This window comes from Ranitomeya variabilis, chromosome 4 (genome assembly GCF_051348905.1).
Source record: "Ranitomeya variabilis isolate aRanVar5 chromosome 4, aRanVar5.hap1, whole genome shotgun sequence".
NCBI lineage: Eukaryota > Metazoa > Chordata > Amphibia > Anura > Dendrobatidae > Ranitomeya > Ranitomeya variabilis.
This window is the reverse complement of record NC_135235.1, coordinates 281,180,007-281,231,534: the sequence shown is the minus strand read 5'-3', so window position 1 is coordinate 281,231,534 and position 51,528 is coordinate 281,180,007. Positions and strand designations below refer to the sequence as shown.

At 43.5% G+C, this 51,528-nt stretch overlaps 1 protein-coding gene across 1 annotated transcript; it reads left to right on the top strand.

Moving 5' to 3' along the window:
* Positions 1 to 1,413: 1,413 nt before the first annotated feature.
* PLEKHN1 (pleckstrin homology domain containing N1) lies at positions 1,414 to 49,756 on the top strand. Its single transcript, XM_077250026.1, has 16 exons — positions 1,414 to 1,673; positions 6,532 to 6,631; positions 28,405 to 28,548; positions 29,330 to 29,410; positions 30,453 to 30,546; positions 30,962 to 31,086; positions 34,553 to 34,699; positions 36,359 to 36,439; positions 37,396 to 37,471; positions 38,326 to 38,480; positions 38,794 to 38,982; positions 39,751 to 40,005; positions 42,128 to 42,259; positions 43,408 to 43,638; positions 44,903 to 44,951; positions 48,407 to 49,756. The coding sequence occupies exons 1-16, from the start codon at positions 1,591 to 1,593 to the stop codon at positions 48,625 to 48,627; spliced, it is 2,163 nt and encodes a 720-aa protein (XP_077106141.1). The 5' UTR covers positions 1,414 to 1,590; the 3' UTR covers positions 48,628 to 49,756.
* Positions 49,757 to 51,528: the final 1,772 nt, after the last annotated feature.

Sequence of the window (51,528 nt, the reverse complement as noted above, 5' to 3'; positions counted from 1 at the left end):
TTATTTTGGCCATTGCGTGTTTTGCCTTTTTTTTCTACAATTTTACAGAATATTCCCATTTTGGACATTGACGTTATAACTGTCTGTCCTACCTCTGAGACCCGCACCTCTCTTGAGAGTTGTGCACAGTTCTCTCCACTCGATGGCCAAGAGTCAGCCTGGGTATGTTAATTTTCCACATCATATGGCCCCATTTTTAGGGGGAGGTTTTTTTTTCCTTATCTTGTGTATTTACCTCTTTTTCTTTACATACCCACAAATAATCATGAATTTTAAATGATCATGCATTAGAGTAGAAACAAAGTAATGCTTTTGTCCCTAAACAGCGCCACCTCATGTCCAGGGGACTTTTCTGGTACTGCAGCTAAATTCCATTTTCAATATAAACTAATGGTAAAATGGTAAAATCAATGAAATGATCACTAGAGTCATGAAGGATATCACTACAACTGCTACATTTTGGTCTCAATTAACTGGGATCCCGTTTTATGGAGCGCTGGGGCTCTCAGCAGTTGGATTCTCACCCCGGTATCTGTTGCACGACTACCCCATTCACAGTGATGTGGCTTGAAGATCATTGGACTCAATGCAAAATCTCCAACAGGAGCCCCAGTCTGTAATAGTATTGGCCAAAGGTGTAGTAGATAGTAAGTTATCCCCAAAGAACGAAGCTCTGGAACCCATAAAATACTGTCTTGAATGGAGATGCACCAGCTCAACCTCTATTCCTTCATTGTCTATGGGACTGCTGGAGAAAGCCGAGTACAGCGCTCCACTAAGGCAATCCCATGGACAATGACAGAGCTGAGGATGTGCAACTCCACTCCATTCATGAAGGTGGTCCTGAAGCTCCAGACCTTGTTCTTGGGATCGCTGGAGCTTAAAGGGATTGGTAAATTATTCGCTCCATAAATACTAACAAGCTGGAATTCTCCTTCTCTTGCCATTCACATGTCTGTAATTTTTCCTGGTCCGTGGAAAATTCCGGAGACGTCGGCTTTTGATCAAAATCGGCAATGAAAGTCAACGGGTCCGTGGAAAAATTGGACCACGGTCAGTTGACATCCAATTTTCAGAAAGGAGAAAGTGGAGAAACTTTTTAATTATTATTATTATTTCTCCAGGTACAATAAGCAGGAATGACACTCTGATCACAATAATTGGCACGATTTTCCCGTGCGTGGAAAAATCGGACATTGAATGAGACCTAAATTGAAGCCCCCCTGTTTCTCCATGTGGAGCAGAACAACAACTCCCAGCATGTCCTGGCAGACCATCATCTGATGACATGGACAACGTTTGTGTTTTATTATATAATGATTGTCCAGTACGGTGGAGTAAAAGTGCACATGAGTAATCACCAGGGATATGGGGCAATTGTGACTATTTCTCCCCTTGTCCCCAATTCACAGTGGGGTGTCAGCCCCAGGCCAGGCTGTCGGGTGTGGAATAACCGGGCAGGCTGCAGTCAGTGATTGCTCACAGGGTGACACCCACAATCACACCCGTGGGAGCGGAAGTGAGGATGAGGAGGAGGTCAGTGCTCTTCCCTCTGCTGCTCAGTGTGGATCAGGAGAGCAAGTGATCAGGATGGGGAACCTGAGCTGTGTACCGCAGCCGCACCGACAGCTGAGATACTCCTTCTCCAGGAAGAACTCCATGCAGGGCAAAGAGTAAGTGCCCCCATCATGCCTCTGTCTTACCAATTGCTCTAAGCAAATACTGCAAGGAAAAAGTTTTGCAAAAGTTTAAAACTTTGTATAAAACTTCTGTCAGCCCTGATTGTCATTAGAATTCCATTTCCTACTTGTAATCGAACCATAAGTATAAAGTGTCTGGATGTGATCAGATTGAATTCTTGGGGGAAGAAATGTATTTGTAGTATATTTAATATATTATTTATTAATAAAAATGTGTGTGATATTATATATATATATATATATATATATGTCTTTATTTGATAAGAATTGTAGTAGAAAGATACAGGAATGAAGGATCAGAGGTGCTCACGTATGTGACATTATTTCTTAAATATTTACCCATATGTTCTGCTTACACTTAATACATAATGTAACATTTGTCTGATCTCCCTAGAAGATACAATGGTGGCGCATATCCTACAAATTCTAAGAATTCCTGTCCATGAATGGAAATCTAATCAATGGGATCACTTCACAGCCTTGTGATCAAAAAATATCACTGTATAATTGTTTTATATGAGATCAGTGAAAAGTGCAGGAAAAAAGTGCAAAAAAAAAAAAGTGAAAAGTGCAGTCCCTGATGTGTGCGGCTACATTCTAAGGCTATGTTCACACTGTTTTTTTTGGGAGTTCTTGATGCTATTGCATATTTATCTTTTTATGTTGGCGATTTCTGCACCCAAAATCTGCAGCATCAAAAACTGGCCAAACAGCTCATTGTGGCAGTGTTGGGTGCGCGTGGTGATTTAAAGGGGAACAGAGCAGAAGTTGTGGGAAAGTTTCTGGAGTCAGTTGGAAGTGTGGTCCAAGTCTTTGGGAAGTTCGTTGCTTTGTGTTAGGTCTATTTGCATATCCATTGTATGTTTCCCTGGAGCAGGAGGGGGACAGACTGGAGAGTTTAGACTGGTGGATTGAAAAGAAACTTTGTAACACTTTAATAACACAACTTTTTTGGCAGATTTCAAATGGATCTGGCAAGGATCGTATGTGGATAGTTACTGTCAGACCCTACTCTCTATGCTTTGGGAGGGGATATATATATATCTCTATACACATGGTTGTCTGAGCAGAACATGTGTGCTGGTGTATAGGGGAGGGGGAGGCGACTGCCAGTAAAGCATTTTCAGCTGCCAGTTATGCTCAACAGAATAGCTGCCACTTAATACTTAGAGAGGCTCCGACCTCAGACTGTAGCAAGTATTGAAGTGTAATTGCTTCACTCTTCTTTAAAGGGAACCGTCAATTGATTTAACAATCAAGTGGTGTTAAACTACTTCTCAGAAACTCTTCTCCCTGAATAAAGTATACATATGCCAACTACTGCTACTCCGTGGGCCGCGCGGGCCGGTGCCGTCCGGTTTGGCGGGCCGGTGCCGTCCGGTGCATTCTTATGGCAGCATCTGGCCCAATAAAGGTGTCGTGGTCTCTACTTCTTCTGTGGATGCCATCGGAGAGGTCTTGGAATAACTTTTCCTGGTTTGAGGGAATGTAGGACTTGTCACCTGCTCCGCCCAGATGACCCTTTCAAAGTGTCATTGGCATATTATGCATGCAGTTTTTTTTCCAAAATGCTAGAATGCCAGGTTATATGGTCAGAAAACTTACAGTATGATATAATAGTACGGTACTGGTTCAATGTAGCAAAATCAAGTGACTGGTTGTCTTTAAAGTGAATCTGTCAGTAGGATGAACCCTCCTAAACCGTCTATATGAGCCTGCAGGTCATAGGAAGCTGAATAAAATGATACCGTTATATCTGCGATCCGATGTCTTATTTTAGAGAGAACCAAATTTTTCTTAATATGTAAATGAGCTGTTAAGATCTATGGGCCGGACATAGATCTCCCGGAGAATCCACCTCCTGAGCTCATTATAAATGAAAGGGGGCATTACCAGTGTGAGACGTGTAGACCAGGAGAGCGGACATTACATGTCTCACACTGGTAACGCCTCCTCTAAGCTCTGGAGGCAGATTCTCAGGGAGATCTATGTCCGGCCCATAGATCTTAACAGCTCATTTACATATTAAGAGAATCATGGATTTCCCTGGAATAAGACATCGGATCGCAGATATCAAGATATCGTTTTATTCAGCTTCGAGTGACCTATATGCCCATATAGAGGCTTAAGAGGTTTGATCTTACTGACAGATTCCTTTTAAAGCAATGGCGGGTGCAAACTGGGGGCCTTATCTGCATCCAAACGCTGCATGATTTATAAAGGATCTCTTGCATAACACATTTTTGTCCGTTTTTTTTTTTTTTCCCCCCCATATTTGATGCTATTGTGTTAAAATGTTACAAAATATTTTAGACACAAGATGCACAATGGCCGACGTAAAGCATAAATTATACTTTCACCCCCCACAGGTGTAAGTGCCATTGAAAAGCCGCACTACGACATTTCCCACTAATGGCTTCCTTTGTACACAAGCCTCTGTTAGGAAAGTATAATTATTTTCTAAATGTAATTAATTACCAGTTTTACACGTGAGGTTAATTTGATGGAGATTAAAGGGTTACTGAACTTTAACCTCCCGCCTCCAAAAAATAATGATAATGCATTTACCATGCCGACAGTTTTCGGACAGTTAAAATGCAGGGACAATGAAGCCTCAGGGGTCTCACCATCCCCCGCCCCACTGTTACTATAGGCAGAATGACTTGCCCTAATTGTGCTACATTAAGGCAATCGCATGTCCTCATGTGGCGTGAAAGATCTGGAGTGATGCTAATATATTTGTCTGATATTCCTGGAGAAAGCTGATCTGTATTCTGTGCCACAGAGGTCTACTTTTCTCCTAGATATACAGCGCCTCCCTTGCGCATAGGCTGTGTCTGGTACTGCAGATTAGCTTCATTGTATTCATTGTGAGCTGCAATACCAATCAACACCATTGGCAAAAATCACTTTTTTTTTTTTACTCTTAGGGTATGTTCACACATTGAGTATTTGCAGTAAAAATATATGTATTTGTTGGCAGGAAAAACTGTGTAAAATATTCACATTTTTTACATGCGTTTTTTGTTGTTGTTGTTGCAGATTTTTCCCCACTTATTCGGATGGGTGAAATCTGCAGCAAAGACGCTGAAAGAATTGACATGCTGCAGATTTAAGGCTATGTACACATTAGGTATTTATTTGGTGCAGATATTTTTTCAGCTTAAAATGTGTGCGCTTTTGGTGCTGATTTTTACCCACTCATTAGGGTATGTTCACACATTGCGTTTTTTGAGGCGTTTTTTAATTCAAATTTGTAGCTGTTTTTTTTTTTTCAGTACCAGCAAAAAAAAATGCAGGTATCAGGTTCTGTTTGACATTAAACTTGGATATGAAATTCTGTTGCACCAGCAATTGCCCTCGTTGGCTGGCTGAGAGCTGAGGACGTACTGGCATGTCTGCCTGACCCATCTGGGTAGAAGATCCGTCCAAGTAAAATATGCAATGACCCTCCTATTAGGAGCAGGGGTGGGGTGCACTATCTTATCTGCACTTACTCATTCTGATCTGTCTATTTACTGCCGGTTACTAATCTGCCAGTGTCAGGTTTACTTCTGATACATTCTTCATGGGGAAAATTCCAGCAGCTTTTGCATTGATTGCAATGTTTATGGCGGCCACTAAAATCCTCTTATCAGTTTACTTCTGGTTCTCTGTAACCTTCGAAGTAATACAGAAAAATGGCGATAAAGGAATATTTAGCAAAAAATGTTTTAAGCACAATGTCAGATTTCTGCCCTTTCACCCCTTTATAATAACAAAAGTTTGGTGTTGTGCATTAATCTTTCGCTGACCATACAGTTTGCATATTATCGCCATCACTTCCAGTATCAATAATTGTTTTTAGGCTTGAATTTGCCAATGGCTGGGAAGGAACGTTCTTCCATGTAATTGACTCCTGCATGGAGCTTACATGGTAGCACAAGAAATCCATGGATGGTTAGGATGAAAGCTTTTTTATACTGATTATTATGCTTAAATGTGTGCACATATCCTGATGGTGCCGATTTTCTGCACAGCAAATTCGGAATGTGTGCATTCACCCTTACGGAAGGTGTACCCAACAGTTTTCTCTCCATCCGAGAAAAAATGGTCCGATTTTATGCTGATCAGTGTTTGATCAGAGTGGCATGAGTTTTTCTCGGAGATGGAGAGAAGAAGAAAAAAAAGTTTCTCCACTTTTCCATTCTTTGTTAATGAAAATCGGACCACACTCAAATGTTTTTCACGGACCCATTGTTGATTTTGATCCAACACTCGGATCGAAATCGGACGTTTCCAATTTTCTTTTTTTCTTCGATCTTTTCCTCGGACCGAATGATCAGACGTGTGCACAGCCCCATAGAATAACATGGGCATGAGTGCGATCTGTCAAAACCACTTGTCTGAGATAAGCGGTCGTGTGCGCGCGCCCCCTTACACGGGGGACGTTTGTGTCTCCGTATTATGACCACTACTCCTGGTCTGACGGGGATCTTCTAAGTTGTCATTTTAGTGTATTAGACCCAACCCAATACTGCACCCGGGATTTTTAATAGAAGCTAGATACAGATCGGTAGGCGAAAAAAAATATACCGTATTAGTCTCCCAACAAAAAACGGAGCAAAAAAACAAAACTAAGGCGAGCCATTTTGTCAGCAGGAAACATTCGACTTGTCATAACATTGTGAAGCTCTTCCTGACACATGGGCTCATAACACTTTATTATAGGTCATAAAGTGTTAACGTTTTTGTAGCCACCGGTGTCAGCGTGACATTTCATAATAACATTGATGTATGTCTAGCGGTGAAAGGATTCCACGCAGCTGTCTCATCCATCCTCTCTTCACAGGCAGGACAGCAGAACTAAGTGGACTTATCTGTTTGGGAATGAAAGTGGTGTCGGAAGAGTGACGCATTCGGACAACATCCTGCACTACATCCCCGGGAAGGTAAGCGTTTGTGTCAACGATCCCAAGTAGCATGTGGCTGGCCGGGTTATTGACCTGCCGGGCTAGTAAGGCACTGGTGGACACAGACCCAAAAGGGCCCCTGAGCAAGAACAATTATGGGCCCTTTACATTCCAGCAGCTCATTGTAATGCACAATTTCACCTGCTTTGGACGTGATCGTTGCCCTCTTCCTTCTTGGGCCCATGGTTGTACCAATGATATGTCCACCCCTAGGGTAAGGGTTAAGTCTGTTCCTGTATCCCTATCATACCTCTGCACACTTGGATTTTGGGATGGCCCGCCAGTATAGTCATCACTCCTTAGTATTCCCATAGGAAAGGCGTTGTAGAAAATGGCCATACTAGTCCGAACGATTCCCTTTATACAAGGCTGAATCAAGGTTTTAAGGACTACTTCCAGTTTTGGAGTTGATCGATAGATTTGGTGTAGTATTTTATGAGAAATGGAAGGTACGTTGCAGATTTCCTGTGGCTTCACTGAGATCTATGTAGTTTTACGAGCTTCTACAGCGTCCATCCTGCTTGAGTATAAACCAGCCCTACAGAGTGGTGGGTAACTTTGCTAACAAAAGCTCAGGACGACCACAGGAAATGTAAAATTTCTCCAGCTGCTCTGCTTTATTTTCTGGTGTGGGGCAAGCAAGGCTTCATGACTTAATTACTAAAGTGACTGCCACTTCCATGGCACTGCAAAGTTTTCCTATGATGAGAAAAGTTTTAAAATTGTATGAATTTGTGAGATCCTGGCAAGACGTCAGAATTCATGAGGTTGGAATGTCAAGTGATACGGTATTATTTTTTGGTGGGACAGTTTTTTTTCTTGTGCTCATCTCCTAAAAGGGGGTCTGGGTGGGTAGAGTTGACTTGGATGTTTGGGGCATAGAAGTCATCTACAGTCTTGAGTAGTGAACAATTTTCATTTTGGAAATTTCTTATTCCTCCGAGTAGCAATATCTGATGTCTCTAATGAATTTGCAACTAGAACCTTAACGTTCATTGATTCATAGACCAAAATAAAAAATTCTTATAAACGTCAAACAGATTGTCCACGTATCTCCTGACCGGCCTGTCCGTGATGGTGATGAGAGCTGCCAGCCAGTCAATGCATTGCGTTCCGAGTTTGGCACAATTTTATACCTTAGTCTGGTGCTCTTACATTACTTTTCAAATAAGTAGACCAGCCTCATCAGGTCTACAAATCTAGATAATAATGTTTGTATTGTGAAATCTGGTGACCAACTCACTTTAAGGAACACAAACAGCCATATTGGTTATGGTTTGTGAAGGCGGATAACCACTAATTGCCCAGACCATTACATGCGGACATTGTGGGGAAGCCACCGTGAAATACAATTTCATCACACCTTCCCGAAACCATTGAGAAATAATCTGTTAAATTCTTCAAAATACTTTTGTTTGTTTTTATATGCTGGTAATGCACAGAACTCCACGCTTCATGAACTTTTACGCTTTGTGAACATATGAGGGTAATGTTGCGACATTGGGAGGTGGAGGGCTGACAATGATAATGGTGTTTGGGAACTCAGAAAAGGACACAAATGAGCTGTGCTGCTTCACTGGATTTATGGGGTCCTGAAAATTCAAAGCAACATTAAATGTAAAGTGAGCGGCTAATGTTGGTCTCGCACATCCGACTTTCACAGTCCATGAATGGACCACAACGTTCAGACCGGCTAAAAGTCTCCTGATCTGAACTCAACAGTCTTGGAAAGGCCGATGAGGTTAAGTTTGGGTCGGTCCGGACATCGCGGTCCATACATGGATTGTGAAATTTGTATATGGAAAGCCGTCCTAAAGGATTTCTGTGTCTGAAAGTTGTAAGAAATCCATAAAATTTTGTGTACATTCAGAATTGGAAGGCATTAAATAAGTGTTAAATGGGTTTGGCCATAAGTGCAAAACTTTCTGGTCTGTACAAAAGATCGTCATTCTTGGCAGCTCACTTGATCCTGTGTCAGCAGAACTTGTGCTGCCGAGAACCTGCACCGAGCGATCTATTACTGATTGTTTATTGCTCATTGTTAAGTTCAGTCCGTCTGTGTTAAACGATCAGCGATCGGTAAATATTTACTGATTAACGGTCGTTAAGCGCCATTAATGTACACTCACCCTAAGGATGTGTGCAAATGGAGACTTCAGAAGCCATCCAAAACTCTGTATTTTTCAAGTGAAAACCTACTATATTTTAGGAGTTGTTGGAGGATTTTTTTTTTCATAACCTTAAGTGCAAAAAAAATGATCAAAATGCTGAACATGTGAGCAGCCAAATGGTTTTACTATGGAAATGATAAGGAAGAGTATTTCAAGCGTTTTTAAGCTTGTTTTCTTTTTTTTTTTTCTTGTTTTTTCTTTTTTTTCCATTTGGTGGACATGCTCCAAAAACTCCATAAACAAAACAAGAAAAAAAAACATCTGCACCCAGCCTCGTAATAAAAGCTTTTTCTTATTATGAGAGAACAGGTGTGCATGGCATTCGGATCACTTGAGGAGCATTCTGGCTTCTTGCACTTTCCATTGTTTCTTCTTTGCACCCTTCTGTTTGTTACTCCTCTGACAAAAGTGCATTCGTGTTCTGGTTCCCCCATATATCGAGTGGAGAACATAGGGGACAAGTACAGGGATTGTTTTTCAGCACCTGGCTGGTTTCATGGTATGAGTCACCCTGTCTGTGGTTTCTGTGCCGTATATCTCCATCCTACAGGCACATACAAATATGCTGACCCGGCCGTCTTCATGCCAGACTTTCACCTAAGAAGTTGCATTGTCTCCATATTTAGTATCTGTCGGGGCCAGGTATATTTACAGGCTGAACTAGGAATTGACAAAAATATTTACTTTGGGCTTTTTCAATCTATAGATGGCAAAGGCTGTAAAATAAGAAATATATGGGGCTAATTTGGACAATAGACCTTGTGCCCTCAGCCATAAATGACAGTCTCTGACTAATTTTAATGGTCGGTCACCTTTCAGATGACTCCAACTAAAAAGTAATTTAGGGATTCTCTGCTCTGCTAGGGATACAACAAAGATGGCATTTTTTTGGGGGGGTATCTATTAAGTTTTGATCCACAAATCTGATCAAAATTGAATGTATCTGCATTGTGGCACCAACAAAAAAAAAACAAAATGGGTACTTGTTGTGTCCATGTAAAATGTGGATAAGAAACTTAAGACAAAAAACGCTGTCTGGATGAAGGCTTGGTGTTAGGAGTTTCCTTCCACCTGCTCTGTGCAATTTGGGAAAGTAAAGCATCGTTGATGATCCTATCATTGTGATTAGCTGGGTTCAGATGAACGTATTGTAAGGGGTTGACAGATAAAGTACAACAAAGTCCTCTCTCTGCAGGCTTCAACTGCAGACACCTTGAAATGTCCTCAGCTCCTCCTGGAGCCATGTGAGAGTTCCTCCTCTCCCAAGGCATCGCACAGACTGGCTATCATGTCCAGGTAATTAACCAGCAAAATGTGGTGGTCACCTGATCGTGACATCACCGCAGGTCCTGCTAGTACACATGTTGGTTTCGGCTCTGCAGGAGGAGATAAGGTGCTCACATAAAACCAGCCCCTGTATAGCTTTAAATTAAGCCCTCTAAGCACGTGGCATGCTGGAGGCAAAAATATTCTGGTTCTAAAACTCTGACCCCAGTATGCACAGTGACACCTATCTCCCTTTATACACTGTGCCAGTGACTCTGTCACAGTATAAAAAAGTCAGATTTTTATCCATAAAACTTGTCCAACTTTCATCTGCATCCATTAATTTACATATGTTTTTATACATCAATATTTTAATAAAGAATAATTAGCTTGGAAAACAAAAATATTAGTGGTAATTTTTATCAATCATATTAAAGAGGTTCTCCGCTCAATAGGAAAATTTCGCTATGGGCAGCAACAGGGTAAAACAATAAATGGCGGCATCCTCACATCTGTGCGCCGCTCCTTGCTCCAGTGGTGCCATCTGAAAAATACGGACACGATCGGGGCAAAAAGCACAAAACCGAGTCCCTTACATCTCCCTTTGCAATCTATGGCTTCGCTGGGGTTCTGTCTGAATCGGCCTGACATTTTGCATTAACGCAGTGTGAACAGGGATTTAGTGCTCTATAATTACAAGTTCTTTAGAGCTTTAGCCCATCAACAAAATCCATACGTGAGCAGACGGCTCATCTCCGCACGCGCCTCCAGAACCAGACCAGCGAGTTCTTCACCCATCACTCCTCTACTAATCGCAATAGAAGAGCAATTATCCGAATACTTGGATGAAAAACCAAAAGCGAAGGGAAGGTAATGTTCAGCGTGTTTGCTTTTATGCAACACCGTGCAGGGAGGACGGGGCGTTAGTAATGCTGCGCGTTGTCCTTGACATCATAACTTGCACCTATATTGTTTCCTGTGGTTTAGTCATCTGTCTGTCATGTCATACAAAGGAGCGGTATGAGAACGTCCGGATCCGGTCACCGGCTGCAGGGATCTGATTCATTGCTCTGGAGAGATCCTGTATCCAATCTATCTGTTTCTACGTGATCAGGTGTTCCCTGAAATGTAATCATGTGGGATTTTATAGGAAAAAGGGTGTGAGGCACAAGTATGTTCACCATCACCACGCCTTATCCCACAGCACATATCCTGGGAAAGGAGGTCACACAAAAAAATGTTTTACAGGAATGCTAAGAAATCAACTAGATATTTCGCAATGGAGCAATCGATTAGGGTCGGACCTCTAGGACTCAACTGTCTTCAAAAACACTGGTAATTGCCCCCCACAGCCCGTAACACGTTTTGTCCATGGGCAGTGACTGTACTTGTGCAGAAGATGGATTCCACTCATCATATCTATGGCATGTCAGCTTATTATCTTAAGGGTATGTGCACACGTTCCGGATTTTTTGCGTTTTTTGCCGGCGGTTTTCCGTGGCAAAAACGCTTAAACGCATACATTAAGCATCCCATCATTTTGAATGCATTCTGCAATTTTTGTGCACATGTTGCATATTTTTCCACAATAAAAACGCATTGCGGGAAAAATACACAGCATGTTCATTCATTTTGCGGATTTTTAGAGGATTTCCCGCTATTTAATGCATTGGGAAACTCCGGAACCCCCCCCCCCCCCGAAAAATCTGCACAAAAACCGCGAGAAAAACGCGTGCGGATTTTCTGCAGAAAATCTCTGGTTTTGTTCAGGAAATTTCTGCATAAAATCCTGACGTGTGCACATAGCCTAAAGGTTTTCATATATTTATTATGCAAAACTCATGCAAAAAATGAGCAACTTTAAAAAAAAAAAAAAAAAAAAAAAAAAAAATACTCTTGATTCAAGAGAACAAAAGGATTTTTTTTTAATTCTATAGTGTACTGATAAATATACAGTATATAATTATATATATTTTTGTGATGGGGCGCTTGCATACTGTCTGTGATAGAGCTTGTAAGTGCTGCTCTGAAGCTGTCCGGATCGTTGAATGCAGCCAGCTTCTGTGCCCATGCACTCAGGCAAAACTGTATGTAGCACTGGAGAGCAAGCAGTTTGGGATAGCGATACTGCCATGCCGCCAACCCAAACTGCCAATCATCAGGAGCGTACTGCTCCCAGTAAGTAGGAAGCCAGGAGACAGTGGTGCACTCCTGAAGATGTGACCTTGAGGTCACTAAAATCCCTGTATGATAGAATTATGCGTTTCTGCCATAATTGGCTTGTTTCTCCTAAATTCCTTAGGTCTTCCATCCTTTTTTATTATGCTTTGCTTTTATAACGTCATCGTATTCCGCAGCGCTTTACTGTCCCCATTGGGGCTCACAATCTAAATTCTCTATCAGTTTGTCTATGAAGTTTGGGAGGAATCCAGTGGATCCACGCAAACACAGAGAGAACATACAAACTCTTTGCAGATTATCAATGAATTTTGAACCCAGGACCCCAGCGTTGCAAGGTTGCCGTGCTAACCACTTAGCCACCATGCTGCCTCTAAATTTTTCAATTTGCTTTTCAAAGGAATGAGAGCATTTTCCAGGGAGCTTTACTTGGCTAAATGTGCTGTGACTCCAAAAAAACTGTCCATGCACCATAATTATGTGATGGACACATTCTCCACCTAGTTCCATTACAGGCATCAATTGGTAGGAAAGGGGCATGATCTGAAATTTGCCGTGTACAAAAATTGGCAAAAAGTTTGGTGTAAATTATAGTCACGTATTTGGTTAAAGTTGACCTAACCTGTCACTGTTTAATGGTAACGGTTGATAGTCTGATCAGTCTTGGTTGGCCATCTAATTTTTTTTTTCCCCTGATCCTTTTGTTCTGTCTCGCCGCTCGGCCGAGTATTTGCATGTTTGGGTGCGTTAGAAAGTATGGCGGCCGGCTGAACATTCTCCTGACTGTTGTTTTAAGTATGGGACACCTTGGGTTCACTGTTGTCTAAATACTAGTTTTCGTTTAAAATTCCCTAATGTGTCCACACGTATTGTCTGATTTTTTTTTTTTTATTTTTTTATTTTTTTTTAACACAAGAACTAAGTAAAACTAATCCTCGGGCTGCACGGCAACTTTGGCCATGAAAAGAATACACTGCTTCTTGCATCAATAGCGTAGCATAGTGCAAAACATGCGTTGATTGCCTGTCATACATGGGCTGTCTAACGGCCGTGAAACATGCGGGGACTGGAGCCTGTCACTCGAGCATCCGCGAAACTCTGCGTACCCAAGCACCTGATGCAAAGTTGAGTAGCCAGCACTTTCGCTTCTCACGAATTGCAACCGATAAGTGACCGTAACAAGCGTGTTGCAATAATTCGATTTGGCTTTTTTGTGACTTGTTTGTTACAATGTGACCCTTATTTTCCTGCATTTCTGTGCTGTGGCCAAAGTCACCATTTGGCTCTGATGCAGAAGTGCCACCAGCCCTTTGATAGTTGAGATATCGTTGATTTGACTTCCACCAATTTCCTATCGATGTGCCATATATACCAAGGGCAGAGGGAAGAGGGGCCCCAGAGCAAGACTTGTGTATGGGCCCTTTACAGTCCAACCGCTCATTATAATGCACCCCATTGTGTCCATGACAGAAGCTGCTGGCCTGGGGACCTGGGATCAAATCCCATCAAGGATGATGTGTGCAAGGAGTTTGTATGTTCTCCCTGTGTTTGTGTGGGTTTCCTCCGGGTTCTCCAGTTTCCTCCCACAGTACAAAGACATATTGATGGGGATTCTAGATTGTGAGCCCCAATGGGGACAGTGATGAGGTCTGTTAAGTGCTGTGGAATTAAAGTGCTATATAAGAAACGCATAATAAATAAAATAAGTGGTTCCTTATGTCTTGGGCCCCGGTATGGCTCCACCAGTGGTATGTCCGTCCCTGCCTACACCCCTGCAGGGTATTATCCTTTTAACCATTAGGTCTATTTATCACCCATGTAAGAAGCAATGTCCGTAGAAATGTTATAGCCTGGTTGAGATGAGGGGTTGTATACGTCACTTTTGGGTTCATTTTCAAGAATAATGAGGAAGTTCTTGGTGATTCCCTTCTAGACCACCCTTGTGTGTTTGCCCATATTGCACTCCAGCTGTGGACGCGGGGTGACACCAGTAGCAGTAGTCGGGGTATCAGACTAATCTCTTATTTTAGGTCATGGCTGAACGCTGCTCTGAGCCTGTTGCACCTTTTGTTTTTCCACAGTCTGTTCTCTGCGGCTCCAGTTCGGCTGAATGAAATGTGTCAGGAGGGTAATTTCCTTCCATGTCACCTAACTGAGGGATCAGGGTGTCATCCAGCCTTTGTATTGCTCAAAGTCATCTTTGGCATAATATGCGCAAAAAATTAGATTTGCCCAATTTTTATTTTTTTTATGTATTTGCGTAATGGGCTGGAACACGACATGCATAAGTGACCATGGGACTGGACAGAGAGGTTTCTGTGCAGTTGAGGACGAGGGAATTTTGCTGTATGTATGTGTGTGTATATATGTGTATATATACATACATACTTACTTACTTACTTAGGGTAGCCAGGGCCCCGGCCCCCCTGTCATGTGACGGGGGTCATGATATACCTGAACCAGATTATTCCAGAAAAATGGCCGGGCCCTACTCTACTGTAACCTATTAAATATTTGTTATATTGGCATTTAATAGAGCTTAACACTCCTAGGGATGATCTTCTATATAAAAATCGCAATGAGAAAATTGTGAGTTTGTTCGGTTTGTTACCAACTACCATTCCCAGTTCCCCATGCTCAGAAAAATATTGGAGAAGTCATGGCATATTCTTAGAGCTGATCCAGTTCTTGCCAGATTTCTGCCCGAGAGGGCTGCCATCACTGGCAGAAGGTCGCGTAATCTTCGCGACATGTTGGTTCGCAGTCACTATGTAGACAATAGATCAAGAACCTTTTTGGATACAGGGGCTGCGAGGGGTGGATGTGTCTCATGTGGTCGTTGTGTGGCATGCCCGAATATAGATCGGTGTAATACGTTTGCTGATGCAGGGAATACCCGTGTATATAACATCAAAAAGAGGATTTCCTGCCTAAGCGAAAACGTGATTTACTACGCAACGTGCCCCTGCACTAAAATATATGTTGGCCTGACTACCAGGCAATTGAAAGTGCGGGTGAGAGAGCACGTACGGGGCATTGCCGCAGCTGCGACCTGTGAGGACACATCCACCCTTAAAACGATACCGCGCCACTTTAAACAATATCACGGATGTGATGGTAGCCTCCTAAGGGTTAGAGGTATTGATATGGTGGAGCTGGGAATTCGTAGGGGTGATATTCCTAAGAAACTAGCCCAGTTAGTCTAGATGGATCTGGACGCTGGGCACTTTGCACCCCGCTGGGTTAAATGAAAATTTGAGCTATGCGCCATTCCTGTGATCATTTGTCTGAACATCTTACCATGAGTTGTTTTCAAATCTGATAGCAAAATTGTTTTTAAATAGTTTTAACTATGTTTTTAATGACTGTGGTTTTTTCCGGTGTTCCGTGCAGTAATTCCAGCCGTAAAGCTATACACATTTTCTCCCGATTACGGTGTGACGTCTGGACATGCTATATCAACAAGTTATACACTATCTTCTGAGCACTGAGTGGCGTTTGGACTATTCATATCTGCACCTTCTGGATAATTGCGCCTTTCAAGTGGCATGAGAAGTCGCATTGACAACATATTTATATTGCCTTGTGGTGTGTCATATTATGTGTACAGTCTTAAAATATCCATTTGTAATAATATGGTTCATATCCTTTATGCATTGTTAGAATTATGGTAAAATGTTTATAGTTTAGGATATGTCCGTATACCTTATTATGGGACTGTTATGACAAAGACCGTAGGTGCCGGTGCAAACGCCTGTCTGACGCGTGTTCCCATTGCTTCAGCTGTCTCCTCGGTGCATCCGGTGTCTTTACACGGCATCGCGCATGCGTGGTGCTGTGTGACGCCGATGCGCCTTGGCGTTGCGGTAGCTATGGTGACGCGCGCGTCACTTCCGGGCAGTAACGTCACATCTGGTGACCATCGTAATACAGGATTGAAAGTGCTGGGGTACTAAGGCGCGGGACCGGGGAGGTGAGTGCCCCCTGACGAAGGACGGACAGAAACGCGCGTTGGGGCGGGCACTCACCCCCCCCTGGTTTCCCAAATTCACGGTGCATTTTTCTACAGTAAGTAATTGATAACTGCTCTCAATATGAGGCGTGCTAAGGAGGGAAGGAGCTATAACTAGCCTACGGGATTTGAACCTTGTCAATGGAGACTTATGGTATCCCTTGAGGATTAATCATTTCATATAGTCTTTAGCTTATATTATCGGGTGGATATCTATGTGGTACCCTTGATATAGAGATCACGCTTAATTAGTCCACAATGTGACAGGTTGTAGGTGCACAGGCACCGCTATCCAGGCTAATAATTTTTTTTAGGTTATTATATAAAAGTAGCTCGGACCCTTAATGGGGTAACTGGTGGGGGTGGGTGGCCCTTGGTGGTTATTGCTTCATTTTTTGTAAACTTCTACACACCTGTTTTGTCTTTTTCATTTATTTTAATAATTCCAATAAAGATGTTTTATATTTATTAAAGGACTAGTACATCATTTTTCCCTATGGGAATCAAGCTCTAGTTAGATGTTAGATGGATGTGTCCTTGTTATAAGGTCGCCACATGGGGTGATCCAATATAAAATACAGTGGATATATTGAATACTTTTCATTATTCCCCCTCAATATGTGGTATTTTTGTTTCTTGGTGATACATACACACACACACACACACACACACACACACACACACACACACACACACACACACACACACACACACACACACACACACACACACACACACACACACACACACACACACACTCTCTCTCATTCATTCATTCATTCATTCATTCACCAGGGCCCCGGGCTGTTCAGACACTGTGCCCCCCCCCCCCCCGGTCATGTGACGGGGGTCATGATATACCTGAACCAGATTATTCCAGAAAAATGGCCGGGCCCTACTCTACTGTAACCTATTAAATATTTGTTAAAATATGCAATACAATTTAGGTATATTTTGATTTATTTTTCAATTTTTAAAATGACCAATATCACATACAAGGAACAAATACCACCGCACCATGACCAGACCACAAATTACAACCACAGTGATCGAATAATATCACATACAAGGAACAAATACCGCTACACCATGTCAAGACCACATATTACCACCACTTGGTGACCAAATAGCATATACAAGGGATAAATACCGCAACACCATTTCCAGACCACATATTACCACCACATAGTGACTAAATACTACAATACTAATCAGTAATAAAAAAAACAACACAATACTATCACCATAAGTGCCAGTATTCACAGGAGATCTGTACTTAGTATGCACTGTCTGTGTAGAGGTTATACAGCGATCACTGGTGACATTATACACAGGACCTCTGTATATAGTATGCAGTGTATAGTGTCAGTGTATAGGTAACACTGACTCACCAGTGACATCTCTAGGTGAAGTCCTTCATCTTTCATCCAGCACAGACCGCCATCATTTCTTCCAGCCAGGACTCGTTTCTGCAGGAAATAAGTTATCTCAAGCTCCGCTTGCAGAATACATTACTTAATTTTTCACAACTTCTACATTACACCACATGAAGAAAAACAGGCGATATAGTGTCACTCTGCACAGTAACAGGACCGCCCCCCCATTTAAAACAGTATACTCAAAAAATAAAATAAATACATCACTGCAGTAATATCCCTTAATTAGCCCCTATGGTAATAGTATTCCCCATCCTGGCCCCGTTTATCTCATTCCTGGCTCCAGCCATATGTTCTCGCATCCTGCCCTCATGAGTATCCATTCTACCCCATATGATCTCCCCATCCTGCCCCATCTGTCTCCATCGTATCCATCCTGCCCCATGATCCAATCCTGCCCCATGTCTTTCATTCTGCCCCGTGTCTCCAATCATGCCCCGTATCTACATTCTGCCCATGCCTCCAGTCCTGCTCCCAGTGTGTCCAGCAATCTGCCCCAGTGTGTCCAGCAATCTGCCCCAGTGTGTCCAGCAATCTGCCCCAGTGTGTCCAGCAATCTGCCCCAGTGTGTCCAGCAATCTGCCCCAGTGTGTCCAGCAATCTGCCCCAGTGTGTCCAGCAATCTGCCCCAGTGTGTCCAGCAATCTGCCCCAGTGTGTCCAGCAATCTGCCCCAGTGTGTCCAGCAATCTGCCCCAGTGTGTCCAGCAATCTGCCCCAGTGTGTCCAGCAATCTGCCCCAGTGTGTCCAGCAATCTGCCCCAGTGTGTCCAGCAATCTGCCCCAGTGTGTCCAGCAATCTGCCCCAGTGTGTCCAGCAATCTGCCCCAGTGTGTCCAGCAATCTGCCCCAGTGTGTCCAGCAATCTGCCCCAGTGTGTCCAGCAATCTGCCCCAGTGTGTCCAGCAATCTGCCCCAGTGTGTCCAGCAATCTGCCCCAGTGTGTCCAGCAATCTGCCCCAGTGTGTCCAGCAATCTGCCCCAGTGTGTCCAGCAATCTGCCCCAGTGTGTCCAGCAATCTGCCCCAGTGTGTCCAGCAATCTGCCCCAGTGTGTCCAGCAATCTGCCCCAGTGTGTCCAGCAATCTGCCCCAGTGTGTCCAGCAATCTGCCCCAGTGTGTCCAGCAATCTGCCCCAGTGTGTCCAGCAATCTGCCCCAGTGTGTCCAGCAATCTGCCCCAGTGTGTCCAGCAATCTGCCCCAGTGTGTCCAGCAATCTGCCCCAGTGTGTCCAGCAATCTGCCCCAGTGTGTCCAGCAATCTGCCCCAGTGTGTCCAGCAATCTGCCCCAGTGTGTCCAGCAATCTGCCCCAGTGTGTCCAGCAATCTGCCCCAGTGTGTCCAGCAATCTGCCCCAGTGTGTCCAGCAATCTGCCCCAGTGTGTCCAGCAATCTGCCCCAGTGTGTCCAGCAATCTGCCCCAGTGTGTCCAGCAATCTGCCCCAGTGTGTCCAGCAATCTGCCCCAGTGTGTCCAGCAATCTGCCCCAGTGTGTCCAGCAATCTGCCCCAGTGTGTCCAGCAATCTGCCCCAGTGTGTCCAGCATAGTAGCCCCAGTGTGTCCAGCATAGTAGCCCCAGTGTGTCCAGCATAGTAGCCCCAGTGTGTCCAGCATAGTAGCCCCAGTGTGTCCAGCATAGTAGCCCCAGTGTGTCCAGCATAGTAGCCCCAGTGTGTCCAGCATAGTAGCCCCAGTGTGTCCAGCATAGTAGCCCCAGTGTGTCCAGCATAGTAGCCCCAGTGTGTCCAGCATAGTAGCCCCAGTGTGTCCAGCATAGTAGCCCCAGTGTGTCCAGCATAGTAGCCCCAGTGTGTCCAGCATAGTAGCCCCAGTGTGTCCAGCATAGTAGCCCCAGTGTGTCCAGCATAGTAGCCCCAGTGTGTCCAGCATAGTAGCCCCAGTGTGTCCAGCATAGTAGCCCCAGTGTGTCCAGCATAGTAGCCCCAGTGTGTCCAGCATAGTAGCCCCAGTGTGTCCAGCATAGTAGCCCCAGTGTGTCCAGCATAGTAGCCCCAGTGTGTCCAGCATAGTAGCCCCAGTGTGTCCAGCATAGTAGCCCCAGTGTGTCCAGCATAGTAGCCCCAGTGTGTCCAGCATAGTAGCCCCAGTGTGTCCAGCATAGTAGCCCCAGTGTGTCCAGCATAGTAGCCCCAGTGTGTCCAGCATAGTAGCCCCAGTGTGTCCAGCATAGTAGCCCCAGTGTGTCCAGCATAGTAGCCCCAGTGTGTCCAGCATAGTAGCCCCAGTGTGTCCAGCATAGTAGCCCCAGTGTGTCCAGCATATTGCCCACCTGGGCCCCCCGGATTGCCGTTAGCAAAACCCCCCCCCCCCCCAAAAAAAAACGAGTTCTCCTCACCTGACCTGTGCACTCCAGCGGCGAGCTCCCTCCAGCAGCGCGCACTCACCAGCGACTGACAATGACGTCAGACGCCAGCGACGTGTGCGCTGCACCTGCGGCCGACTTCAGCTGCCAGCCTCCAATTGGCTGGCGGCTGTTAACTATTGACGTGCGGGCGCGCGCCCACACGTCAATAGGTGAAACTGCCGCAGCGCCGGTAGGGGCCCGGTGAGCAGATGAGACAGGGCCCGATGCGGGCCCCCTTTCTGCCCACTGGGCCCATATGCCAGTCAGGGCAGTAATGCCCTGATGGCGGCGGGCAATCTGAGCGGTAGCCCAGGGCCCCCCCACACCACTGGGCCCTGGGCTACCGCCCAGATTGACCCTATTATAATCCGCCCCTGTACATACATACATATACACACAGTACAGACCAAAAGTTTGGACACACCTTCTCATTTCAAGATTTTTCTGTATTTTCATGACTATGAAAATTGTACATTCACAAATAGCCTTCCTCAGGTATCATACCTGAGGAAGGCTATTTTTAATAAGCATATAGCCGAAACGCGTTCTATATATTGTTTTTTTTTTTTTTTAATTACTGAAGATTTGTAATACCTTTGCCTGGTGCCTGTTACCTGGGAGCGCTGAACAGACTGGATGAACACTTTTTTTTGTTTTTAAGTATATAATTCCACATGTGTTAATTCATAGTTTTGATGCCTTCCATCAAAACTATGAATTAACACATGTGGAATTATATACTTAAAAACAAAAAAAGTGTTCATCCAGTCTGTTCAGCGCTCCCAGGTAACAGGCACCAGGCAAAGGTATTACAAAACTTCAGTAATTAATAAAAAAAAAAACAAACAATACATAGAACGCGTTTCGGCTATATGCTTATTAAAAATAGCCTTCCTCGGGTATGATACCTGAGGAAGGCTATTTTTAATGAGCATATAGCCGAAACACATTGTTCTATATATTTTTTTATTTTAAATCAATTAATACTATATATATATATATATATATATATATATATATATATATATATATATATATATATATATATATATATATATATATATATATATATATATATATATTTATATTTAAATTTTATTACGGAAATCTTCATTTTCATTAGGTCAACTATACCCTGCCCGGCCGAAACCTAGTGGTCGATTAGGGTATAGTCGCATATTTGGTGTGAAAAGTTCTGAACCGACTCCTGTCAATAGTACTGGATGATTGGAACTGGTTTGAATCGCAGAGATTTCTGCAGCATGTGAATTCGCCCATAAAGGGCAACTGATTTCTCCTGTTTTTGTGAGCAAGAGATGAAGTTAAAAGGGGTTATCCAGGATGGGACAAACATGTCCCTTCTCCTCCAAAAACGCCTGTCTGCAGGCTGCGTGTGAGATTGCAGCTCGTCCTTTTGACTGCAGTGGAGCTAGGTAGTAATACTGGACATAACCTGTAGAAAAGGGTGGCGCTGTTTTTTGAAATTAACAGACATTTTAAACTTTGTTTTTATTCTTTTATTTTTGCAACCGTTTTAAGTACAGATCTTCCAGCACATAAAAATATGTACAATCACGTAAGTAAATAAAGGTGGTCTGCAGGTCCTTGGCTCTGGGGTCATCATTTGAGCACTCTGGACCCCTTAGTGCAAAACCTGCCACAGTGCCGTGCCTATTAGTGGCTGAGCCTGGCACTGCATCCCAGCCCCCCAAACCTTTGATCTACTGACTGGTGCGGGTCCAATGGTCAGCTTGTGCTGCTCATACTTCATCCTAAAGAAAATCCAAAAATCCACGTTATACATTAGTTGTGAGTGCGAGCTGCGTTTATGTTGACCATGCCTTGTGTATCACATGGCGTGCCTCCATGTTATATCCATTTTTTTTTTTCCTTTAAGCAGCTTCTGTAAAACTTGTTCTGCCCTTGGAATAATCCCGCTGCTACACTCCATTGCTTTAATTGGTTTCTGCCCATTGTTCACTTTCTACATCCACTTTCACACAAGTATCAGGAGGAGACCACCCCCCCCACCGGCTCTGATCAATGGTCCGGACATAGGAGGGATTTGATGACACGGGAGATTCATTTCGGACAAGTGTGTTTTGTTCTGTTACTTCCAAAGCCAATCCCTTACTGTGACGCTGTACACACTGGGCGGTTTCCTCGCTTTACTACTTCTGAGTTATCAGGATTTCTTCTCCTTTCACCTCCAAAGCGACACTAAATTTTCTGCCGGTCTCTACTTAAAATGCGCTTCATCTCATCTGCAGTCGCAGGATCGAACGCCGACCAATGCTCAGGCTCAACCACTGTATATAGAGGTGTTATCAGTCATTGTACATGAGGAGGAGGTGAGCTGTGATATCTCCTATTGTGAATAGATAACACAGGATCCACCATTGACAATAGGTGATGTCACAGCTCACCTCCTCCTCCTGTACAATGACTGATAACGCCTATATATGCAGTAAATAACACAGGATCCACCATTCACCATGTGATATCACAGCTCACCTCCTCCCCCTCCCAGCAAAATGACATTTTGCTCAGAACAGAGGATGCCCCCAAATAATTGTGTACAAGTTAATAGGGTCAGAGGCGGTGTATTGCTGATGATGTAAATGTGGTTGCTGAAAAGAACTGCAAGTAGGAGTCTAATATTAGGCCTATGTGGAAATTGCTAGATTACTGTATGTCTGTGAGGCTGCCCGAGTTGGGGTCAGGGCACTCGTGGCCGCTCCTTCCACTGCGGTCTTAGTGCAGACTGTGTAACGTGGAAGGGTGAAGTCGTGCTCCGATTTAACATGGCTATTGGCATGACTCCTGCTTGAGGCTGGCTCATGATTGGCGACCATCTTGCTGGTTAATAGCACATGTATTATCTCCTGAATACACAGTATACTTGTAATGGGGCGTCTCTGGTATAGTCGTCCCCTGCAGATCTGCCCTGGGTGGTTCTGCACAGTGTGCACTGCGCATTCCTTGGCGGGGTGGAATGTTCCTTTCCCTAGTTCCACATTCCGTTCCCGCTGATCTATAGCTATTGCCAGAGCTTGGCTGGAGCCTGGGGAACCTGACAACTGCCGGCCCAGATGTGTCCACAATGTGTAATGGAGGGTGTGAGACAATCGCCCAGTTACACGATTCACAAAAAATACGACTATTTGCTTTTTTTGACCCATAATTGAGGGTTATGTGTGTACAGGGGGTCGAGAGAAATGGTTGTCATGGGGGTCTGTCTGGCATGTCTAAAGTTTATGGCTGACTGTCAAACCAAGGGATTGGGCATGTTTGATTTCATGATGCTCAATCCTTATTTTTGTACAAGAATCCGTAATGGAAGCGAATCGGGACACTGCCATTACACATGGCCAATCCAACCAAAATTGTCAGGATTAGCTAACCTTCTATGTCGCCCCCCAGTATATTTATGGCATCAGGTGTCTCCCAAACTGAAGTTAAATCCCAACTAATATATTCAAGAAAACTCAAGAATATCAGTGACCTAGTCCCGATCCGCACAAGCCACAGTGCCGCTGATCTCCCCCACCAGGGTCCTCAGAGATAGTGGTAAGACCCGTCGCTGGCCCATCCTCTCGGGATCTGTGCTAGATCATGTGGCATTATCTCAGACATTAATGTGATAGAAGCCCAGTGATCCAAGCAGTCCTTTCTCGGTTTCTGGCATTCTGTTTGCGTCCAAACACAGAAGATTTGTTATTTTTGTTCATCTGTTAACTTTTGACAACAGTCTGTCATCTGTAGAGGGAGCGCGGATTAGCTGGGCTTCTCCATGGCAGACATGAGGTGTGTCATGCCATTAGGCCATCTATTGTCTAGCGCCTGAGGTCTGTGAGTTCTTACACCGTCTTGCATCAGGCATGGCCGTCCATCAACGCTGATGGCTCCTATGATGAGTAGTTAGAAATTACAACATTGCTTAATAATGATAAACTGCTCATCCTGAGCTCCCTGGTTCAAAAATGTATTGCCATGAATACAGTGATGGATGAGTAATGGGAGAAAGGATGTACAGAAGTAATGGGACACATTCAATACATCGATCCCATTGTCCCCAGTGTAAAACATCCGGCCCCTTGCCAAGCGGTCACTGATACCAGTGCAGCCTATGTAAGGGTCACTAGAGCAACAAGTGCGTTCTTCACATTTCTTCTGGAGCGCCCCCAAACGCAGGGCCGCGGAGTACTCGGTACCGGGCCTCTGTCTCAGTTTTGGGGTTGTCACAGTGGCTAGACCCGGTCCGTGACCCTGCTAAGGGGCGTCCAATGAAAGGTGTGATGATGGTGCATGGTGCAGGTCGCGATGAATAACAAGCACAGGGTTGCAGTCTCTTTACCTCTTTACTGAAGGCTTCAAGATCCGCAATCCAGAGTACGATTAACAGGGCTGTCTGAGACCGGCCGGTCCGATGGCACCTCCAGAGTTCCCTTTGCAGGTGGAAATCTGTGCCTTCCTTCTAGCGCCTGTGTGTTGTAGTACTTCCCTGCTGAGCACCACGGGATAGTCCTCACAACTGTTGTCTGTTTCTGATGTTCTTTCCCACAACTTATGTCTGTTCTGATGTTCTTCTCCGTCCCCCAGATGATATGGATAGGACGCACCCGTATGACGGGTAGGCTCGGAGCTCTTCCGGGACCCTAGTGACACCCCTCTCCCACAGTTGCCCCCTATGTCTGCTTAGGTGATTTAGGTGAGGCAGCCAACCTATAATTAACTGTCCTGACGTTGGTTTGAAGTAATGCTTGGAGCCCAATACTTCCTCGGCGTTCCGGCCACCGGCTACGCGCCTCAGTAGGATGTTGCCTCGATCTTACAGCACGACTCCTACTGGTGTTATCTCCTTTTTGCTTTGATCTCGTTTCTCACTCTCCACAATAAACCTCGCTTCTTGTCCTTTCTTGAGATACCGCCGCGATGTAGTGCAGGCGCGGTTCCTTAACGTTCTTTCCTTTTCGCTAGGCCTCCGTCAGGATCCCACCCCTGACAGGGACCCCCCTGAATCTTCCCCCTGCAACACCCTCTGCCACAGGATGTTGCCTGGTTCCAACCCAGTCAGCTTCTCACTCACTTTCTATCCAACCCCCAGTTTTACCAGATTGTGAGGAGTGGCCTAATACATAGCGCCCTTAGCTCCCCCTGGAGGCCAGACTATGAAGTGTATTGGTGTCTGTGATACCTGGTCAGGTGAACTCCTTAAGTGCCATCAGACGTACCATCACTCCCCTTAGCGGCGGAGCATCAGTACTGCAACGACCAGGACTCTGGGGCGCTGCACTTCCTTCCTAAATCTCCCCCCATCGCCTGTGAGTTTTATTACTGACAAATGGAAACAACCGCTGCAACTTGGCCACGAAGTGGCGACCCCATTACATTAGAGTATGGGGCTGCGTGCTGAGGAACAGAAGGCAGAAAAGTCACCAACGCTCTACTGACTCCATAACTGCAGTCCTGACCTTCTCTGTTATAACAGCACAAACACTGCGCCCCCTCCTGGAGCTTCATGGCTGAGCAGCTGCATACAGCCATACATCACCAAGCACAATGTTGAGTTTCGGAGTTTTGTAAAGCCGCCACCACTGGGCTCTGGAGGAGACATGTAATGTGCAGTGACGGATCACACTTCTCTATCTGCGTCTGATGGAGTCTGGGTTTGGTGAATGTCAGGATTTCGCACCCATCAGACTGCATTGTGCCCAGCATTGGAGGAGGGATAATGCTATGGGCTTGTTATCGGGCTTGGCCTCTGTTACAGCAAAGGGGAATCTTACTACTTCAGCACAAGACATGTTGGACACTTGTAGCTCCCAGGTGTGTGGATACAGTTTGGGATTCGCCCTTTTCTGTTCCCTATGACTGTGCTCAGTGCACAAGATCCAAAATCTAGGGTTGAGTTTGGTAGAAGAACATGACCAACCCCATCCAATGCCTTTAGGATGAGCTAGATCAGATATGGTGAGCCCAGCCTCTCCTCTGACATAAGGGTCTGACCTCACAAATGCTCTTCTGGATGAAGGGGCAAAAATTCCCACAAACCTCTCCAAAGTCTAGTAGTTTCCACCCTTCTGGGAAGACTTTGTTCTGCATAATCAGGACCAACTCTATATCAATGCCCGTGGATGTACAATGGGAAGTCCTAAAAGCTCCAGTAGGTGGAGTACTTTCCTCCATTTGGCATTTATAAAATCAAGGTTTGCGTTATCAAAACTGACCCTCTGCCTGTCCACTGACTGCAGCACCTGGCACGTTACAGGTTGGCATGGAGGGAACCATTTTGACATGGTCATTGCTCGTAATGCAGTTCCCTATTAGTGTTTTGGTTAATGACTCTGGAGTCGGAGCGTCACTTTTCGAGGTGTGGTTGGTGTTTTATCCAGCCCTAGTGGAAGTTCTTCAGTCTTTGTCCCTTGGGTCGGCTCCCCGGCAGGGTCTGAGGCCGCTGTACATCCGAGTCTCTGGTTACAGTACATAAAGTTGAGCAGTAAAACCCAATTATAATCTTTTTCACCATCCGAAACTAATACAGAAGTTCCCGTCTGCACAAAATCGGGATAGGAAATGGATAAACGGGACTCAATAAAATCTGAGCTGCAGCCAAGTACTTTTTTTTTCTTTATTGTATGGCCACTAATTTATATGTGAAACCATAAACTTATTGACTGATGTTAGAGTTGTACCCCCTGATGTCTGCGGGGGCAGAGACCACCCTGGAGCTCTTACATGAAGGCCTCAGGATTAGTGGGTCACTGTTAGCGATAGGCGTGGGGGCAGGATCGGCACAGCCACCTGAAACCAAACACTGGGTCAATCAAGTTCAGTCTTTTGAACTCAATCCCACTGACCGGAGAAATATTATCAGCATTTCTACGCAGGATATAGCTTTCATTACTAAGTCAGTCCATAGAGACAGAGATTTAACTCCCAGTACAGGAAAAGTGGGAATATTTTTATTTATTTTTTCTTTGAAATGATGACTCACGAACTTTGGTTGAATTCATTAGGCTGTAATGGACCATTATCGGTGCACAAAACCAAATCAGATTAGACGTATTTTAATTTTTTTTATTTTTCTCGTGTAAACCCCGCTGTTCTCCTGAATCCGACGATGGTTATCCTTTGTTCCTGTGCCTCTGCGTTCCTGAGATATGGCCCCATCCTTTCTTCATATAAATCTAGTCATTTTAACCAAGTGGGCGTGGTCCTAGTAGAATCCCACAGATGATGCCCAATTGGATAAAAATACTACTTTTATATGCAAGGAACGGAGGACCGTATCTCGGGAATAGAAAGGCGCAGGAACAAAAGAAAAACATCGCCGAATTCAGGAGAACAGTGGCGTTTACAGCAGGTTAAAAAAATAAATATTTATGGCAAGTAATGGCCTGGATGGTAAAATGGCTGGTGCATTGAATGAGGTTTTTATCATATTTATAGCGGTTTTGGGCAGATGTAGTTCACTTACACATGTTTTTTTTTTACCCTGTACACAATGAGGGATATCTATCAAAACTGAAGCAAATTGCCTTCATACGAGAAACTACTCCAATTGGTCAAAATTTTCACCTACATTTTTTTTTTCGGCATCCTTTTCGAAAATGAAAGCGGAAACCACTCTACTTTTTCTTGTTTCCAAATGTTCTCACTGATGGTTATGCAATGTATTCAATAGAACACCTGTCTACTCGTAGGCTGCTTAATGGGGTTGTTTCTAGTTTGGAAAATCTGCTTTTGTCATCCATATTGGGCACTAAGGAGGTAGTGGGGTCCAAGCATGGACGCCAAAGCTGTAAGCTGTCCATACACACGAGATAACTGTTGAACTGATTGGTGGACAAAGTCGAGGGAAAAATCTGGTGGTCGCCATTCACATCAGATGGTCAACTGGTCCAGGTGAAATCATTGGGTTGGGCCGACATTCTGGATTTTTATTGTTAATTTTTCTGAATGGCTACCATGGTCACTGCAGGAGAAATGCCTATCTGGTCCAAACAAGATGGTGCCAGGACTTGGAGTGATCATCTGAAGCCCTGAAAAGTCGCGTACTAGGAGGAGGTGGGGAGTAGTCTCTTCTCTCTCTAGCACCATCACACTTGCTTACACACATTATAGCTGATTGCTGGGATCATATCTGAAAGGCGCAGGCGATGGACAACCTGTCCGTTTATGACTAAATGCAAAGACCCCCTTTAAAAGAAGTTAATCTTTTGACTACAATGGATTTAACTTGTTAATTATTCTCTTAAAATTTAAAAGTTCCAAAATGGCTTGTTGGGTTATTACAAAGTCTCTTTTTTTTTATTAATAGGATATCGGCAATGATGGGCAAAAGGACAACGTGGACCAAAGATTCCTTAGCATCTTTCGCAAGGGCAAGAAGAAAACGATTGTTCGAAACATGGGGCAAATGATTCATTATTCTAAGGTCAAGTTTCGATTCCAGCACAGCCAGGTAATTCTAGGTATATGGATATAATAGTTCTGATGCTGGTGTCCCCGGCAGCCCCCAGATTGTGACTGGAGCATGGCACACGTGTACATTCCGATGACGCATTTTGGAGCCTCTTTATCAGGATCCATGAGCGTCCCAATGGTCAGACCCCCACCGATCAGCAAGTTATCACCTATCCCACAGATAAAAGGTGATGTGCAGTTTTTGGGCATAACTGTAATGGATTACTCGAATAGTTTTGTGATACATCAGAGCTGATATAAGGCTGTCGTTATTCACCGGTGACTCATAACCGATTGCCTGCGTCTCCATCTTGAACCTTGAGCTCTTGTTAAATAGGTTGTGTTTTATGGTGAAGACTTTAACCCTTCTTGAATTCTACATCGGCTTCTGGTCTCTGTTTTTAATTACCATTTTAAAGGGGGTGCTGACCTAAAAAAAAAAAATATTTTTAATAGGTGTGTTTTAAAACTGATATAAATGCACATTATGCGATCATTATAAAAGTGGTACTGGCCACAGCAGCTCCACTAGTGCGTAGAGAGCGCCCAATGTGTCAGCATATTGCTAGTGAAGGGGGCTGGGTGACTCATGTCAATAACTAAAGCTATCCCCTTCTCTATGGGCCTGGTTTAGCTGTGGAAAGGAGTCAGTGATCCTGCCCCCTTCGTCACTTATCACATAAGCTCTAGTCTTTACTACATCAGATCCAATGTGGAATGGAGCTGCCAGGACAATGGTTTATAAGATTTTCAGGTTGAAACTCTTTTCATATTTCTAGGATATCAGCGACTGTTATTTGGAATTGTTCCAGTCCCAACTCTACTTCCAGTCTCGAGGTCCCACTGGGTTGACATATCAGGTATGTACTCAGCAGCCACATGTGGCTTTATCCACCCCCATTCTGGATCTGCTATCTTGTGAAGGGGACATAAAGTCAACATGCGGTAACCCTGACTTTATGTGGTTCCAGCCAGACAGACCTTGTTCCAGTATCTTTTGCCCTTTCACCTTTCAGGGTCACATCCATTACATGTGTTTACAAAACACTTATACCCATCTTTTGTCTGGGTCATGAGAAAATCTGCAGCCCCTTTCAACAAGTTTTTGAGAGTATTTGTGTATTTTGAGTTAGGTTATTGTGGTTTCTGATTTATGGGCTTTTTTGTTTGCGCTTTTTTTCTTGACTCTTTCGTTGTTTGCTATGCTCGGCAAATCAACAATGAAGTCACTGGACAAGGACTACAAATTGAGGAACATTTAAATGGCGACGAAGACTCGCCTCGTACTTAGTTTGGTCTTGTACATAGGCGAAACCTGGACGATAAAGAAATGACACCTTCGATATGTGGGTCTGGAGAATCCCATGGATGGCAAGAAGAGCAAACAGATCAGTGTTGGATCAAATTATGCCAGACATGTCACCCAAAGAAAGGACCACCAAGCTACAACTTGTCTAGTTTGGACACATCGTATGAAGAAAACGATCACTGGAGAACATCATGGCCTGAAGAATAGAAGGAACAAGGCGAAGAGGAAGACCAGCAACACGAGGGCTTGATACAATCAAGATAACGGCAGAGAAGACCCTGGTGGACCTATCTAGGCTTACACAAGATTGATCTTACTACAGATCGTTCATCCATCAAGTCACCATAGCTGGAGATCGAGCCGAAGGTCGTTAAATGATAACTATATGCTGAAGATGTGTGTGTGCGTCCTTTGTTTTGAGAATTTACTAGTCTGTTTTATTACATATGTCACTAGTTTGTGTATATATATGGCCCCATACCCCTCCATCATGAGCATCTTTATTTTCTATATTGTGTCTCCAAATCATTCTCTAATATATATATTTATATATATAATTTTTTTTTTAAAACTTTGTCATCTCATTATTGTAGGGATTGGTTCCATTGAAGGAGCTGAGTGTTTACAAGCTGGAACGTTCCAAGGTCCCACCTAAACCAGAGGAAGAACACGCTTTCCGAATTACAGGTAAATTTAAAAAATCCCTCCATAGTTATTTGTAGTAATCTAATAAGTGTAAGGTGCCTGAAAACTTGCACCCAATTACATGTTTATTTTTTTTACTGATTTAGATCAGTCCCCAATGGGGGTTATAATCTAGATTCCCTTCCAGTGTGTCAATGGAGTGTGGGAGGAAGCAGAGTAACCCAAGGCACACACGGGGAAAACATGCAAACTCCTTGCAGATGTTGTCATTGGTGGGATTTGATCCCAGGACCTCAGCCCTAACCACTGGGTATTCTGGTCCCATGCATGACCACCTATGGCCTAACCTCTTATTTTCCAGTGCCGATGATCCAAAATTTGTATTCTTTTAGGGTGAGTTGGTCGAGTTTTTTTGGCTATAGCCTTTATTGTCTCTTTATTTATCTCCTTCTATCAGGTCCCCTACTCAATCCTTTAATTGTTTATTGTCCCACCCTTCAAGAGTTGCAGAAATGGCTTTACCACTTGGAGAAACAGATCCAGCTTAATGGTGGGAATCTGGATACTTTGCCCATAATGGAGGTAAGATTTGTAATGAATGTCAGTGATGGGGGTAACTACTGATGTTAACAGATGCTTTAAATTTGCCTCCGCCAAAGAACGTTGAAACCAATGCCAATCGCCTTTGGCGGCAGCTTGTCTCCTGTGACAACAGAATGTTCAGGCATGTTGAAATCTGAAGTGCCAGTCACTACAAATTTAGTGTAGATGTTATTAGCAAATCATGAATTAAGTGCACTGGGGTGGGTCAATGCACTTAGAAGCATTGTAGGTGCACTGACACACCCCAAGTGCACTTCCTGCGTGATTTGCATATGGATTGTACTCTAGATGTCTCATGACTGGCGCTTTAGATGTATACAAAAAAGGTATAATTTTTAATGAGGGACAAGCGCCTGTACAACCATACCACTACTTCCATGTGTAAAATTGTTCCTTATTACATATGAGGCATCTAATATAAATTGAAGAAAAAAAAATGGTGCTCTTCCCATGACTTTAGGAGCCCTGCAGATGTTAGTAGTGGGATCTCACCAACTAACATCTAATGTCTACGGGCAGCTGGGCTTGCGCTACCTGTAGAATTCCTCTCCCATTCATTGGATAGGATGAGCGGAGTAGTTCCTCTTGTTCTCCCCAGGGTAGACCATTTTGGCAGGATATAAAGTATTGCATGAGAAAAGAAGTTATTTTGCATCCGACACACATTTTATGGACTCGGACAGCTGATCCCACCTGTTTGCTTTGGCTGTGCAGCTGTGGTCAGGACAGAGGGGTCATACACAGCTCCAGCTGTCACCCCACACAGGAGCCCTGTAATCTCACCCTGGTATCTGACGTTCACCAATTCATGGACTCAACGGGATGGTTCCTACATTTTATTAAATGTATATATTTATATGGAGATGTGTGTTTGAGATCTTATGCTACAAGGTTTTCGCGATGTGCCGTTTTTGATGTCCATGGTGGAGACGAAACCCAACCCTCCAACACGCATGAACTGGTTTCCAAATTTACACTGGTAGTTGCTTTGTATATGGACAGTCCTCTAAACCTTTTAAAGTGTTGTAGTCAACCGGTCTGACACCAAGGGTTGTGCTCAATTGTATTTCTGGAGTGCCTCTCTCCCCGGTCTGCCAAGGTCCTGGTCGGTGGTGGTGGCTCAGGTTCTCCTGATTGAGTGATGGTTAAAACGAAGGGCGTTGTCTCGTTGTCTCGCTGCTGGTCTGAATGTGTGCTGGTGGTGAAGGAGGAGGACAGGATCTTAGATCTGGCCTTGGGTTACTGTGAATGCTCAGGTGCCGTTCTATAGAAATTATCTTGGATGGGAGCGATGGCCAGGATTAGGACCTAGGATATGCATGTTGCTGCCGATATCCCCTAATAAATTTGCATGTTCCGCACTGATCCTAGATGGCAGCTGTGGCTGGGTACCTTGGCGATTAACAGAAAAGGAGTGACGGGAGACATCGCCTCGTATGTGATCCACCATATTCACGGCTTCTTACGTATTACTATGAGATCAAACACTAATAATCCGGCTCGTAATTATCTGCAATTGTTACAGCCCATTTGTCCGCTCCTCTGATGTTCCCGTAATGTGAATGGCTTGATGGACAGGCGTTGTAATGTCAGACTAGCTCTTTTTAAAGCCTATACCCATTTTGCTAATCTTGGAAGCCTGAAATTAGGTTCAGATATTTCGCCCTCTTTCACCTTGCCTACTCTTTATTTTATTTTTTTTTTTCATTTGCACCTGTGGCTCCTGCAACTCTAGAATTAGCTGCTATGGGAACAGACAGCCCTGAACAGCAGCAACAGCTGTGAGGGAGGACAGGCTCGCCCCGGCCTGCCAAGGGAAAACCCTGGGTGTCGGCACAGCTGCAGGCGGAGTGGGTCACCCACCCGGGGCTGCCTGCCTGAGCTCCAGGGTCATCACACCCAGCCGTTCTTGTAGAGAGAGGACAATATCTTCTGTACTGACATGCTTGGGATCGGCGCCTCTCATTTGGTTTGATCACCATTTTTTCTCCTAGATATAATGTAGTCAGAGATCCTGCTGATCCTAATATGACATGGCGTTCAGTATCGGAAAAGCCCCTCTCGTAATATGGGCCCATTTATGGCTGCACTCCCATCCCAGCTCCAGGGATAATATAATTGTGCAGTCCCTATAATTAGGGTGCGTTCAAATATATATATATATATATATATATATATATATATATATATATATATATATATATACATACATACATACATACATACATACATACATACATACATACATACATACATACATACATACATACATACATACATACATACATACATACATACATACATACATACATACATACATTTTTTTTTTTTCAGTGCCTCATCTCTATAATCTACAAGGCTATCAGTTGTGATCATCAAACCTTTCTTTGGGCCAGATCTCGTGGCTGTAAATCTGTATATCTGTAATACACTGTTTGAAATTTGCCCAAGAACGTAACAATTAGCTAATGAAAAATTATTGTAATTGGGGTATAAATTGTATAATTGGGCATGAATGTAAAGTAGAGGCAAACCCATGATAAAAATCCCGATAGGACCCCCTAACTCTACTCCACTAGTGTCCAAAACTAAACATTCCACTTCTTGTTGCTCTCCTTTCTGGCCAGTTTCTCCTGTTCTTTGGCTCAGGAGTCCTGTGTATATCATGCTGATGGCAGGCATGAGCCCAAACTGGCTCTTTTCCACCACAAACCCCATTGCAACTCCTACATGGCATATTAATGGGCTAACAGACATGGAAAATTCCAGCCATAGTTATACTCCCTGGTTTACAGATTAGTTTCTGTAGCAGTTTGTATAATTAGGGTGGCATCTATTATGTGGCCTACCACAAATGTCTTACAACATGATCTGGAGAGGTTCCTGTATGACCAGTCTTGTCTGCCCTACATTTATTGCAAGTGTTTGCACACTCGTTTGCCAAAATTTGCCTGTCTCAATACCAGTTTGAGTAAATTATAGCACAGACTCGGTATGGCATTTTATAGCAGGCATACAGTACTGAGACGTAGTACAAGGTGACTGCCCAACAATCTGTCTTTGGATACATGAGTTTCGATCACCTGATTGTCTGCAATAACAACATCTTACCAGGCCAAGAGCTGCTTCTTGTTTTGACTTGTTCAGTTTTCATTATGTTTTTTCCTTAAAGAATTAGTTCATCAGCAAGACCCAGGTATACCGTGCCACCAGCATAAAAGACCCGGGCACCTCAGTAAAGGTTGCCAATGTCAAATGTGGATGTTTTTCCTCATCCTTTCTTTTTTCATATGATTAAAAAAGGTGCCGATAATACAACACTGATCCAAGGGCAAGAAGTCATCTAGCTGCCAAGGGGATTGCATTACAGATTTATGGCCTTGACTATTTTTCTCTTTTGTGATTGGTGCATTGTCTTGATGTTCTTCACTTCTCCCCCATTCAGGTAAATAATGCAAATATTTGGGATAAATCAGAACTGCGCAAGTCTGTACAAAGCCAACCAGTCCAGGATTGGGAAGGGACGCAGAGGGAATCTCTTGGTGCTATCAGTTGTATCTCCAAGGTGAAACTCCAAACCCTACCATTCCAGGTTTGTATCCCAAGTTTCTGTAGACCACTGCTTTCACGCCCATGACTCTGTCTTTTGTGAAAATATGAATCTTAGCATACCCCGACAGCTTTTGGATTCTGGGGTGGGGTGTAGTTTTGAAAATGGTTAGAGACCATTGCTGTAAGCTTTAAATGTTTTTGGTTATTTTTGTAACGTTATAGGGGTTTCCAGGATTAGAAGAATATTTCTGCTTTCTTCTTCTTCTAAAAAAAAAAAAAATTGTGCCACACTTTAATGGAGCTGTAATGCCACACACAACCTGTGCAGAAATCATAAACGCTATTGGGGAGATTTATTGCCACTTTTCTGGTGATAAAATTTGGCAAATTTTGGTGCATGCTATATTTGTGCTAAACAATAAGCATTTTTTTTGTCACTTCTCATAATTAGCAAAGAACGGGACTGAGGTAGGACCCCACTACAGTTCCAGTACATTAATTTAAATTTGCACAAGAATAGGTGCAAATTGTGGAAACTAATTTTTGGCACAATCATAACCATACATGCGTCAGTGTTTTTAGGAAGACTGTGTGCGTGAGATTAAGGACGTTTTAAATGGGTAAAATTTAGTGATAAGCGCAAGTGTTCGTTACTCGAGTTTGCCGAGGGTGCTCGGGTATGCACCAAGTATTGTAGGTGTTCGAGTGACATGTTTGAGTTCCCGCGGCCCCATGTTTTACAGCTGTTAGACAGCCACAAAACATGCGAGGATAGCCCTTGTGTGTCAGGCAATCCTCGCTGTCTAACAGCTGTAAAACATGTGGCCGTAGGGACTCAAACATGTCACTCAAGCACCCGCGATGCTCTGTGCACACCCGATCATCCTAGGCAAACCAGAGTATCGAGAATTTGCGCGCATCACTAGTAAAATTGCAATTTTTTTTTGGGGGGGGGGTGAAAACTTGAAACTTAGCAATTTACCTGTTACTAAAAATCATCTGTTCTCAAGGACCAAGGGATTTTTAATTTTTAATAGCTTTCTGCTTGTGGCCTGTTTTACTAACCATCACTTCAGCCTACCATAGATGGATGGTTGCGCAGGCAAGGAGTCCAGCGCTTCCAAGCATTAATCTGATACAGGCTGCAGAGGAAAAGCGGCATAGCGCACAATTCTGACCAGTGGTGCAAGCAGTGCCTCTGGTCTGAACTGTCAATAAGGAATCCAGAAGGCTCGGGACTGAAGAATGGTCCAAGTTCTCTCCCTGTCTGTCTTGACATCTAACATATAGACTATACACACTCGTTTGAAGCCATTATGACGTGACTAAGCTTCTACCTTCCTTCTAAACGATCTACCTCTGGAAGGTTTATTGAAAGTACAGGAAAATCCGTCCTTACGTGTGTGCAATAGTCCTGTATTTGGACAAGATGATAAAGATCTGTGTATCATTTGTCAAAACAACCGCGTCACTAATCATTTTTCATCATTTTCTGTTCTGTGTTGACTTCGGTTACACAGGAGTTGAGTCATCTGTTCAGGCAATATGTCTAGGAGGCAAATATCCTACCGGGCTGACTTATGTTATACATGAGGACAGGGAAAGGTAAAAACATGGCGCCTCACCAGCAATCATCTCCTTAGGGCTATCGCTGACACATACCGTACCTACGATTAATTGCTAATATTTATTACTGCAGGAGCTGAATGACAGAGTATTGGTCTTGTACCCGTCCACCCTTGTGATCCTTTCCGAAGAAGGAAAAAACCTCAGTTTCAAGGTAAAAATTGTAATTTCTGTCCTATGAACTCTTCTAATAAAATGTGCACATCTTAACGAGGTTGTCCCATCTCCAAAATTTTTTTTTTTAAAAAGTGAGAATAAAAAATTATCAGATATAAAAATTCCCAGGTCGCCCGCACCATCGTTCCCTGTCTTGGTTTACATGTCTGCAGCAGTGATGTCCTGACTTTTCACGTGACTGCTTTAGCCAATCAATAGTCTCACCAGTCTTGTGCTGAAAATTGCTGAGGCTAGTGATTGGCTGCAGTGGTCACATAAGTAAAGAGGATGTAATTACTACAGTCAACAAGGACCACCGTCCTTGGGGACATCGGTAGTTTTGCAGTGGGTTATTTTATGCCATTTCCACCCTGTGGGCTCTGAAGAAACCTTTTTTAAAGGATACAACCACCCAGGACTGACCCATTATGGACTGCGACAGAGACCCCTGCCGATTTAGTTGTGCAAATGTTTTGAATTTGCAATGAAAATTTACTGTGAAAATTTGACAGGCGAGTTGAGTTTGTAAAATTTCAACGACCGTCACGTTTGGGACAATACACAACTGTCCACATTGGCTTTTATAAACCTGGATTTTGTATGCACCGGTGATACATTCCTTATCATGGCTGCTGCGTACTGTTTTTGCACGCCTGTGACGTACGTCCGCAGGCAGATGGGAGCTGCGTGTACATGTCTGTACCCAGACGAGCTGGCTGTGAGTCAATGTGGGTGAGATGTGGAGTCACACTATCGGGAGAGGTGGGTGTGGGAACAGGAAGCCAAGAGAAAATTACAAAATTACCCTGACCAGGTAGAGATGACACCCAGATTATAGGCGATGCGAACGATTAACCCTTCACCATCCTGTAGGCGGAATTATTCCACACGGTGTTAGTTGTGATATGTACGATGTTGTAACCATTGTATATATTACCTTTTTCATTAATGCAGGGTGAACTTCCACTTAAAGCCGTACGGGTGATTACAGATGACAATGAAAAACTAAAGACCTCATTCTTGTTAGAAGGTAAAATATCAAACTTTTCATTTTGCTGTTTTTTTCCCAAAGTATCTGGACTTTTGGCTGCCATTGCTTGCCTGTTGCTGCCTTGAAGCCCTGGACAAGGGCTAGCGATTTTGGTTAACGCGCACGTTGAGTGGCATGACCTTGCGATTTCCATAAATGTGAATGTGGTCGCATCGCATCCTGCAAGTTGACCTCGTTCAGACATCTTGTTTTTTTGTTTTTTTTCATACAAGGAAAATTACCATTCTTCAACCTTTTCTGGTAAATGTGCCCATCCTTGCATAAGTGTGGCAACCGTTCTTTTTTGACATGCCCAAAAAAAACCCCACTTCCAACCTGCGTCCACCCGTTAATCATTAAAAAATGGACAGTTCTAGGGTGAGACAAGAGCGTTCGTGTGTTGTAGTTGTGTGGTTTTTTTTTTTTAAAACATATCATTGATTTTGATGGGAAAGTTTGATCCGTGATCAAGAACTTTTTTTTGTGTGAATTCTTGGCCATATGAGCAGCGCCATAGACTATGGGTACATGAACAACATGGAGAGAACATGCACATGAAAAAACGGCTGTTGGAACGAGATCTTACTTTGCCGTACAAGTTCTAAGAAACTTAAATCTGTTGCAATTCCCAGAAATTATTGTAATGGCAAACTGAGAAAATGTGACCATTCATCTCTTTGACGTTGCGATGAAGCGTCACCATGCTGCGACATCTGTCTAGCTGCAGCCCTAGGAAGCTTACTTTATTTTCTGCTGGACAGCTGTACGGCGGATTTTTTTTTGTTTAATTTAGCACTTATCCAAGATTGGAGATGACTGATGAGTTTATGTTCATCTCTTCTATGCAATATTAGGACGGTACATCAACACTATCCGTGTGATCTGCCCCAATCAGCAGGATTATGAGGAGTGGATCGATCACCTAAAGATTGCTCAGCTGCAGAACAGAGATTCCTCGCTATCGGGATCCAGTAGCTTCTGTGGATCGCACTCGGCGCACCATGAGCAGGTACGTTGCCTCCTCCCGAAGGGCGTTCATTGAATCCAATATATGGGGTGAGGTCTATCAGCTATTATCCTATATTTATGGGGCACAAAAAATAAAACTAACGCCTATATGGTCTTCTGTTCGATATGGTATAAGACCCTTCCCCAGACCAGGCTTTCATTTTTACCATATATTATGCATATTGGCCATTTTCTTTCTGAAGACCACCCTTCCTAGAAGACTACAGTTCAATTTTTGGAGGTCATTCCAAGAGGTTGCATTGTAGTTGGCTTTTGTTCTAAATTATTATATTTCTTTGTTTTTCTTCCTCCAGGTGACAGCTAGCTGCCGTAGCTCGTTGACCTCAGACGGGCGAACAAAATCCTGGGCATCAGGGGGGAAGTTGCCAAATCCACACTCCAACAGCAATACTCAGGGATCCGACCGCCAGTCCTACACCATACTGGGCGAGCAGAACCTGCCGGAGGATCCCCTGTCACCTGGATATTCACAGCCGGTGCATGTGAGTTTCCTAGAATTTATTAAGAACATTAATAATTGCATCATTAATGGTGAGACGTCTTCTGTAATGGTTATCACTCCTGAAAGACTCATGTTGGTGAGTAACCTAATGTGCATCTTTCTAGGGAAGCTACAGGTCGCCTCTTCTAAAGCTGCTTGGATAGATCTCCTATTGGTGTCTGTGTCTAGGGTGATACCGGGGTCCTGTGCTACAATTGGAGCTGCACTTCTACAGATACAGCTATTACCCCATATCTATATACCCATAATAGTAACTGTGCCTTTTACAGGTTAATTCTACTCTTTAGTAGGGAAGAGCGGACTTGTCGAACTTCAGGTTCTGGTACCCTACCCAAACTTTATTCCAAAGTTCTGTTCGGGGACCAGAATTTGAACCCAAACCCAATTTAAAACAATGATGACCTGAACGTATGACTTAAGTTCTCCCTCCGTTTCCCTTTCCCCGGATCTCTGAACATTGCAACGGACTTCCGTAAGAAGTCCATGTTCGACATTAACCACCGAACGCGAACTGTTCGGTACGAACCCCAACCGTCTTATGTTTGGGTTCGGTCATCTCTACTCTCTCTCTAGCTGCTATCCATAATAGTAAACAGCAGCAATCTGAGCTGGCTCCGCTTGCTTCAGCTAAAGGCAGGCGCTAGCTGTATAACGCAGAAGAACTTCACTATTGCATGACGACCAGACTCTACTCGCATATAAAGCTTTTAGACACAAAATTCTGACATTTTCCCTTTAATCGTTTAAGTGCTCAGGAAATCCGAACTGGCACGGAGGACCACATGGTCCAAGTGATCTTCACAGAGGTGGCAGCATCCGGGGGTCCAAAGGGAAGAAAAACTTATGTCTGCAAATCCCGTCTACGATGTCGAACACTTACGACATAGAAAACACAGGATTTGGACTTATCCCAGAAACCCCAAGTGAAGACGTCCTGTCTCCCCTGTACAAAGAGCCGTACTCCTACCAGAAACCACACTCCACGGTGACCCCACAGGAGATGGTAGGTGTTATCGGCTTCCTTCGTCGTTTTGACTTAGCTGGTGTGAAATGTACTGACGACGTGCGAACAAGGAATTTGACGTCGAGCGGAGTCCACCCTGCTATTAAAGAGCCTCCCAAATTCCTTACAAAGACTCATTTTGCACGTGATGTTATTATTTTAATGATGTTAGTGCAAATTACCAGTCCTGATCCTCCTCCAGTGTCTTCATGTAATGATTGCATTGTTTTACCAGTTCTGCATTACCGTGCAATTATTATTATTATATTTTTACTTAAAGCTCAAATGACATTTGACTCTTAAATAGTTCACGTCACTTCAGAAGTTCAGTCTTGTGCCATACTCAATCATTGGGCTCTTGGATCACCTCCTGGAGATCTCTACAGCTTTCTAGTATAAATACATATTTAGACCCCTATAATAATTTGCTCCAGTCCCAAACTCTCCACTTCCAGTTTGTGCTCGGCACAGAAGAGGGCTTTGTGTTGACTCGTCATCAATCCTGATTAACTTGCTCGTTTTCATAGCTAAGCCAGCCTCCTTCTGTCTATGCATTGGTTATAATGGACAAGGGGGCTGGTTTAGTTATTTAAGCAAGTGGTTAAATGGCTCCTTCACACACAGTGCTGATGGCGTGTCCACACAGGGTGCTCTTTCCTGAGTGAAGCACAAGATGACTACATTTACTTTTTAGGCTCTAGACTACTAAAAAAAAAAAAAACAACAAAAAAAAACCTTTTGAGCAGCTACATCGACTCACCATTAATGGCTCAGCTTTGACATCACCTATTGTAAATGGTGGTTCCTGTGTTATCTATTGTATATAAAGGTGTTATCAGTCATTGTACAGGAGGAGGAGGTGAGCTGTGACATCACCTAATGTGAATGGTGGATCCTGTGTTAACACCTCTATATACAGTAGATAACACAGGATCCACCATTCACAATAGGTGATATCACAGCTCACCTCCTCCTCCTGTACAATGACTGATAACAACTCTATATACAGTAGATAACACAGTATCCACCATTAACAATAGGTGATGTCACAGCTCACCACCTCCTCCTGTACAATGACCGATAACACCTCTATATACAGTAGATAACACAGGATCCACCATTCACAATAGATGTCACAGCTCACCTCCTCCTGTACAATGACTGATAACCCCTCTATATACAGTAGATAACACAGGATCCACCATTCACTATAGGTGATGTCACAGCTCACCTCCTCCTCCTGTACAATGACTGATAACACCTCTATATACAGTAGATAACACAGGATCCACCATTCACAATAGATGTCACAGCTCACCTCCTCCTGTACAATGACTGATAACCCCTCTATATACAGTAGATAACACAGGATCCACCATTCACTATAGGTGATGTCACAGCTCACCTCCTCCTGTACAATGCCTGATAACACCTCTATATACAGTAGATAACACAGGATCCACCATTCACAATAGGTGATGTCACAGCTCACCTCCTCCTCCTGTACAATGACTGATAACACCTCTATAATACAGTAGATAACACAGGATCCACCATTCACAATAGATGTCACAGCTCACCTCCTCCTGTACAATGACTGATAACCCCTCTATATACAGTAGATAACACAGGATCCACCATTCACTATAGGTGATGTCACAGCTCACCTCCTCCTGTACAATGCCTGATAACACCTCTATATACAGTAGATAACACAGGATCCACCATTCACAATAGATGTCACAGCTCACCTCCTCCTGTACAATGACTGATAACCCCTCTATATACAGTAGATAACACAGGATCCACCATTCACTATAGGTGATGTCACAGCTCACCTCCTCCTGTACAATGCCTGATAACACCTCTATATACAGTAGATAACACAGGATCCACCATTCACAATAGGTGATGTCACAGCTCACCTCCTCCTCCTGTACAATGACTGATAACACCTCTATATACAGTAGATAACACAAGATCCACTGTTAGCAATTAATGGTGTTATTAGTCATTGTACAGGGGGAGGTGGAGATTTAATTTAAGCAGATAATGATGTGTGCTGGTAATGATGGTTGCTGATGACCACCTATAACGTGACGTTCCTTTTTCCTTCTCTCAGTTAAACAGATGGAACCTCGCAGACAGCCAGCAATCTACCTCTCAGCCCAACAACCCAGCACTGTCCTCGCTGTACGCTGAGCCATATACGCCATCCGGCCCAACAAGTAGCAGTAGCAATTTCGTGGAAGAGGTGAGTGTCAAAAGCCACAAAATAAAATGTGTAAGATGAGTAATGGGGCCGTCCGGCGATCCTGGGGCTTCAGGGCACGCTCGTAAAATGTTATGATGTTTAGTAAAGTCATAAAAGTAAATGCAAGGTTGCCATTGTATCCAGCAAATAATGGCTATAAAAAAGCAACCTGAAAACTCTGCAGGGATGTTGACGGTGATTTATAGTGTTACTGACCTGGCCATTATTTACTTGTGGCACACGATCTTATCCATGGCCATATGTGTTGGTCTTATGATGGCCTTAGGTCTGTGCATTAGTTAGACAGGTCCCATCATGAGCCAATCATAAGACTGCCACGTTGCTGGTATACACAGTGATCAGCAGGTGTTCCATTTTCCTACTGCGCCACCCCTGGGGAAATAAAGCATTACATATAGATCTCTCTGAGCTCCAAGTGTCCAAGTGTGTGTGTGTGTGTGTATGTATGTATATAATATTTTATTCATTTACTTTGCTGTTGGAGCTTATGAAATATTTCCACCAGTGTGGCTTTTAAGGCTGTTTTTTCTCTGTGCTGCAGGATGAGTTAACTAGCTAACACTGCAGTCCGAACGAGCTCACTGACAGATTCTGACCTTACTGAGCTCCTCTCAGCTGATTAATGTCTATAGAACACATCAAAGTTGAGCTGAGAATTCATCTAATCATAAATCGGCTGAGAGAAGCTTTGAGAAGGTGAAAACTGCTGCAAACTCTGCCGGAAGTAGCTCGCTGATGGATTCTCAGTTAACTCATTCTGCAACCTGCTGGGTAGTGCGACACAAGAAGTTAAGGAAGGCAAACTGTTATTTTTTTTATTTTTTTTTTTAAAACCCTCACTTGCAGAAATCATTTTTAGCCCAAAATACAAGTATGCATTTAAGTAGAAAAACAAACAAAAAAATAACCCGGTATCCCCATCTTAAACACTTATGGCTGATCTATGGAATGTCCTAAATGTCTGATGGATGAAGAGCAGCACCTTCTTACAAGGAGTTGGCGGCCTTCCATGTGCATCTCTCTTTATTCCTTAGAGAATTGAAAATTGCTGAACTTTTTAAAGTTATTTTTGCCTATTTATAGTCTAATATGGAAATCATTTTCTTTCTCTGAATGATTCCTTAAAGCTTCTAAGAAGCCTAAACGCGAACCAGAATGAGATCCATGCCTCAAACCTAAAGACCAATGGATTATTCCACGTGAGCCACCATGTTCATCCGCCGTTACAGAAGATTTATTCCCATCCGGTGAAGGGTAGCCAACAGCTTGTGAAACCCGTGCTGCACAGGAACAGCGAGCCGGACACCTCCCTGCACAGCAGACTGGTCCCCGCTGCACAGACTCCTTTCTTTAAAAGTGTAAGTTCCTTTACCTCTTAATGGAACGTCGTTCTATATTGGAAATATTGGGAATTGGGAGTCTTCAAATTCATGCCCACGAATGGGTGGTCCGCAAGTAGTAGATATTCCGATGTCTTGGGCTATGTTCACACTGTGCGTTTTTTTTTTCTGCAGCAAAACCTGCTCTCTTGATAGTAAAAATGCTGCTCTCAAAATGTCTGTTTTGCAACATTTGTCTTTTTGTTTTACTGCGGATTACGTGTGCGCTTTATGTACAGTACATGTTTAATAAAGTCAGTGTTTTATTCACCCAAAACGCTATTACGCTTTTTTTTTTTTTTTTCAGTCTCTTTTTATACTTTCTCATTACTTTTGTATGGGTGAACAAAATGCTGCAAAAACGCTGAAATAATCGACACTTTGCAGATTTAAAAAACGCTGAAGTTCTTGAGTTCGGCCAGGAAAGTGTGTGCATGAGATTTCTGAAACCTTAAATCTTTTGCTGATACTGTAAAAGCCGCTTTTAATTTGCATAAAAAAAGCAGAGCAAAAAGCTGCAGAATTACTTGTCAGGCCGGTCCACACATGACTCTGCATTGACATTTTCGAATGTCATTGCAGAGTTGGCAGCTGCACAGACATTATGCAGATAGAGAAGGCAGAGATGGTTCATTACCATCGCTGCCTTCCTGATTGCTGCATGTATTTACAGTGTATGTTTCTCCCTTTCTAGTGATTAATGTGATGCTGGGGGTAGGGAAGGAGCAGATCTCGCTGGGTCCACCAGATCAACTCCGTAGTGAGGGAACGAGGTTTAATTCGCCCCCTTACTGGGGATATACCAGCCCCAGTTGCAGAGACAATCTGCTGTAATCTATTTAAATGTTGAATTGCCCCCCCAAAGGACTTTTAGGACCTTTTTGGGGAGTGCAATGTAAAAAAGGCAAAATTAAAATACATTTAAAAAAAATAAATAAATAAAACCGGAACCACTAGTCCAAATCACTGTCCTAGCCTCTCCACAGACTGAAGAAATTAAGTGTCCTGTGTAAAAATAAATAAAATAAATTAAAAAAAAATATTTTTTTATTTATTTTTTTTACGAACCAGACAACCTTCAATTATTCTCTCGCACCTTTGTTGTCTTGAATCTCCTATTGGCAGTAATGACTTTTCTAACCACAAAATAGAAGTGGTAGAAACAGACGTGAGTTTGTGGCGGATGAGGTCACTTTGGATGAGGTCTTTCTAGTAACTGATTTTTCTTATTTTTATTTTCTAGATCTCCTCAGTGAAGGCAGAGATGTCCTATTCTCAACGCAACAATGAAGGTAATGTTCTAAACCGTCGTGATTATGATCGCGGCAGATAAGGAGGGAGTTCAGACACACGAGTGCTAACTCCGTTCCGGTTGTCGGGCTCGACAGTGATAGATTTACTGTTCTGTGATTGCTGAAATGATGCAATGAGTAAGATTTGTAGCGATGTCTTCCCTCTTGCCAGCGAGTCTAAACCCGTCATTGAACCGCCTTTTACCAATCTGTGCACAGTCGCTGCCAGAGGGGACAGAACTGAAATCGTCAGGTGAAAAGAGCTGAGCTGCAATTCCAGATGCAGCCTGTGGACCAGGGTGGAGCAGTTTTTAGAAGAAAAAAATATATATTTTGCAGCCTGTGCTGAGGATTTGAAATTAAATTGATGGGTTGACTATTATTTTATATGCAGCCAGTACTCAAGAGCTTTGGCTTTTATACCTGTAGCCACTGAAATAAGGTTTTTGAGAAGATGTATACAGTTGACCATGCAAAGCATCTTCCCATCATACTTGGCCGTTGGCTGAAAGATGGTTCCGACAATCATTAGCCATGTCTCCTGACTCTCCCATACACAGGAGCGCTCACTCTGCCGAGAGCCACTGCCAGATATCTCTGATGGCTTATTTCTCAGGGAACAAGAGGCTCGAGAGACCGGGTCCTTATCCCTCCAGCATCATCTGTCAGGGGCTCACATATACATTACGCTTTTGGCTAAACCTGTTGATATTGCTGAGATTGGCTGATGTTCATCTAATGAGTATAGGGATCTTTTTACTCCTCCCATGTACAATTTAGCTGGGGGAATTAGGACTGGGCATGTTAAATAATTATGCCAAATATTTTTGTTTCCAAGGAGATGAATTGCCCTCAGGTGATGGTTAGCAGTAGCTCGTATTTCCTTTTTTTTTTTTTTTTTTTTTACCATTTTTGCCTCCCTTTTCCAAGAAGTATCGTTTCTCCTTGCGGAGAGTGACATGATAAGCATGTCGAGGTGAGGAGACTTAAAGCCGCAATGCTCCTCTGGGAAATATGCAAATTGTCTCTTCAGAGAGGAAGAGGACTAGAACTCTAGTGCCACCTATTGGAAGTAGCAATCCTAACAGTCAATGTCGACCCTTTAATGAGCCTTGTCACATGACTTGGGATAAAAGCCAAACCAGAATCTCAATTTGCAAATTGAGATTCTGGTTTTGCTTTTATCCTAAGTCATGTGACAAGGCTCGTTAAAGGGTCGACATTGACTGTTAGGATTGCTACTTCCAATAGGTGGCACTAAAGTTCTAGTCCTCTTCCTCCCTGAAGAGACAATTTGCCTCCCTTTTTAAAATTTCTACCTTTTTTTTATTTTTTATTAGCCTTCCTAATGAGTAGTGATGGGCGGACCTGTGGATGTTCTGGTAACTGAACCAAAAAAAATTTGGTTCAGGTACCAGAATGGTACTTGAACCCCTGAACCCCTTCAAATGAATGAGGGGCCCGAACATCCTGTGTTTCCCACTCTGTCATTTGTATGACAGCGCAACAAAAAAAATGGCAGACATGGACCATGTGGTCACACAGATGTGAGCCAGCAGCTGTGACCAGTGGTGAGAAGGTTATCGCTGGTCACTGGTGTCGGCTGATGAGTACTACTCTCATCATCGTACGCCTGGTCTCGCTGATGGCAGTGAGAGCAGGTGTGCGATGACTAGTGTATTCACCAGCCGGCGCCTGTATATTTACCAAATAAAGAAAACAAAATAATGTTGTGGGACCCCTCTCTATTCTTGACAACCAGCGCAGACAAAACCAACAGCTGTGGTCTTGAGCTCTCAGCTGTCAGTTTCAAATTGGCTGATTATCAAAAATAGAGGGGTCCTTAGGCCATTTTTAAAAATAATTTAAATAATTAAAATAAGTGTGTGGCCCCCCTATTTTTGATAACCAGCTATGCTAAAGCAGAAAGTTGGGGGCTGGTATTCTCAGACTGGGAAGGGGCCATGGATATTATCCCTCCTCAGCCTAAAAATAGCAGCCCCCAGCCATCCCAGAAATAGCACATCCATTAGATGCGCCAATTCTGGTGCTTTGCCTGGCTCTTCCCACTTTCCCTGGTGCGGTGGCAAGTGGGGTAATAGTTTTGGGGGTGATGTCAGCTGTTTTATGGCCGCTGAAATCAAGCCCATGGGTTAATAATGGAGAGGCATCAATCAGAGACTTCCATTGCTAACCCCATAGACTAATAAAGGCAGAGTATTCCAAGAAAAATAAAAATAAAAAAGCGGTTCTAATCATCTTTACTCTGATCCATTAAGCCCATGACCCATGACGATCCAGACAGGTGGTGAGCGGTGTAATGAGTGATGCAACCTCTCACTATGCCAGCCGGGAGACGCTGAGCGGAGTGTGAGAACGCGGCTGCAGTGGCCGGCGGTGACCTTAATGACATCACCGCTGGTCTAACTGCAGCCGCGTTCTCACTGTATCCCGGCTGGAGTGTTGAAAAGTCACATCACTCATGGCACTGCTCACCAAAAAACTTGGATTATTGGCCGAAAGGTGAGCATAACTTTGCTTTTTTCTTTTTGCTCAATAAATGGGTAAATGAGTGTCAGGGAGTATTTTTTTTATTTCAAATAGAGGACTTTACTCTGTCTCTGTTTTTACTAAATTTGACTATTGGGTTATGGTAGTAATGTCTCATAGACTTCTCTCCATTACTAACCCCTGGGCTTGATGTCAGTGGCCATAGAACAGCTGACATCAACCCCACAACTATTACCCCACTTACCACTACACCATGGCAAGTAGTAAGAGTTGGGCAAAGTGCCAGAATTGGCACAGCTAATGTATGTGCTTTTTCTGGGGTGGCTGCAGGCTGCTATTTTTAGGTTGAGCAGGACCAATATTCATGGCCCCTGCCCAGTCAGAGAATAACAGCCCTGAGCTGTCTGCTTTACCTTGGCTGGTAATCAAAAATTAAGGGGGACCCCGCGCCAGGTTTTTAAATAATTTCCATTTAAAAAAAAAAAAAGCACAGGGACCCATCAATTTTAGATAAACAGCCAAGCTAAAGCTGAGAGTTGCAGCCTGCAGCTGTCTGTTTTGCTTGTGCTGGTTGTCAAAAATAGATGAGACCTAGTGTTTTTTTTTTTTTTTTTTTGTTTTTTGTTTTTTGTTTTAGTGTGCCGCCCAATCGCAGCCTTGCTAATACTTGACATGGTTGTGATTTGAGCTGGAAGTATCCACACAGTAAAGCTTATTGATTGGCTGCACTGCGGCCTTTCAACAAGCTTAGTTTGGGCTGTCGAACCCAAACAGTAATACGGAATTCTGGCCCAGTATGGACCCTAAACTTTATCTTTCTGGTTTGCCCATCTCTGCTAATGAGCATTCAGCAGACAACTATTGAAGGTCTATGGCCACTTTAATACCCTGTTTCTGTAACCATTGATTCCTACCTTCTCACTTGGTGTTTACTCCTTTTCTAGTGGAAGAGATGTTTGACCTACCATCTTCAAGCAGTCTACAGACAGAGTCATTGGATCACGATTACGCAGAACTGCAAAGTTTCCAGAGTGACTTCAGTTACGATAACATTTGGGACTATGAAGTCAAAGAAAAGGGCCACAAGCAGTTTTCAGCACCCTCTTATCCCGGGCACTGTTTCCCAGGCATCCAAGGCAAGACTGTTCCTAGTCGGTGGCTGTAAAAAAAAAAAAAAAAAAAAAAAAAAAGAAAGACTCCAGCACTGGAGATATTGTCCAGGCTTTTGTGAAAAACTCATTGCTGCTCTTTCATGCTGGTTCACACACTGTTCTGGATCAGCGCTGCCTAATGGAGTTGGTACCTTCATGAGCCGTGGCGTTGAGTGGTCTCTTCGCGCCGCCAGTATTTAGCGATGTTCGAAGAGGACTTCTAGATTAGGGAGCTCTTCATACGGTCTTGGGAGCCTCCTACTAACATTGCAAAGGAGAAAATGAGACGATTGTGGGTGCTACTTGTTTGCGAAAGGGCTTGGTTTCTTTACATTTACTATGCAACTGCTGCAGATTACAAAGATGCGCAAGCCACAATTTTGGTATTAGATGTTTAACTTGTGAAAAGACAAATTTTTGCTTTGATGGCTGAGCCTTATTCAAGGTTACCTTCTTTTGGTACAAATTACTCCTCTGACCCCATACGAGGGAAAGGAGTATAATTAGAGTGCATTAGACCCAAAAGTTTCCTTTTGGTCCATATGAGAAGACCCTAGTACTATTAAACACCCGTGATAGTTGGTGGGGCCTTTGAAAATCTTGCATCAGGGTCCCACGTGCTTAAAATTACGTCACGGATAGCATTTTCTAAAACAACTGTCCTCCGTGCAAACACTATTTTTGAATTTTGGAAAGTCCTGCCAGCACTGGAACGAAGACAGTTAACAGAGATGTTGTAAGGAGGTCTCGGACCCCACCCTCATTGGTGTACAGTATGCACCTGGCATCTTAGACTGACCTATCTTAATAGATCCCTGGGTTCTAGGTGTTAACGTCGTAGCATTTATGTTCCTCTCTGCCAGGCTTTGTCTCGTGAGCTATGCTGGCTGGTTTACACTGTTAATATAAGTATTTATAATATTTGGTTTAATATTTAGGCCACAATGCCCTTTTTTATACTGGTTTATAGGGTCATATTGTTTAACCTATTTAACGTAAGGCGGTATTTATTAAGAATGGTTGCACTGTTAGGGCTGTATATATTTTGTATGAATAGGAAGTTTGAGGGTGGGGTTTGTTTTTTTTACTTCCTGAAATATTATACCTTTTTAACTTTTTAAAATAAAAATCTCACCTCTCTGGGCATGTGTATGATTTTATCTTTGTATTAGCACTTGCAATAATTATTTTTTTTTATTTATTTTTTTTATTTATATTCCATGCAAATGCTGCTGTTCTCCTCATTTTTTTTCTCTTCTCCGTTCTTGAGATATGGCCTTGGCCTTTTCTTCCCTGAATTTTTTTTTTAGCCGTGTAGATGTTGCCCTAAACTCTGTTATGTGGGCGTCTTCTGAAGGACAACACCCAGTTGGCTAAAGACTAGATTTATACATTGGGAAGGGATGGGGTCATAGTGCAGGAACGAAATAAATAAATTGTCGGGTTCAGGAGAACAGCAAGATTTGTGCCAGGTTAAAAGAAACAAAAAAAACACAACACTTTTTTTTCTTTATGGCAAATGACAGATTCTCTTTAAGTCTGTAATGCTGATCTGTATGTTTGGGATGACCTGCGTTCTGTGGTGGATTATACAATAGATATCGTTCTCTTTTTTTTTTTTTTTCCACTTCACTTGTTTGTGTTAGTAAATAATTGCATTTCCCATGAACTTAAAAAAAAAAAAAAAAAAAAAATTTCAGGGTTATCCTTTCACATACTTTACACTAGAGCTGTGCAAAGGCCGGCCATATCTGACCCTCTGGCTGTTCCAGTTCGGCCGTTGTTGGCACACTTTAATTTGCTCAATATTAAGTGATACAATTAATATAAAATAATAATTGTATATTAACTAGAAATAGGCCTGATGCCATCGCATCGGGAGTGCGCTGAAATTAACATCTGAGCAGGTAGAGTGGCGCAGTTGTGGCTGTAACTGCGCATGCGTGGGAATAGCGGTGACGTGAATGTCACTTGCGCAGGCGCGAGTGACACTGCTGCGGTGCCTTATGGGATTCGGGGACAGCGGTCGGTAGTCCCAACTGGCGATTATATATCTCTATCTCAACTAATTTTAGCCCTCCAACAGTCGTGATCTCTCATGTGAACCCTCAGGAAAATTAATTGCCCACCCTTGCTCTCTACATGGTACTATCTCTGTTGTTCCTTCTGGAAATGTATAAATAAGTTGACGCTGGTTCCTCTTGTTCCTACACCATCTGACCCTGACGTTGCCGATTGCAGTGTCTCCCTATTAATTAAGGCAAGGTTAAGAGCCATGTGGCTCTGCATTTCTAGGAGATTTGACAGGAGGAACAGCACCATGCAAAGACCCAGGAGATATCAGGAGTAGAGATGAGTGAATCCGAATTAAGTTTGGCATTCGTGCCGGACAGTTAGGCCGGGGTTACACTTGCGAGTCCAATGTGAGAAACTCGCGCTAGTATCTCACATCAATACCCGGCACTGCCGCCGACACTCGGGACCGGTGCATGCGGCTACATGTATTTCTATGCAGCTGCATGCTCCGGTCCCCGAGTGCCGGCGCAGTGCCGGGTATTGATGCACCAGTTTCTCACATTGCACTCGCAAGTGTGACCCCGGCCTTAGTGTTCAGCGTTTCACACCGGACACTGGCTTCTCCAGGGAGTCCGTTGCAGAGAGCGAGAATTTTCCAGTTCAAAAGCTTGGTTCCCCAGTATTTTCAATGGGGTTCAGGTTCTGGTACCAGAACCAAACTTTGCAATAAAGCTCAGGTCCTGTACTAGAGCCCAAACTTCCACTCATCCGAAGTCGGGAGATTAAAACTTATTATGCACCAACCTTTTTCTAGAGATTGGGCCCTCATATTTACAATGAATGTGATGTAAAATTATATTTTTCTTTGAAAACTTGAGGAAAAAAATTCTTCTGAATTA

Excerpts from the sequence above, each read along its gene's own strand:
- PLEKHN1 (XM_077250026.1), top strand. The coding sequence starts at position 1,591 with ATGGGGAACCTGAGCTGTGTACCGCAGCCGCACCGACAGCTGAGATAC. Across the intron at positions 1,674-6,531 it reads AACTCCATGCAGGGCAAAGA|GCAGGACAGCAGAACTAAGT; the intron begins GTAAGTGCCCCC and ends CTCTCTTCACAG. Across the intron at positions 38,481-38,793 it reads ACTCGGCGCACCATGAGCAG|GTGACAGCTAGCTGCCGTAG; the intron begins GTACGTTGCCTC and ends TTCTTCCTCCAG.